Source organism: Mya arenaria, chromosome 7, assembly GCF_026914265.1.
Source record: "Mya arenaria isolate MELC-2E11 chromosome 7, ASM2691426v1".
NCBI lineage: Eukaryota > Metazoa > Mollusca > Bivalvia > Myida > Myidae > Mya > Mya arenaria.
The window spans coordinates 63,076,494-63,148,582 of NC_069128.1; the positions used below are offsets into that span (position 1 = coordinate 63,076,494).

The 72,089-nt window shown below is 35.3% G+C and overlaps 3 protein-coding genes across 8 annotated transcripts in view; 1 reads left to right on the forward strand and 2 right to left on the reverse strand.

The window, feature by feature from the left end:
• Positions 1 to 5,264: 5,264 nt before the first annotated feature.
• Positions 5,265 to 53,515, forward strand: LOC128241523 (nicotinamidase-like). Of its 6 annotated transcripts, XM_052958492.1 has the most exons (9): positions 5,265 to 5,421; positions 9,612 to 9,687; positions 13,033 to 13,240; positions 14,333 to 14,493; positions 15,607 to 15,760; positions 17,650 to 17,736; positions 40,131 to 40,201; positions 43,153 to 50,525; positions 52,563 to 53,515. In XM_052958492.1, exons 1-8 carry the CDS (start codon positions 5,402 to 5,404, stop codon positions 43,201 to 43,203), a joined length of 828 nt encoding a protein of 275 aa, XP_052814452.1. In that variant the 5' UTR covers positions 5,265 to 5,401; the 3' UTR covers positions 43,204 to 50,525; positions 52,563 to 53,515. The 6 variants fall into 6 exon arrangements, with proteins under 6 accessions (XP_052814452.1, XP_052814453.1, XP_052814455.1 ...); XM_052958493.1 differs by lacking the exons at positions 43,153 to 50,525; positions 52,563 to 53,515 and adding an exon at positions 19,368 to 19,402 and having other exon boundaries at positions 40,131 to 40,294; XM_052958495.1 differs by lacking the exons at positions 40,131 to 40,201; positions 43,153 to 50,525; positions 52,563 to 53,515 and adding exons at positions 19,368 to 19,402; positions 20,104 to 20,170.
• On the reverse strand, positions 21,577 to 24,749 carry LOC128241525 (putative nuclease HARBI1). Its single transcript, XM_052958496.1, has 3 exons — positions 24,291 to 24,749; positions 23,681 to 23,816; positions 21,577 to 22,102 (listed from the first exon to the last, which is right to left on the reverse strand). The coding sequence occupies exons 1-3, from the start codon at positions 24,733 to 24,735 to the stop codon at positions 22,069 to 22,071; spliced, it is 615 nt and encodes a 204-aa protein (XP_052814456.1). The 5' UTR covers positions 24,736 to 24,749; the 3' UTR covers positions 21,577 to 22,068.
• Positions 53,516 to 68,417: 14,902 nt separating the features above from the next.
• The window catches only part of LOC128241461 (histone-lysine N-methyltransferase set-1-like), an 18,025-nt gene continuing 14,353 nt past the window's right edge, over positions 68,418 to 72,089 (reverse strand). Inside the window, exons 10-12 of the mRNA XM_052958392.1 lie at positions 71,338 to 71,446; positions 70,923 to 70,994; positions 68,418 to 70,068 (exon numbers count right to left, since the gene is read on the reverse strand). The gene's annotated coding sequence lies outside the window, so the exon portion shown is untranslated. The remainder of the gene's footprint in view (positions 70,069 to 70,922; positions 70,995 to 71,337; positions 71,447 to 72,089) is intronic.

Genomic DNA, 72,089 nt, shown 5'->3' on the forward strand with positions numbered 1-72,089 from the left:
TTATGAACGTAAAATAATATTGTTATTAAACAATTAAAGTATTCAAAAACAGCTCGCTTTAGTGTGAAGCGATCACCCGCCCGTACAGACAAGAAACAATTAGAAAACTGACAACAAACACCTCGCCACAAGGACTCTTTCATAGGCTGAGGCATAATTTATCCTTAATTCTTAGCCATTTGTTGAACAGGGCCAACATCGTGAAGTTTAAAGACAAAATTTAAGCATATATCAACATTTGTTGAAGGGTTTAAGCCGTCGGTATCTTAGTTTTAAACTCCTAATGATTTATTTTACTTTATATCGACATAAGATGCATTCTTCCTCAACTGCAAATTTGTTTTATTGTAGATCGGGCTTATTTACATAACCCTTTAAGTCTTCAAGTTTTCAAACATCCTTATTTCGTTCTAAGTGCATGAGGAATGATATTTCATAATACGATAGGCCGTTGGAAGTAAAATATTTACTTTTATTTAAGTAAACTGATTCTCATTCATAAGAGGTTTGATAATGATAAATCTAACCTCTGATTCAATGCCTGCAAAAACGAGTGCAAAACATGATCATTTTCCTGACATCACCGTTGACCAATCAAAACGCTCGTTACTTTAACACGCATAGTATCCTCACTCCGGTGTACGAGAATGAAGTAAACATTACTTATTCAAAATTGCTTCGACATAGCCAACGCTTTTTCATATTATATTAAGTTAAATATAAAGAGTAGATCATAGAAGTAGCACCTTAAGTATGTGGATTCAACAGAAGTGTATTATTGCATTACAAAATATTTGATTGTTAGTCCGTCCTTACAAAAATAAATTGTTTGATGCGACGACATGCATACCAAACATCTTAAACTGTTTTAGTGGTTTACATTTAATTGAGTTAACAACATAGTGTATGGGCCTGTCGCTGTTTATATATATCGCTTCATCTGCTTAGATCAACAACGGCTGACTGCTGATTTAATGAAATAAATGTAAATGGAAAAGTCGAGAAACTCTACCTTCTCATTGGACAAAATACAATGATGACCACTAATCCAGTTTGCATAAAATTACAAATACAATGACCAATAAAATACATAAAACATGACAATTGTCATCAAGCAGAGAAATGCATCCATATACAGACAAAATTAGCGATACTAAAGATACAGAACAATACAATTTGTCCTTGGAAGGCAAAGATGGATACTTAGTTGTTAATATTGAATTTTCAATATCCAAATTTAATTTACTTTTAATTCTCGTCTACCTTTAAACATTCACTTAATATACTGATGAACTTTTAATGAAATTACAATGTTTGAAAATGAAAGGTAATGTAAATAAAACCGATCTAGACGTACATTTTGCAAGCTAACACGATCTTATAAAACATTCTTTTTGACAATTATGCTTCATTGAGTTGCTATATAAGAAAAAATATATGTAATATTTAGATGATATGCAGTAAATTCTTAGTGATTAAGAATAGGCGGATTGAGTGAAGCGAGCGAGCCCTTCTTAATCATTAAGATACAACTTCAGGTCATCTTGCTGACTAAGAATACAACCTCATAGGCTAAGACATTGGTCAACGCAAAATCTAACGCAGGGAGTGTATATCGGATAAGTGGCGGAAGGTGGACCTTTAAACACTCGCAAAAGTTGACATTGTTAATGATTAAGTCGACTACTTAATAATTGCCTATCTGAAATTTCATTGGCGGAAAATGTAAGTTGTATTTTATATTTGAATAACGCTAATGCAACACTAAATTTGGTTCGAATAAACTGACGTAAGCGAACCCTATCACATTTTGAGTAGTATACGTATATATTGTTAAGGAACGTTTAAACTAAAAGTATGAGAACAATCCTGCTAATGCGTCGCTGAATATCTGAGAGATAGATATATGTATCAGATATTAAACTTAAACTGAGATTTATGTGCTGGTGAAATACTTAATGTGATAGCGATTCATATGGAAATTGTGAACATCATGTAAGTGATTGAAGATTATTCTTCATTTATACATGACATAATAAAACAGTAAAATCATCATAATTATCATGATGTTCGGTTTTACTTAATTGGATAGCGGTGTATCGTCACAGTTTGAATACAAGTTCCATGTAATTTAATTGTAATTTATATTTACTATTATAATTTACTTGCTGATTTAACGTGTTTATTTGTTGTTTAAGAAGAGAACAGAACAGAACAGACAGTTTATTCGACTTATACATGTGTACATCGTCGTAATACATATAGTTATACATATAAACATGTCACGTATCTAAACATACAAACATAATATAATAAAATAAAATATATGCAAAAATATTATGTTAATTGAATACCAAATAATTATTATGTTAACTTTGGCAGTGAGGGAATGTTTCATAACTACTATATCAAGTTAAATTATTTATAAGTGAGTTGCGTATAATAAATGATTCTTTAATATATTTACAAACATTCATAACTTCCTTTTTATCACATGATACCAATAATTGATGGAATTTGAATACAGATGGATTAACATAATAGCATCGTTTTATATAAGTTACACGTAACTGACGATAGCATGGACAAATACATATGAGGTGATATCCATACTCTATGTCCCTACTATTACAACATAAACAATATCTTTCGTTACGAGGTAAATTGTAACATGCATAACGTCCTGTTTGTATTCTTAAAGGGTGTGCAGAAACTCTCAATCTAACAATTTATAAACGTAAATTCTTTGGAACTAAATCTAAATATAGTTCATAATCAAAGGAAGTTTTGAAAATTCTATACATATCCAAAACAGAACTGTTACTAATATTACCATACCATTCTTATTTAAATGTATCTATAATTCTACATTTAAATTTGTTTATAAATACATTAACATGCGCAATATTTGGGTTATCAAATACGTATGCAAAACCATAATCATTTAATAGCTTTTTACCTTAGAAACCCAGTTTATATAACCCGTATTACAGTCATCAATGGCCTGGTTATACACGGACTTTATTATAATGTTATTACTGTTGCAAATCTTAAACCAGTATCTAATAATTCTTACATATCGATTAATGTATAAAGGGTATCTACCTAGTTCTCCATACACTGTAGCATTACATGTGTTTATTTTAACGTGTAACACTCGCTTACAAATTTTTAAATGTATACGTTTTATTTCTTTTGACTTACTAAAACCCATATTTCACAGGCATAATTTAATATTGAGCCAACAAAAGAATCAAATAGTTGACAAAATATTTTAGTTTAAAGGTCGTATTCTTTGCATTTATATAATAAAGTATTCATGGCCTTAAGAGCTTTCCCAACCAAATGCTCTTGATTCAATGTAAAACTTCCAGTGTAATTTATCACAGTGCCTAAATAATTAAAGTTATCAACAACATCGATAGTATGGCCATTATATGTCCAATGCTCATTACGACGTATTCCACCCCGTTTACGGAAAACCATTATTTTTGTCTTTGATGTATTTACATTTAATCCCTATGCTTTGCAATACGAGTAAAGAGTGTTTAAATGGTTTTGGACTTCCTCGGGCGATTTCCCTAAAATGGCCATATCGTCAGCAAATAGCAACATAATTAATACAATGTCATCAATACTTAAACCGGAAGTGATGCTGTCTTGCATATATACTAGTAGTTCTAAGTCCTCTACAAACAGGGAAAAAAGAATTCGGGACATAACCTCCCCCTGGCGCAGGCCAACGGCATAACTAAAGTATTCAAAGTAAGATGTACATGATTTCACACAAGATTTAACATTTTCATACATATCTTTCACTATTCTAAGCAATTTACCTTTTATACCAGATTTATACAACTTAAGCCACAGAGCATTGTGATAAATACTATCAAAACACTTCAACATGTCGACATAAATAACATATAATCTTTTATTATCATTGATATATTTTTGCACAATAGACATTAAAATATAAATTGCGCCAACTGTTGAGCAACCTTTTCGAAATCCGAATTGTGCATCTGAAATAGTGGCATTAGCCTCAACTAAACTAAATTGGTAATAAAAACACCGTTTTAAGCATGTGGTAAAAAAGATCTGACACTCGTTGTCATTTAATACAAGAATTTTATTAAACTCGTCCATGAAATTTGATAGTAAGCGAACCAGATGCTCGCTTACTAACAAATTTTCATAAACTCGTTTAATAAAATCTTGTATTAAATGACAACTCGTGTCAGATCTTATATGTATCATTGACTTATTCAAGCATGTCTCACCGCCAGAATGTTATTTTTAAAATTTGACCAGTGGTGCCGTAAATATATACAATGGTCTCCTTATCGTCTAATAAGTTGTAATACCGTGTTCCTGAAATTTAACACGGTATCCTTCATAAGAACCATTGTTTTGGATATTAATTTATCATTTTAAGTGAATTAAAACAACTGTTTCAACTGTGGAAAATTTTATTTGGGAGTAATAGCGCATCTTTAAGTTCAAACTTGCTTATATACATTTTGTAATTCATGTATTAAATCTTTTTAAAAATTTATATTATACTAAGAGCGTTATGAAACATAACTTCTAAATGAAACAGCTTTATAGCCTCAAAATAGGTAGAAGTGAAGCCTTATTGGTAGCATAGAAAACAATACAATAACATGTGTAACTTTCGTATCATTTTAATGAGATTTTACATACACTCAACCAAGTTAATAATAGAACACTATCCTTTGATGCATATTTGATGTATTAAAATTACGGATTGAAATAATAGAACAAAATACGTATAACATATGGGAAACACTTACTCTACAGCATAACTAAATATTACAAGACAGGATAAGTCATATTTGATGAGTTGGCAGAAAGGATTTCAGCTTTAACACTATTTTCCCACGAATCATGAGCACTTTGCCTGTTGATTTAACACCAGAAAACCATATCAAGATATTTTCTTTTTTTGCTATCATCAATGGTTACAGTCACTATATATAACGTCCATGTGACACAGCCATGGCCGCATCTCTCAGGTTAAATCTGAATCCATCTACCCAATATCGAGGTCCTGCAAAATACCATTCAAAACCACATAAATGTCTTCCGAATACATTCAAGAATGCAATGCACACATCATTATTTGCTACCTAAACCGGAGGAAACATTGATTTTAAGCACTTCTTGAAGGCCCGGAAGTATATCGTTGTCCGTCGACAGCCCTAGCAGTTTTGAGTAGTATAAAGATTGCTGAATAACGGACTACAAGTGTTTAAACTAAAAGTATAATTACAATCCTGCTATTGCGTCGCTGAATATCTGAGAGATAGAGATATGTATCAGGGATATTAAACTTAAACCAGTTGATTGATGTGCTGGTGAAAAACTCAATGTGACAGCGATGTATATGGAGAGTGTCATGTAAGTGATTTTAGATCATACTTCATGGTAATAAAGTGAAACAAAATTGCGTAAATCGTTATTATCATGATTTTGCAGTTTTGGTTTATTAAGCGGGAGTTTATCGTCACAAGTTAAATATATAGCATGATTGTTCCGTATTAGTTTATTGGTTGTCGATGTATCATAGAAGTTTAAATTAAACAATCATCGCAATTAATGATAATTATTATGACTTACTTTCTGATTTTTACGTGTTCTTTGATTGTACAGTGTCAAAATAACAACTTTATTGTCATTATTTATTTAAAAAAACACACAACTACAACAACACAATATAATTTAATACACGTTTGATTGACCTAAAGTATTTTTTAGACTAAGTTCTCTGCCAGACTGTTATTTTAAAAAAAATAAACGCGTATCTAAGGGTCTTTTTAGTGCAGTATGATATTTACACTGGATTCTATTTCGCAGCTGAACATCAAACCAGCCGATATTTGCCACGTTTAACAAGAAAGCATGCATGTGCTTAGATAATGTTTTGTTAACAGTCTGGCGCCTGGATATTTGCATTTGAAAATAGCGAGATGAATTATGCAATCCAAAAATTGAAAAAATAGAATCAAGATTATTTTATTAAAAAGGGCTGTCACTGTAAGTGAAGAATGCGCCCGAAGAAGTACTCGAATATGATTGTTTAGAAAGGGAAAATGCAATGAAATGTTTCAATAAAGAAAAGGAATAATAATGAACAATTAAAATACATAAAGACTCTAAATCTTCAGTAAATGGATTGAGTAAAGACAAAATGAGAACAACCAGTCCCATGGGCCTATATAGTAAGTAAGTAAGTAAGTAAATTGTTTATTATAGTGACATGTGTATATAACATAATTACATTTTCAATACAAACATATAGTACATTTTACACCCGGCCCATCGGACCTATAAGTCACCTAAATAATTACGTTATGTAAAGCATATATTTATAGATATACATTTTTAAATTTGTATGTTACAGTGCAGTTATATATCACCGTTATGCAAAGTTAGCTTTAAATGTACAATTATGATCACATCCATATGTGGCCCTTGAATTCGATGGGTTTATTGTGATCATTCTACGTATACATTTCAGAATTATGCGTCAACTTAAGTTGTACGATAACGATAAAAGTCAACCTCCTGGCATTGTTTTGTATGAGAAGTAAACAATAACCGCAGGATCCAAGCTGCTCAATACTTAATGGAGGTTTAAAGTGCAAATCAAACATTTAAGTGCCATGAGTAAGAGCACATTAAGGACGATAACAATAAGATATTAAGATCCATTGTGTTAAACGAATTCCCATTATATTCAAACTACGTTAAAAGTGACCTGTATCTTAAAGGCATTCCAACCAGAAAATATTTCTTTTTATCTCCTATGAAATCAATATTTACATAGTTTTTTTGATCGAATTTTTAATTAATTTTCAAAACAGCTATTGGTTACATATGTGAATTGACAAATACAATTAATCCGGACAAATCAACTCAATCGACGTCAAATAAGAAAGTATTCCCGAAGACAAAAAAAGAGAAACAATGATCAATACTATTTAGATAAAAAAAATATGTTTTACGCATTAATCCTCTGGTAAGGTAATTCCCATTTAATAAAAACAAAACCTGACGTTTTCAGCAGTGTTTCTAACAGTTGAGATTTGTGCAGCTTCAAATACGTTACTTATATTATCTGTTGCCGTATAGCTTCATTTTGTCTGATATTTATGTTGTTATTGCATGATCTTACGCGTACGAGTTTTATGACTTGCTTTGCTTTAAGGTGTGAATAATTAGTATATTTTTACATGTTGCATTATGTAATAGTTATATAACATTAAGTAAAATATAAATGATTACGAATGGGCGGAGTAAGTGTAGGGAACGAGCCCTTCTTTATTATTAAGATTTTAATTTATGTCATCTAACTAATGAATACAACCTCATTGGCTGACACAATGTTAATACAAAGTCTGACGCAGGTATTGTGTATTGGATGAGTGGAAAAGGCCTGACCTTTAAACACTGTCTCCCGAAAGTTTAAAAATTTAAATATTTAATGATTGAGCCAAGTAATTAATTGAATATCTGCATTTTCAGTGTTTGTAAATATAGGTTGTATTCTAAACTGCAATAGCTAACTTTAAACCGGCCGTAAGTGCTTGTAAAGAGTTGGGAAGAGTGAGTTTCACATGCATATCAAACAAATAACTTCCGTCACTTAGACTGAGAATAAAGTTCAAGATTCAAACTGTATTGTCATCAAGGCACATTGTTAGCATTTGATATCACCAAACAATGAAATATATATGTTCTCGACATCAAATGAAACTGTATGTAAAATATTACATGCTTGGATTGTTTCACAACAACAATGAGGAAATCGAAAGTATATGAATGATATACCAGGATGTTTTTATAATTATAAACAGTGGCAAGAAGGACAATGAGTCATATATATATATTAGGAAAATAGTTTTAAAAAACAATTTAAACTTATAGATTTAAATATTCCTATTATTAATAAGCTCATCTAGTTAACATGAGCTGGGGGTGTTGAAATATAATGCAGTGATATGTTTTTAGGCTGACTTTAGTGCCACAAATAGAAAGGAGGTATCGTCAGATCTACTTTATGACATGATATGTTAACATAATTAAAGTCACGCAGCCTTATTCACGAGGTGATGCGCTTTTAAAAGGAGCAAAACCATAAGGTTTTTAATATTGTTGATTGAGAAATACAGAAACTACAACGCATGAAAATATTGCTTTCAACAAAATTGTGTAAAATCGTATTTTATTGACGAGTGGTCACAGAAAATATATTTTCACGAGTGGCGTAGTGAAAATGTTATTTTTCTGTGACCACGAGTGAAATAAAATACGATCTTACACTGAATTCAACAAATTTCTTTTTATTTCATGCATATATCGTGTTTTTTCCCCGCTAGAGTAAATATCTGTGGTCTCTTTGCGAAGGGAAGTAACTGCGGCATAATCGCTATGTCAAAGTTACCTCCTCTTCGCGGTCCTTCCACTAAAAAGTTCCACACTTTATGAAAATGGTTGTTGGAATTGAAATTATTTTTAGATAAAACCCTAGTTCCATCAACAAAACCTAACATGTTTAACATTTAATGAGACAAAAAACAAGTATTTAAACAAAAGCATTCGTAAATGTAAAAAAATGTATCGCGTAGAAATACATTTCAGTGAAACATGAGCATGTGACATTAATGTACATTCAAAAACAATTTCAACAGATTTAAATTAACAATGATGGACTTATACAAGTGTGTATTCGTAAAAGCAGCGGAAGTCTGTGTTTAGTGTTTTTCGTAGTGTATATCTAGTCACTGTCGCTCTCAGACTCTGGATCTTTTTTCGGGTGAATTCATGCTCAGTGCAGCCGAAGGATGATTTGTTGTTAAGACAGCGGATTAGTTTCATATCTATTAAAGTTAAATGTCACGTTCCCGTGGGTTTATGAAGACCCAAGAGGAAATGTCGAGGATGTGCCCGAAGATGCTTTTGATAGGAATGCAGCGCAAACTTTGAAAGTTTTTAAAAAGAAAAATGTATTGTTGAACTGATGAATGTAAACTGGAAATTGGTCAAATTCAAAATGCTTGTGCATACATGTAGGCGGTTAGAGTTTGTAGGAAGAAATGGTCTATCAACTCTATTACTAGCACATGTGGCCAAGTAAATATTCAACCGATACCCACCAATTGTAACAGTATTTTCCATGAAATAGTTCATACATAAATTGGTAAGCTTGTTCTTTTTTATAGTTATAATCAATCGCAAAAAAATGTTTGTTTTATTAAAATTATTGCATAATTTGATTGTGACAATTCAATACGATTCGGTCAATGTGTATATATTACTGCACTACAGACGACAACAAAAATGTACTTGTGACATACATGTATTTTTTTCAAAATCAAGGGAAGCAAATCTTCTAAAAGATGGAAAAAATCGTCCCGAGTTGTCTGTACAGAGTGGAATTGAGCAAGGGTTATCATTTCACTCGAGCCAGAGCGAAATGATCAAGTTATCATTCACTAATATTTTTCACTCTTTTACCGGTATGCATGAAATAATATGTCTTTATGCTATATGACTTAGCCATCTTAGTTAAATCTTGTTTCCTATAGGTTGGCCATATTACTGGTGTTGTCGGCCGTCGGTCCTGCCCTGTCCAACCTGGCTTTGATTATTATCGACGTTCAGGTAAGGCTTTAAATGCCAGTCCTATCACACAACCTTGCTATGTTAAGTGTCGACGTTCAGGTAAGGCTTTAAATGCCAGTCCTATCACACAACCTTGCTCTGTTAAGTGTCGACGTTCAGGTAAAGCTTTAAATGCCAGTCCTATCATACAACCTTGCTCTGTTAAGTGTCGACGTTCAGGTAAGGCTTTAAATGCCAGTCCTATCATACAATCTTGCTCTGTTAAGTGTCGACGTTCAGGTAAGGCTTTAAATGCCAGTCCTATCACACAACCTTGCTCTGTTAAGTGTCGACGTTCAGATAAGGCTTTAAATGCCAGTCCTATCACACAACCATGCTATGTTAAGTGTCGACGTTCAGGTAAGGCTTTAAATGCCAGTCTTATCACACAACCTTGCTATGTTAAGTGTCGACGTTCAGGTAAGGCTTTAAATGCCAGTCCTATCACACAACCTTGCTATGTTAAGTGTCGACGTTCAGGTAAGGCTTTAAATGCCAGTCCTATCACACAACCTTGCTATGCTAAGTGTCGACGTTCAGGTAAGGCTTTAAATGCCAGTCCTATCATACAACCTTGCTCTGTTAAGTGTCGACGTTCAGGTAAGGCTTTAAATGCCAGTCCTATCACACAACCTTGCTATGTTAAGTGTCGACGCTCAGGTAAGGCATTAAATGCCATTCCTATCATACAACCTTGCTATGTTAAGTGTCGACGTTCAGGTAAGGCTTTCAATGCCAGTCCTATCACACAACCTTGCTATGTTAAGTGTCGACGTTCAGGTAAGGCTTTAAATGCCAGTCCTATCACACAACCATGCTATGTTAAGTGTCGACGTTCAGGTAAGGCTTTAAATGCCAGTCCTATCACACAACCTTGCTATGTTAAGTGTCGACGCTCAGGTAAGGCTTTAAATGCCATTCCTATCATACAACCTTGCTATGTTAAGTGTCGACGTTCAGGTAAGGCTTTAAATGCCATTCCTATCATACAACCTTGCTCTGTTAAGTGTCGACGTTCAGGTAAGGCTTTAAATGCCAGTCCTATCACACAACCATGCTATGTTAAGTGTCGACGTTCAGGTAAGGCTTTAAATGCCAGTCCTATCACACAACCTTGCTCTGTTAAGTGTCGACGTTCAGGTAAGGCTTTAAATGCCAGTCCTATCACACAACCTTGCTAAGTTAAGTGTCGATGTTCAGGTAAGGCTTTAAATGCCAGTCCTATCATACAACCTTGCTCTGTTATGTGTCGACGTTCAGGTAAGGCTTTAAATGCCAGTCCTATCATACAACTTTGCTCTGTTAAGTGTCGACGTTCAGGTAAGGCTTTAAATGCCATTCCTATCATACAACCTTGCTCTGTTAAGTGTCGATGTTCAGGTAAGGCTTTAAATGCCAGTCCTATCATACAACCTTGCTATGTTAAGTGTCGACGTTCAGGTAAGGCTTTAAATGCCATTCCTATCATACAACCTTGCTCTGTTAAGTGTCGACGTTCAGGTAAGGCTTTAAATGCCAGTCCTATCACACAACCATGCTATGTTAAGTGTCGACGTTCAGGTAAGGCTTTATATGCCAGTCCTATCACACAACCTTGCTCTGTTAAGTGTCGACGTTCAGGTAAGGCTTTAAATGCCAGTCCTATCACACAACATTGCTAAGTTAAGTGTCGATGTTCAGGTAAGGCTTTAAATGCCAGTCCTATCATACAACCTTGCTCTGTTATGTGTCGACGTTCAGGTAAGGCTTTAAATGCCAGTCCTATCATACAACTTTGCTCTGTTAAGTGTCGACGTTCAGGTAAGGCTTTAAATGCCATTCCTATCATACAACCTTGCTCTGTTAAGTGTCGATGTTCAGGTAAGGCTTTAAATGCCAGTCCTATCATACAACCTTGCTCTGTTAAGTGTCGATGTTCGGGTAAGGCTTTAAATGCCAGTCCTATCACACAACCTTGCTATGTTAAGTGTCGACGTTCAGGTAAGGCTTTAAATGCCATTCCTATCATACAACCTTGCTCTGTTAAGTGTCGATGTTCAGGTAAGGCTTTAAATGCCATTCCTATCATACAACCTTGCTATGTTTAGTATCGACGTTCAGGTAAGGCTTTAAATGCCAGTCCTATCATACAACCTTGCTATGTTAAGTGTCGATGTTCAGGTAAGGCTTTAAATGCCAGTCCTATCATACAACCTTGCTCTGTTAAGTGTCGACGTTCAGGTAAGGCTTTAAATGCCAGTCCTATCATACAACCTTGCTCTGTTAAGTGTCGACGTTCAGGTAAGGCTTTAAATGCCAGTCCTATCATACAACTTTGCTCTGTTAAGTGTCGACGTTCAGGTAAGGCTTTAAATGCCAGTCCTATCATACAACCTTGCTCTGTTAAGTGTCGACGTTCAGGTAAGGCTTTAAATGCCAGTCCTATCATACAACCTTGCTCTGTTAAGTTTCGACGTTCAGGTAAAGCTTTAAATGCCAATAACATGGTATTGGAACATAAACTCTAACATACCGTTTAAATATTTTCTCTTGCAATTAACCGTGGCCACCATACATGTCAGTCAGCTACATATAAGCGAATGGAGGGCTTTATTTCAGTGAATACTAATGTGAAAAACTACAGCAACAGGCACAGTAGCAACAGGTTTAGACATAAATTCGGTTTAAAGCACTGGGTAAGTGCCAAAGATATAGAACACAAAAAAAAATCACAAACAAGAAACATGGAAGAACAGCACGAAACTCCACAAACAGCACAGTGCATACATACTTTAAATAAAAAAAACTAGGTATGTTTATCAAGGATTGTTAGGTACCGCCTTGGAACGGTCAGTAAAATGTAAATTTACTGGGGATTTAAAACAGTTTACGTGCACAAACCTCACTCTTATCCCAACAATCCTAAATAAAGAAAACACGTAAAAGGTAAATCTTATCAAAGTATACATTATGTACACTATACAGCACTGTCAACAGCCTGCTTATAAATTTTATTAAAAAGCTTCCATTGGCTCTGCCTGTGTACAATCAATAACCTTGGATCTTTCTTATTCATAAATAAATTACTTCAGGTTATATAACTGACTAAGAATACAACCTCATTGGCTAATACATTGACAAAGCAAAATCGGATTCAGGGAGTGTGTATCGAATGAATGGCATTAGGGGGACCTTTAAACACCCACGAAAGGTGAAATTCTTAATGGTTAAGTCAAATACTTAATAATTGTTATCTGCAATTTCATTGGCTTAAAATGTAGGTTTTATTTTAACTATATTAATATACTTGTAACAATGAAGCAAAAGCGCTGTTCATTAAGAATTCGTTCAATGTTACTCTTTCAGAACTGTTTCCTCTCAGGTGGTACACTAGCAGTCGAAAACGGCGATGACGTCATTTCCGTAATACAGCACATCCGGCTGAAGTATAAGGACCAAATTTCCTTGACGGTGTTCACGCAAGATTGGCATTGTGCTGATCACGTGTCATTCGCTTCACAACATGTGGGAAAACAACCGTTTACAGCCATCGATCTGCTGTACACAGATAATGGTAGGTGAAACTTTTGCACAACAAAGTCTGACGTCATAATGAACTTGTGCACAACAAAGTCTGACGTCATAAATTTAAACATTCATTCGAAAACAATCGAATATATACCTCATATTCAGTAGTTAAAAAACGTCAGCGAAACGGTATATATTACCATTTGGGACGTGTTCGCTGTAGTGAATGCAGTATCTAAAACTAACCAGAATTTGTGACATTTTTACGCTTGTAGATGTATTTCACTTTTATACATCGTTAAGATATACCTATATTATCAGGTAAATGAAGTAAAGTGTAATTTAAAGACAATTGTTCCAAACAATAGAACGCTGAATAGGTAGATGTTTCCCTTTATAAGTATAATCAAATTCTAAAAAAAATATATTAAGGTCATAGTTTTGTTAAAATTTAATCACCTGGTAACAAGATTTTCACAAATCAGTTTATTTTGCAGCTGTTTTTTTATATTTTAATGCTTATATATAAAACCGATAAAACCGAACAAATTGGGAATACATTAATTGTTTTGTATGTGAGACTTATCTTTAATCTAGCTACATTGGGTTTCAAATAAATAAACACTGTGATTCCGATGCTAAAATTAGAATCAATCGTCATGCGAAGGCCGAGTCCGTGCTGGAATTCGAAGGAAAAGTTGACAAATTGGTAATTTTATCAAAATAAAAAGCTGATTTTGTTGAAGTTGATATTATTATTGTTTAGTAAAATTAACAATTAGTCATGTGTTGACATTGATTGGCTTTGGTAAGTGGGGTACAAACAATGTTTAGTTAACATACAAATATCTACATTCAAGTTATGGAAGCCAGAACTACATATTTAGGGAAAGCCGAAGTCAAACGAATGCGAGTTACATTCAGCCTTGAACACGTTTACTATGGACGGCGTGAATAATGGGGATTAGTCTGGATATGCAATTACAGTGGAACCCCGTTGGCTTGAAGGGTATAAAGAAATCGGTTCTGTACCCCCGCTCAAAACACAACAAAACAAAACAGAACGGCATTTATATGCGACATATCAAAGCACGAATCAGTGTTATCAATATTCCACAGATAGTGCATTCTATTTCAGGGACACTATGCCCAGTCAATAGCAGCTGCGACTCCACTCATAATATTAGTCAGACGCTGTGGCCGGACCATTGCGTTATAAATACGACAGACGCACAGCTTAGTTCACAGTTGGAACAACATCCAGGAGATATCGTTGTCAAAAAAGGTTATCACTGCCAGGTATATATATTCACTGTCGTTTGAGGTTAGTTGAGCAAATTGTGCTTTCATGGTAATTTTTGATAAAGCCTTCTTATAAAAGGCACGGCGTTTCAACGCAGGATATATTTTAGTAAGGTTAGATATATGTACATGTGTTATGTGGCCGGATTGGAAAATTTGCTCCTATTTATTGTTTTTGATGTACTGCATCATTTTTAGCATTCATTTGAATAAAATTCACATTGGAAAGAATTTGCTGCAAATGACAAATCAAATATATGAAGAAAATGCAAATATTGCCATAAATTCCACCGCTACGCAGTGATTACTAGAAGCAAAGACTAATAGGAGATAATGTTGCAGCTTATATAGGCGAGGTAGGTTTTACACTTTGCAGACCACTTACAGTGAATTTTTTTTCACAAAAGCAGCCAAAAAAGATAGATATAACAACAACAGTGGCTTTAGTGTTTAAGTGAATGAAGTCAATACGCTATTATTTTTATAAGTTGATTATATAGTTTCTTATTGAATTATATAAGATTTTTATTGAAACGATCCCCAGGTCAATAAAATAGTACAAAAGCCATTATTTAACTCAAAAATATGGCTGTTACCAAATAGTAGAATATTATTTGATTAATTTAAACAAATAACATGAATAAAGAAATTTATTTTTTAAAGGCAAGGAGATGGTCCTCCGGCTTGATAGCTATAATTGAAAATTCAAAGTTATCCGAATCAGATGCTTTTACTCAATGCAACATACTAGATTTCTGACAAATAATAAATAAAGTTTTGCTGCAAACTAGTTTAAAATGGTAGGGACAAATAATGTATCGATATCAAATTGATCTTCTTTTTGTTATTCTAGGGCGTAGGTCTTAAGATATATTGATATTTAACATCACAAACATTCTTTTCTAAATACCATATACTTAATACTTAAGTGAAAAGGGCTGGATTGTAAATCTTTGTAAGGTTATTATGCTCTATCATCGCTTTGTCAGCGTGGAAATATCCTTTAAACATTCATATTTTAGCAATGGATGCTATTGAGACGTAAAATAGTTGTCTCTAACCCAAAACTATGACGACAACCATTAAGGCAATCTCCATTGGTCTATTTAGGTCGACTCGTACTCGGGTTTCTTCGACAATGGCGGGTTTTCGCACACAGAGCTTGACAGTCTCCTTAGGCAGCGTAAAATCACTCGTCTCCTGGTGACCGGCCTCGCGCTAGACTTCTGTGTCTACTATACCTCCAAGGACGGACAGGCGCTGGGTAAGTGACTTGTTATTTAAAACGTTCAGCTGTACTTGTATTTCAGTGTTATCTTGTGCTCTGAACCTTATGTATCTGAACCAGTGTGTGTATACCACGTGATAAATTGCGTCATAAATGCTACGTCGGAAGGCAATATTTTGATTTAAAAAAAAGGCTTTAAACAAAGATAACTTCACTATTTCTTCACCATTTTTAATGAAACATAGCGCAATCTACGCCGCTTAAGGAGCCCTGCCTTGGTCTTTTACCAGAGTTTGATTAAGAGTTTAGTTTCTTTAAACACTTCGACAAACCTTTTCACAATACAGCCGTCTGACACTGTCAAAACATTATTTTGGAAACCGGTTTGTCGAAGTGTTTGATAAAACTAATGACCTTATCAAATTTCGGTAATAAAACAAATGTGGGGCTCTTTAAGTGGCATAGACTGCCTTTTATTTTGTTTAAAATGGTGTTGTAAAAGAAAAGTTATCTTTGGTTTAAGTCCTCATTTTAAGCAAAATGTTGCCTTTCGACGTAGCATTTATGACGTATTTTATCACGTGGTATACACACACTGTGAACGGGTCGTCGTTACATGTTTGGCTACTGGGAATGTCTTTGAACCTTCAAATGTACTTTGGAAAGCCGTGGTATATACTAATAAATAGTATGAAAACAATTTAACTCAAAGAATTACAAAATTCGCAGTTTGTCTCAATACTTTTATAAATCTTAACTTAGTGTATGGTTATATTTACCTTGTCAAAATTCAAGACAGAAATGTGTGACACAATGGTCTGTAATATTCAATGAAAAAACGAACAAACGAGCGAGCTAACGATAGAACGAGTTGAAGAAACGAAAACAAGCGACCAAACGATCAAACGAACGAATAATTCAATGCACGAATGAACGAATGAACGAGCGAAAGTTTAAACAGGCGAACAAACACCTACAAGAGTTTAACTTTGCTCAGCGCTACTTGATCCACGGTCATTAGTGTTTTAGATTATACAATTCCATACAGAGAGAAAGCTCCATTATATGCTACAATCAAAAGTACTTTAAACTATCAGCTGAATATATCTACTTTATTGGTATTTGAGATATTGAGATATAAATACCGTTCACGTGCTTACAAGGACTGACGAGTTACCGGTTACGCAGCGTGAACGATGTTCGAATTTTTCATCCGGCATATATACATTTTCTTGCATACCTTCAAAGATGTTGTTCACTTTGTCGAAAAAGGACCAGGCGTTGCTGACGCGCAACAAGTTGAAATGACAGTTGACGTCACAGCGTTCCTTATTACATCGCAGTTTGCAACCTGAATATTTTTTGTTTGATTTTAGCATAAATCAATTGCAAAATGTGATAAATTAACCTAGTTTAAGTTGGCGTGTTGTTAGGATTATCTTATCCTACATTGCTGTTGTTAGATGGAATTTTTAACGAAAATCGTCACATGACCGGAAACACATGTCCGGAACGCAAGGCATGCGATACATGGGTTTACCATGAACGGCTGCCAAGGTTTTTATTTTTTCAAAACCAAGAATTTAAACGATGTTTTAAATGAATTCCATGCAAGAAGTTTACCTTTGTCGAAAACAAAGACTCGATGATCGAGTACCAACCATGATACTTAATAAACTCCACTATAATAGCTTCAATGGCTAATCAAGTCCCTCACCCGACAGCGGCTCAAAAAGCAAACTTGTATGGACTCGTTTGAAGATTCAATTTTAAAACCCTTAAAGACACACAACGAGAGAAAGAACGTCACAAAACAACTGACACAGATTCCTTGTACCTTCTACATCGTTATCAATATATATTAAGATTACCGCTAATGAGCACATGTATAAACTGACAAAGCAATCTCTTCTGTATATCTGCAGGTTATGAGACGTACACAGTGGCTGATGCCTGTCGACCTGTCAGAAAAGATAACGTGGACAGTGTTCTCCAAGACCTTAGAACAAAAGGTAGGTCACGGTAACATATCGTTCGTTTTAGTGCAATACTAGAGATTTTAGTCGATCTTAGCTGACAATTGAAATAATCTTAGCGTCAGAGAACCAATATTGTGCTAAATATTCGTGAGAATTAAACTTGAGCAAGTATTACAAATGATCACAAAGATGAGAAAATAAAAATAATCAACATGATTCCATTTGTGACATTGATTCAGAATGATATATATTGAAGTTAAAATCAACTAAAACTCTTTATTGAAACAACCGCTTTATGAGTAACAGTGTTACAAATTGTGTCGTTACGACATCAGCTAAGATTGATTTGCGTAAAATTTCAAGTGAGCACCAAACGTTATATTTCACGAGTGGTATTTTGGTAAATAATGTCCTGTACGGTAAAATCTGAGATAACGACTGGAACTTTGAAATGAATTCTCCTTTTAAACTTACCATTCTGAATAATGACAAGATGAGTCTTAGTAGAATTAGACCTAAATCTTTCGAAATCGTAGAGCACGCGTTATTTAAATACCTAAATTCAATTATTTTAAGACGATATCAAATGTAAATATTAATTGGCATTTCATTAGGTCGCCATCTTGGAAAGGTAACCAAGGTGGCTTTAAAACAGACCTTGCTATTGGATGAGTGAACTATCTGAGACTTGTGTCCACGCGTTTCATTGGACGATCGATAAAAATAACGGTGTAGCGTGAGCATTATCCGACCGGTTGGTATTGTGTCGCCCCCCCCCCCCCCGTGAATTATCCGACCGGTTGGTATTGTGTCGCCCCCCCCCCCCCGTGCGCTCTGATGTTTGATTTGAATCTGAGCTCAGGACACTATTCAAAGCAGTGAAAACATCAAATTGATATGTTCACTGTTTGAAACACTGAAATAGCACATTTAATTCACCAGATATTCTTTGTAAAACCCCACGCAAAGCATAAACAATGGTTATCTAATAATCCTTTTATTATATACAATACTGGTTAGATCAATTAAAAGCGACTTGTTTTCATAATAAATGTCATTTTAACGACGCACTATTTTGTTTTATGGCGTATATGCGATATGTATTGCGTGTGGATTTTTGATTGTTATATAATAAAATGACTTATTGACCTCGCCATATGCAGACGTCAATATGTGCTAGTATTTTGTAGTGCACATACAGAAAAGTAGCAATTGTTAGAGTCAGAGATTCACAACTGTTTTTTTTTTTTGCCTTAAACAATTATATGATAGACGCAGGGGTCCTTAAACAATTATATGATTGACGAAGAGGCCCTTAAACAATTATATGATTGACGCAGGGGTCCTTAGACAATTATATGATTGACGCAGGGGTCCTTAAACAATTATATGATTGACGCAGGGGTCCTTAAACATTTTTTTTTTATCTGAAGAAGCGATGTATGTAAGTGTTATGACGGGGCTTGAATCGATGACTCCTAGTTTGGTAGTCGAGCGTTTTCTATTAGATGGACGGACAGTTCTTGATATTATATACACAATGTGTTTTATGTCAAACGCCTAGATGATAATAATTACTTATTATTTAAAACAATGCAATCCTTATACAAGTTTATCATGTATTAAACATCGAAAGGTTTCTTAACTTGTGTGAATTATTTCAGGGGCCGGTTGCTCAAAACCTCAATTAAATTTAACAGTACGTTACCTTAACCATCCGTTAAATCCATAACTGACTGTTACTTAACGGTCAGTTTAATTAATGTTGCTCATAGCTATTTAACGCTGCCGTTTAGTAACGCTAGCGTTAAATGCTTAACAGTCAATTAAATCCAACTTCCTGTCCCATAATTCATCTGTCACCATCATTCAGCATCCAAGATGGCCGACATCCCAAAGTCTTCTGCTTATGATACTGAAAAACAAAAAAAGGAGAAAAAAAACTAATTTCACAGCTAGTGAAACTTTGATTATAGAGGAATGTATGGGAGACTTTGAGACGAGGGAAATGCTGACTAACAAATTTACAGATAAAATTTCTAATGAGAAAAAGAAAAGAAAATGGGAAGAAATAGGTGTCAAATGTTCTGCCCTGGGGTGTGCTGTTCGGACTGGCGATGAAATCAGTGTTAAATGGCAGAACATGCGAAAAAATGCCAAGGCTGAGATAACAAGGTAGTCTGATATTATATTTAAAAAGTGTTATTGTTAATATTTTGAAATATATTCAGCATGACAGATGTACTGAATTAAATGCATTTTTTATTCATAAAACAACTTAATATACATGTTTAAATGAAAAGGTTATTTTTTACTCAGAGTAAAGCTTAAAATTAGGCCAGGAACACTAAATTTGTTTAATCAAACTCTTTATTGATACTTTAATTTGTGTCATAACAGTGAAAGGCTCCAGCGGAGAGAGAGTGGGCGGGGTACTGACACGCTAAAGAATGCTACAGATCAAGCCAATAGAATTGTATCTATACATGCTGATGCCAGTTTCAATGGAGTTATAGGTGGAATGGACTCTGATGAGCCAGGTAATTTCGTGATAAACATGATAATTTGATATATAAAACATAATGTCGTCTGATACATGAAAGGGAATCTCTTAGTTAAAATAAACAAATCATAGCCTCGTATACAGATTGTGTTTCTATTTTTAGTAACAAAATCCTCCAACGGAAAACATTGATTATAATTGAAGAAGGCGGGTAACAGGCTAAGATACATATATAGAAGGCATAAAACGATATTGATTTCTTACCTTAATCTATTTCCAAACGGTGATTTTGCTATAAAGTCGTTATTCCAATGTAAATTAGAGGTGCCTCGTTGTTCACACCCTTCACCTTCAAATACTTCGTCTAAGCTAAAACGTCCGAGAAAAAATCGACTCTGATTATAATTCTAGTTGACACAGCTGCCTCCCTTATCTTAATTGTTACAACATTTATTTTGTTTCGCAGATGGTCTTTCGTTTATACCAAATTTAACAGATGAAGAAGATGCGGAGAGTGAAAGCCTTAGGTCATCAAAGTTACCCCCGCCATCCAAGATCATGATGGCGGCACAGCCTACTGCAGGACCATCAAAGAGCAGTTACCAAGAACACAAACAGGAACGTGTGTAAGTATTTGCCATGTATTCAAACAACTGCATTGTAAAAATACGATATATGAAATATACACCAATTGAGTAAACTTCAACATTAACAGTTTGAATCCACACATTATTAGATAATTTTTGTCACAATTAGCAATATTTTCAGTTCACTGTTATAACATCATATTATTATGATCCTTATTATCATAATCCTTATTGTTAATAGTGTCAAGAGAAGGAAGACCAAAGCAGAGGAACTCATTGATTGGCAAATTATATACTTTCAAAATCAGGTGGAATTGGCACAGCAAGAGGTATGAAAAAGACTAAGGGTACGGAGGATGTTACATAAAGTATAAATGTACATGTAGTTCAATGCAAAAGGGGTTTCAACCACAACAATTATATGTTAGATGAATTATATATGCCAAATAATAAAGATTGTATTACCAAATCGGCAAAGTTGTTTATGTTTTGTTTTGTTTTACAGAAGGAAATCAATCGGGTGAAGCTGAGAGTGATGGAAAAATATGAAAAAAAACTTGATACAGAGGAAATAGACGGATTCATCCGGACAACCTTCTTCGAGAGTTAAACATGAACATGTGATATGGTTTATTTCATCCTGGTTTTCATGGCGTTTATTTATTATTTGACTGTTTGCAATTTATGTACGAGCTTGTAAAGTTACCTACATGATGTGTTTAATTCAGTGTGAATCGTCTGTCTGCAATATTTAGGCCATTCTGAGCGATTTACCTTACTTGCCAAAATAAAGTGAGCACGTAAAAAATCCATGTATCCAACCGGTGTTGTTTTTCATTAATAAGTGCCTTTACACAATACACAAACAATTATGAATGAAGAGCAAACAATGTAAGAATTATTATTTTTTACTTCAAGAGGTGTATGAAGATGTTGATAATCTAACAGCGATGATGATAAACTAACAGTGGTGATGATTAACTAACAGTGGTGATGATGAACTAACAGTGGTGAACTAACAGTGGTGATGAAGAATGAGCAGTGGTGATGAAGAACGAGCAGTGGTGATGATGAACGAGCATTTATGATAGCAGTGGTATATATATCGATACTACACAGAGAAGAAGTTTTCCACAATGAAGTCTCTAGTGGCAACGCCAGTACCACCATCTTGGTGTACTCCATCATTCCCATTCTGTGGCTGAATGAACTCATCGTCGTCCATAGGCATGTTCATGTCCACTGCAATATTATGTAGGATTACACATGCCACAGCTACCTTGCATGCCTTTTCTGGTCTGAGGCGTATCTGTAAAATAATATAATTTAATTGAAAAAGGTGAATATTTGAACGTGTGCGCGTACATGCATGATTGGTTTGGTGTTTGTTTAAGTGCGTGTACTAATACTATAACTATTAAGAAACGATACGATAAGATAAATTAATCTTATTTAAAATCGGTTATGATAATCATAAATAACACTAGCTATTTCCGACATAATAGATTATCCAATAACATATAAACAAAAGACCAAGAAAGATTCAAGATCATAATATCACATGTTATAGTATAAATGCATAGGTTGCAATAAGATTATAGGCTTCATTATAAAAATAACCAGATACATTAAAAGTTACCAGATAAAATATGTTCATGATTTAAATACTAGCACAATACATTAAGTGGAAATTAAATTTAGTCAACAGTAAGGCACACAACATGTAGTTTAAACACTAATAAATAACATTAATTAATATACAACCATTATTCATATACACAAGTAGTACCTCTGAATGTAAAAATTATTTAAAAAAAATATTCCAAGGTTTATGAAGTAAGGGAACACTTCATGGTGAGGTTTACTTAAGATGACAAATAAATATTATAAAAATATTATATATTTATAATTATTACATTATTATGTAAATTATAAAGATAATACATGGTTGACCATGGCTTTTGGTTGATAATTGCCCCAGTGCGCATAATAATTACCAGAGGCATTTTTCAACCATGTCTTATCCTGTATGATACACATGTTTTGTCATTTGGACAAATTTGTCAATGACTTATGCACCAGTCAATTTTAACCACAGCCCCCAAGTTCCGGGGGTATACCAGGGAAAGCCAGGGAAATGGGCCGTATTTTTACCTTCTAGGTGGCTCCACAGTGCCGAGTGAATGCAGTGGTTTTGTCTTCCCGGGAATGGGCCTAACATAAGATTCCCGTGGGTTCAGGGGCATTTGGTGGGGGTTTCACGAGCAGTTCCTTCCCACAGGTAGAGGATTTTGGCCCGGCTTGGCTGGACCGAAAGTCAAAGTCCCCACTATTCCCGGACCGGGGGGGGGGGGGCTTGGTTACAATTGACTGGTGCATTATTAAACCGGTTTTTTAAAATAAATTGAAAAAAATGAGACATAACACATTGGTTTTGGATGGCATTAGCTATAAAAAATAACGAGTACTTGGAAATTAAAAAAAAAAAAAATTTTCTCACGTATTTTCGGAGTTGGACGGTAAACATTTCCATTCTTCAAACAGTTGTTACATCGACTGATCTTGACGTTCATTTCAATATGTGAGCACAGCTAGGGTCGATCAAGCCTAGTTTTATAAGAATCTGGGCTTGAATGACCCTAACCATTTCGCTGGAATAATTTGCACTTTTCCAGCACCTGGACGACCGATATCCAGGGTAATCTAATATTTTTAGATCGATGTCCCCCCTGGCCGTCCGCCATCATAAAGCGATTTGAACGCAAAGAAAAACTAAATGAAAGTACTGTTAAAACTCAAAGTATCGGTTACTTCCCTTAGCTTCAAGTTACTGCGATATATAAAGTTGGAAATTTAATGGATTCAAGCAAACATTTCATGTTCATACCCACTGTCTCCTAAAAGGACACCATCTGAAAACGCCACATGTTCAATGGTCAGTTTGGCTGCCAATCCCGACGTTCTGAAGACGTGCGCGTCGTGGCACGACCCAGGCCAGCTTGCATTTACACTTGTAAATTTTCCTGAAAAATGATTAAACAATTAAACTGTGCAATAATAATCAGAGTTGAATCCGCAAATGGCAGTGGTTCACTTGGGTAATGGTTCACTTCGTCCTGCATCTTCCAAACTCTTCACAATCTGTATGCATAGACTCTGTATACAAAATCTTTTTGAGTACGGTACCATATGTTGCCTATGTCTATGAGTTATTTATTTAACAAAAAAATGATAAATAATATAGTACGTCGACTTGAATTATTGTATTAATTAATAGAAATATAAAATCACTATTTAATTTTTGGTCAGCATTTAATAACATTTTTGGTAAGCATTTTCCCTCTGTATGTATACTGTCAGCGCTCCAGTCAGCCTTTTAGTATCGCCCTTTAACCGGACGTGTTTTGGCCGAATTGACAATATAATTATTATGTTAAGCGTTCGAAAGAAAAGATGGAAATACTGAAAACAAAAGTGGAAAACTCAAAGTTTTATACCTTTGATGTCACATACAGCCTGCATGTTGATGCTATGGAAGCCTTTCCTATTCACGAAGGCTGGTTCGTCTTCGGATGGCGCCTGGATTCGGATATGTGTTCCGTCTACACATCCAACAACATTCGGGAAACCAGCTTTCTTAAAAAATTCTGTCATATTCCATGCTCGAGCATTGGCATCAGGCCACATCACAAACTGATGTATGTGACCACAAATTGCTTCTGTTACTTGGGCTACAACACGTGACACAGTGCACTTGTGGTAGCCCATGCTATCACCAATGATGTTAAAAAATGCTCCTGTGGCGAAGAAGCGCAACGTAATCAGAATCATCTGTCTAACAGTAAGTGCTCTGTTTCTTCTTGTCGTTCTTTCCAGCGATTCCTTCAGCAAATCCTCTAGATAATCTATTCCACCATTCGTATATCTGTATCTGGCATACATCTCATTGTCTAGCATATTCTGTACATTAGCTACAATAATGAGCGATCAGGGATACTTTTTTATTATTTTGACATTTCATGTGTATCCCAGTCTGCCATAGTCTAAAAATTGTCAAAAGACTGGTTGACGGCCATTTAGGTGGACTATTCTGTACATGTGCAGTGTGCCGAAATTCTTTCACTTTTCTATGATTTACAAATAGAGCCGCCATCTTGGAAACCTTCCGTTAATGTTTTAACGTAGGTCTATTCCTCCGTTACATTTAACGGCTGGTTCAACCGTTAAACCCGCCGTTAAATTCTAACTTTATTTTGAGCAACCTCATACCAATAATAGTTAAAATTAAACGGACCGTTAAAACTTTAACGAGCCGTTAAATTTAACTGAGGTTTTGAGCAACCGGCCCCAGGTGTCCATGTGATTACGTCGGCTGATCTTGATGACGTCATTTCTGGGTCAACTGTTCCCTCAGTGTATTGGTCGCTGATATTCTGTATTATATTGTCGATTTCTTTGTATATAACTGAATAACCGATACCTAAACCTTTTAAGCAGTTGTTAAAACAGATCAAACGTTTTGTTAACTTTTTGATTTTTTGTCTTGGAACGAGCCAATTTTTGCGAAGATCCATGGAAACCAGTTAAATAAGACTGCTGACCGAAATTAGCTCGCAAATTTTTATATTTTAGTTCAAAAAATATGTTTTATGCATTTTTCTTAAACCATTAGTAACGGTTTAAGCCATAAAACATTAATTTTCGAACGGAAATATGAAAATCTACGATCTGATTTTTGTCAGCAATCTGATATCATTGGTTTGCAGATATTTACGCAAAATTTGCTCTTTCCAAGACAAAAAATTAAAAAAGTTGTAAGAATGGTAAATCTGTGAGAGTGCACCTTTAAACGGGGCTCAATACAGTTATTTTATTTGTTGATATTATAATGTTTATTGATGTATATACTATATGTTGTTAAAATGAAAAAAAAAATATATGCCTTTCGGAAACTTAATGTTAAGCGTTTTCCTTTGCTCTATAAAAACACAAGTCTATGCCAATGCATTGGCACAGAGATTCTCATGAATGAATATAGAAGTCAGAGCTTCAATGTAAGATATAAGTAAGTATTTGTTTGTCTTAATATGCTGTTAATTCTAAATTATATTACACATAAACACTAATTAAACAAATGGAAAAGTGCACAACCCGCAAAGTTAGCCAATGTCAGGATAAAAGGCTCAGTGAGAAGCAAAATTACCTATAAGTTAGCCAATGGAGAAGAAAAATTACCTATAAGTTAGCTAATGGAGAAGAAAAATTACCTATAAGTTAGCAAATGGGGAAGCAAAATTACCTATAAGTTAGCCAATGGAAAAGAAAATTTGACTATAAGTTAGCTAATGGAGAAGAAAATTACCTATAAGTTAGCCAATGGTGGAGCAAAATTACCTATAAGTTAGCCAATGGAGAAAAAAATTACCTATAGGTTAGCCAATGGAGAAGAAAAATTATCTATAAGTTAGCTAATGGAGAAGAAAAATTACCTATAAGTTAGCCAATGGAAAAGAAAAAATACCTATAAGTTAGCTAATGGAGAAGAAAATTACCTATAAGTTAGCCAATGGTGGAGCAAAATTACCTATAAGTTAGCCAATGGAGAAGAAAAATTACCTATAAGTTAGCCAATGGTGGAGCAAAATTACCTATAAGTTAGCCAATGGTGGAGCAAAATTACCTATAAGTTAGCCAATGGAGAAGCAAAATTACCTATAAGTTAGCTAATGGAAAAGCCAAATTACCTATAAGTTAGCCAATGTCAGGTTTGCTAAGGATACATGGATCAGCCCTGTTGCCTTAAGTAAGCCAACGTCAGATTTAGAAACACAGTGTCAAGTTCGATATATAACCAAATATCAAGTTGAATCGAAGTGGCCTTAAATTAACCAATGTCAGGTTTAAAGGCGCAGCGAAAATAACTGTACCCCTAAACCTAGCAAATATCAGTTTTAAAAAACATAAAGACATACCAACTAGCCTAAAAGTTTATCTGTATTTAAATTTACTTCGTGATGATAAATTGACATTTTGAATAGTTAAAGGCTTACAGAAAACAGTTTGTTTAAATTTAAAAATACATTCGTAAGAACAATTGACAATGTTTTTTTAATATCCAAATATGTTTAAATGCGATCTTTTTACATAAACTAGATTAAATTTTGAATACAACAGCGGTAACATATTTTTCCAGCATTCAAAATCTAGAAATGTAATACACCAGTCAGTTTTAACCACGGCCCCCTAGGTCCGGGGGTATACCGGGGATAGCCGGTGAAATGGGTCGTGTTTTTACCTTCAAGGTGGCCCCACAGTGCCGGGTGAATGCGGTGCTTTTGTCTTTGCGCCAAAAATAGCGGGAAATAGACCTTACCTAGGGTACCTTGGGTGCGGGGCACTGTGGAGGGGATTTTACCAGCAGTTTGTTCCCCGCAGGGCGGAGATTTTACCCCGGCTTGGCCGGACCAAAATTCAAAGTCCCCGCTATTCCCCGGACCCGGGGGCCGTGGTTACAATTGAATGGTGCATAAATCATATATGTCCTCATGTACGCCTTCACATGTTCATTCTATCGTCAAAGTACACTGATGATAGTTGTTCTGTCCCACTTAAGATACAGATATATCACAACAGTGGTTCAGCATATCGAACGAACGAACAAACTTTTATTCAATATAAGGACTCTAGCCCATAATACATGTCACAATGCAAATCAAATATAACAAAATACATATATGTATCTAAATAAGAGTTGTGTCTCTTAAAGTTAAGTGTTATCCATAGCTAACATGAGTTTATCAACGTAAAAAGCAGTAGATGTAATATGGGTAACATTTTGCGATGCCAACAGATTATAGAAATGAACAATGTCACTATTTCTACGATACCAAGAAAAATCTAGCCAATGATTTTCGTACAAGAAACGGTAAACTGACATTTAGGTATGTTGCAACATTCAATAAAGACTTAAAGCATTTATGAGTATCACAACGGGAGAAATTATTTTCACCATCAAGCCATTTTGTCTACAACAATCAGCAATTCTTGTGTTAAAATGATACTTAAATATATTTATATCTCCAACATCAGAATTAAGTGACTTCTTCAAGGTCCACTGAGTGAATGGGTGTTGCCCTATTTTGACATAATATATAGACAATGAACAGATTCAACAGCTCTCACTAAACGTGATAATTTACACCAGTTCACCAGAGTCATTGTGTTCACCTATTGGTCACCTACCCTACTAATAACCATCTTTAGGACAATCACCATAAATGATAATGTACTTTTCAAAAAGGGCAGTATCGTATTTTCATATTTTACCAAAATACTCGTAATCAGTTGACCTTAGTTTATGAACTTTATAGGATATGTTGTAATTAATACAAAATTTTAACTTTCACTATATATATTAAGATTGTTTCCATTGTTTACATCACATACCTTATTACATACAAACAATAAGAAAACTTAGTCTTTCAATTATATTTTCTTGCTCAAACGGACACTATCCACTCAGGGATGACCGTTAGAATTTAAACCAATACATTAATGAAATATACGATATTGCAAATTTGTAATGTTTGTTTTCAGAAATGTTTTTTTCTGGGAAGGTGTTTCATACATACACACCATGTATGCACTATACTTTTTAAAGAAGGCTACATTATTCCCGCCTTAAGTCAACACACGATCAATCAACAACAAGATTCAGAGATTCAATACGTTTCCTTATATCAGCAACACTATGAATGCCGCGAATAAAGTCTGCAACCCGCTCCGCAACCATCACAGTTGGAATATTTGTGTTTCCGGATGTGACGTTTGGGAACACCGAAGAATCTGCGACTCGCAAACCTTGATACCTTTCACCCGAAGCTGTGTGTCCACGACAGAAGTCGGGCTGTCTAAAGGTCCCATTTTGCAAGTACAAGACTGATGGTATGTTGCAATTGCAAGGTTTCGAATATAGCATTCCCAATAAGCATCAGAACGGAATTCATATTCAGAGCAGAATGAAAACTTTTGTTCATCCTCTCTAATACCAAGCTTCTTGTATGGTGTAGTTTGCATTATCTTTTCCCAGACTCTAGCTGCGCTTATTAGATTTTGAACATCCCTCTTATCGGAGAGATACTTCGGATCTATAAGAGGGTAGTCAAATGGATCTTTGCTTTTTAGTCTTATACTACCTCTGCTAAATGGTCTTGCTAGTGCAGCTGCAATCGTAAATCCGTATCCTCCTGGTTTAGGCACAGTGTCCATTGCAATGGATTCTTTATATCCAAAGACATTTGCCGCAATCGCAACAAAGAAGCTTACCATTTGAATATCAGGGTGTTTTTGCCCCTGCTTTGTGGGTCAAGGTGAATAAATGCTGAACCACCCAAGCCCGTTGCAGATAATGGTCCAGTTCCGAAAATAACGTACTGTATTTTATTCCAAACAGTCTGTAGGATTTCTTCGCTGATGATTCCATACTGTTTGTTGATTTGCGAATGAAACATAATAGTCATATGGTCTTGTAAATTTTCGCCTACTGGCAAATCGGCAACCACTGGGATGCCCAAATCACTGAGGTGACGTTTTGGCCCGATCCCGGAAAGCATCAGTGGCTGTGGTGAATTAACTGCTCCTCCTGAAATAATGATTTCTTTTCGCGCTTTAACGTAATGCTTTTTGGAATCCTTTATATAATATACTCCAACAGCACAATCGTTCTTGATATCAACTTTGGTCCCAAAGCTTCGCAATAATATGTGAAAATTCGGCCGATGCCTTGCACTTCTCAAGTAGTCTATGCTTGTACTTGAGCGAATTCCATTTCTAGTATTACTTTGAACTACTCCGAACCCTTCTTGGTCATAGCCGTTGTAATCGGTGCGGTTGTAGCCTAGTTCTTGGCCTGCCTGGATGAAAAATTGCGTGATCTCGAAGTCGTACCTTGTCGACACGGCGAGTGGCCCTCCTTTGCCGTGAAAAGGTGATGATGCGAATTCTGGTAGCTGCATGTCTTCGGACTTGATGAAATATGGTAAGACGTCTCTGGAAAAAAGGACAGTAACAAAAATAGTTAATGTCATTTATATATTGGTAATACAAATAATAGGACGTACTTAATTAACCTTAGTTTTAACAAAACTAATGTTTAAATATTAGAATTTAAACAACAGGCACAAGCCCTGTTGTCGAAATTCAAAAAATAACCTTAATAGCACGCATAAACTTGAAAACAATGAAAAATGACGCAAAAAATACATATAAACTGTTAAATCAATTTCATATACTCCACAACCGGATACCGACATCACCTGTAAACGAAGGAATCAAGCCAGAGCAACAGTGCTTAAAAGCTACGATGAAGTCACTCAAAGACAACTGTCAGACGTAAATAACCTTAACAAGGTTGTAAAATACTTTTTCAATACTAGGCAAACTTGGCACAGAAATGAAGGCCAAATACCAACAGTAAAGTTATAGAATAAATATTTCAACAAATATGTTCCAGTGATGTCAAATGCCTTACCTATAGCCCCATCCAACACAACCTGCCTTCGAGCGATGTCGAATGCCTTATATATTGCCCCATCCAACACAACCTGCCTTCGAGTGATGTCGAATGCCTTATATATTGCCCCATCCAACACAACCTGCCTTCGACTGATGTCGAATGCCTTACCTATAGCCCGATCCAACACAACCGGCCTTCGAGTGATGTCAAATACCTTACGTATAGTCTTATCAAACACACCTGCCTTCGAGTGATGTTGAATGTCTGACCTAAACCCTTATCCAAAACAACCTGCCTTCAGGTTATGTTAATTGCCTTACCTATAGACCCACTAACACAACCTGCCTTCGAGCGACGTCGAATGCCTTACATATAGCCCCACCCAACACATCCTGCCTTCAAGTGAGGTTAAATATCCTACCTATAGTCCCATCCAACACAACCTGCCTTTGAATGATGTCAAATGCCCTACCTACAGCCTTATCTAAAACAATCTGCCTTTAAATAACGTTAAATGCCTTACTTGTAGCCTCAACAAAACTAACTACTTTCAAATGATGTCATATGCCTCATCAATAGCCTCATCAAACACAATCTGCCTTCAAGTGATGTTAAATACCTTACCTATAGCCCGATCCAACACAACCTGCCTTCGAGCGATGTTGAATGCCTTACCTATAGCCTCATCGAATATAAACTGCCTTCCAGTGATGTAAAATACCTTACCTATAGCCTCACCCAACACAACCTGCCTTCGAGCGATGCCGATTGCCTTACCTATAGCCCGATCCAATACAACCTGCCTTCGAGCGATGTCGAATGCCTTACCTATAGCCCGATCCAATACAACCTGCCTTCGAGCGATGTCGAATGCCTTACCTATAGCCCGATCCAACACAACCTGCCTTCGAGCGATGTGGAATGCCTTACCTATAGCCCGATCCAATACAACCTGCCTTCGAGCGATGTGGAATGCCTTACCTATAGCCCGATCCAATACAACCTGCCTTCGAGCGATGTGGAATGCCTTACCTATAGCCCGATCCAATACAACCTGCCTTCGAGCGATGTGGAATGCCTTACCTATAGCCCGATCCAATACAACCTGCCTTCGAGCGATGTGGAATGCCTTGCCGATAGCCAGATCCAATACAACCTGCCTTCGAGCGATGTGGAATGCCTTACCTATAGCCCGATCCAATACAACCTGCCTTCGAGCGATGTGGAATGCCTTACCTATAGCCCGATCCAACACAACCTGCCTTCGAGCGATGTGGAATGCCTTACCTATAGCCCGATCCAATACAACCTGCCTTCGAGCGATGTGGAATGCCTTACCTATAGCCCGATCCAACACAACCTGCCTTCGAGCGATGTGGAATGCCTTACCTATAGCCAGACCCAACACAACCTGCCTTCGAGCGATGTGGAATGCCTTACCTATAGCCCGATCCAATACAACCTGCCTTCGAGTGATGTGGAATGCCTTACCTATAGCCCGATCCAACACAACCGGCCTTCGAGCTATGCCAAATGTCTTACTTATATCCCAATCCAACACAACCGGCCTTCGAGTGATGCCAAATGTCTTACTTATTTCCCCACCAAACACAACCGGCCTTCGAGTGATGCCAAATGCCTAACTTATAGCCCCATCCAATACAACCTGCCTTCTTGTGATGTAAAAAGCCTTACCTATAGCCCCATCCAAAACAACCTGCCTTCTTCCATTATTCATAATCCCAAGGACTTCTCCTCGTGTATTGCATCGCGTTGATGTTTCCTGTACCGCCTAGGATACGGCCTCTTGGCCAATAAGATTTCCCGTCAACCATTCCTTTACAAGCGTCTTTTTGAGGTACGGTGTAATATTCCCAGTCATATTCAGTGTGCTGCATTCCAAAAAATACAGCTGGCACATTTACTAATTCTGTTTCATCGTCATCCCCATCAGCTTCTAATAAAAGCACACTAGAAGCGGAGTCTTCGGACAGCCTGCTAGCAACAATAGAACCAGCCGTTCCCCACCTACGACGATGTAATCGTATGCGTCATTGATGATGCGTTCAGGTTTTGTGCTTTTGTTTGTTCTCGTAAAAAAGTTCGTTAAAAGCGCACCAAACGCCACTGCTATTCCTACTTTTAGATACATCTCTATTTATTCTGAAATCATATTGTAATTCTGAAAATAATACACTCTATATAATGCCAATAAATGTTATGATTTGAAAGACGTGACCTATTTAGCTCATCACCAAAAACAATACAACATATACATAGATGCTATGGATATATGTCATATAATAACATACATTTACCGTCCATATCGAAATGCCGAAATTAAGTATCAAGTTTAATCGCTAAGACTTGCAGGTTAACAAGATACCAGACAAGACGTCATGAAATGGTTCCCGGCCTTGTGAAAATAGGGTAATATATTATTATGTACAATTCAAACGACTTAAAAGGGCCCGCTCGCTCCGCCCTATTGAACAATTTGGAATGAGCACAATATGTTCTTACTGTGGCATATGCAAGAATTTTCCCCACATCAGCACAGTTAACATGAGTAGTATCTTCACAATCACTACCATAAACTTAAGAAAAGCCTATATTGTTGATTTAAAGATGCACCCTTACTCCCAAAAATGATTTACCACAATTAATAATAATGTTTTAAAAATACCAAACAATATTAATAAATGTCGAAAACAAAGGTTCTTATGAAGGATAACAAGTTCAATTTTAAAGAATTTAGCATAAAACACGGTATTTCTACCTCATGAAACTATAGTAGACCACAGTAAATCTCTTAGCATTCACCAATCGTTTAACATTTTTGCGCTTTCTGCTATTAAATACACGTATACAATCTTAAAATTGATGTTTGTTATAACTGTGTATGTAATGATTTTGAATAAGAGTGTCACTTTAAATAATATGAATACTTTTGTTTGATTTATATAATAATCATTTAGACTCCTAAATTTAAATGAATACTATAAAAAGCTAAACACTAGCCTTTCTCACATCGAATACTCCTTAACTCACAATACATCACAGAGCCTACAAAGATAAATGGCTTGTGACTTAAATCAAGCTTACATGGGAGTTAAGTAGGATGAAGTGAAGTGGATTTTGAAATATGATGCGACCGATGAAACGGCCAGTTTCTGTATAAGGCGTGAGACCACAGTTATTTTTACTATATGTTTCATATAGACACTAACCTGACTTTTGACTTTATACACATCCCAATTGAAAAACAAGGACATGGCATCTCTAGAACAATTCAAGACACAAAATATAATCACAAGAAAACACCATGTTGACCATTGACCCGGCTGTCAAAATTGAGTAGAAATACATAACCCTACCGGCAAGGAGTCAATCGGCTACAAACAACTAATTGTCAGACTTCCACAAGCTATGGTTTTTCCAATATTTACACTGAAAACTATCAATTTCTGCAATAGAGTGTCAAATTCAGTCAAGTTCTCTGCAAAAAGAACATTTTTTTGCTTCTGTTTCATTCAATTTTAATAAAATATTGACACTTGAAAACAAGCACTCTTTTTTTCTGTATTAACATCCGGATCTTGGTCAACGGGGGGCAGATTATTGTGGTCTTGAGCCATGACAAGATTTACAAACAGTTTCGCCAAATCAAGTAAACACTATCGGTATGTAATAGAAATACACAAACAGCATATATAGAACATAAATTAATTGACTTTACTACTATACTGCACTAAATATTATTATAAAGTTACTCAGGTTAATCAAACAATGTACATGACTGTATAAAGCTTACCTTTGACAAACTTAATAAACCGTACATCTCCCATTGTATCATATCTTAAATCACGGTCACAAGTGAGTTAATATAGTTCAGCCGTATGAGGTTGAATAAGTTATTGAAATATAAAGTAAAATGCGCAACATTTGGTGAACATCACGGAAGATCGCGTATCAATAAGAGTTTAATGTGATTCAAGTATAAAACAGTTGTGTTGTTTGGAGCTAGTATTTCGGTCTTGGCCAAAATTCACCGGCGTCTTGACTCATATTCACCATTTTTTAATTTAATATATAATCAATATTTTTATCACTCTGATTGATTTATGTTTATATATGAACATTGTTCATTAATGTTACCATCAATGCTCTTGCAGAACCAATTCTACAAGAATAACAAAGATTTGGAATTTTAAATCCTGAGTCAAAATTTAAGGCTGATTTAAGGATGATTTAAGATGTAAGTAGGTTATCCGATATTGGATATACGGGGTAAAGGAAACCGTTTCAATTTCCCCGCATATCATATATCGGGTCACCTACTAAGCCCGTAACTTATATATAAAGTCGACAACCTGTTTACATGCGGCCCGCAATAAATTATTGCACTGATAACGTCGTGTAAATAATTTATTTGCATTAAAGGGGCTGTACTCCGTATAATAAAATAGCGAAAAAAAGAGAAAATTGTCGAAAACTGACATAAACTTGGCATCGTTGTGTACATTGCATTGAAACTTACTAACTGAAGTACCGCATAGTTTACCATTTATTTAAGTTTAACAGTTATTTCGTAGTTTTCCATTAAAAAAGATTACTGGGTATGTCTACCAGGTAGAATTCATTCCTTATGCGTGATTGGCTAGTCGGTGTTATCACGTTATTTTAGCGAGGTAGGTGTATAGCTTAATAATGTCACCCACTTAGAGTAAGCCGTCGTATCTTACTCGATACGACGCTGGACTGCGATTTGGGCGACACGGGTTCGAACCCGGTCTCCGACACAATTTTTATTTTACATTTTGGTACTTTTTTTTCCAGTTATGATATCAAAGCGTAACACATTCTATTAGATAATTGTCATGAGATTCGTTACAGAAAACACTGTTTTCGGTGCCAATCTGGTGTACAGTCCCTTTAACATGGAACTATTTAATTTTGGACTGTAATTTGGTTTGCAGTAACGGCAGCCGCCTGTCTAGCTCTCGTATAGAAAATTTAGGTGGGAAATTTGAAACGTGCTTTGTTGTGTTGTTACAAAATAAACAAATTTCAGTCATGTGGCTATGGTAATCCTTTTATTGACCCAAATTTATGACAATATAAGAGAACATTGAAGCTAAGATAATCCTATAAATGGACATGGGCCTGGATCCTGAGACCATCGCTGGAAGTATCCAACGCAGTATCGGACTTCCGCCATCGCACCGTTGTGGTCACTGAGTGGCCGGTTGCCGTCGGCACCTGACGTCGTTGTGTCTGCGTCAAGTGGTAAAAACATGCGCTGAAAATTTCAGAATAATTTTTAAATGATGGCTAAACATTGTATAATAAAGAATTTATTAAATTAAATACAGTGGTAGAGTATGCTACTACACATTTCCTGATTTAAATCATTCGTATCTCCTCGGCCATTTTTATCAAAAACAACCTCGGATGTATATTGGCGGTTTACATACTCAGAAATCGGTATGTTTTAAGTCCGCTGCAAGTAGATCGCGTAGTAATATGATTTAGCAGTCAAACTTTATGACTTAACGCTTTGGAATCGTAATTATGTTTGCAATTATACACTTCACTGGCAAACAATTTAATCTTAGATCAATACATACAAGCTAAAACATAACATTTAATAAATGATATAATTCAAAAATGTACGAACTACTTCTACTGATGTACCGGCATGTTGGTTGTTTTCGAGAAAAATGGCCGAGGAGTTCCGAAAAGATACAAATATCAATAACGCATCAAGAAAACCAGCTACAATGACGTGTGCATATATATACTAGCGGACTGAAAACAGTGGTCAAGTGAATCTTAGATATTCTCAAAAGATTTAACAAATTATTTCATTCGATCATCCTTGATTCTAAAAATAAACACACACTACGATATTAATGTCCAATTAAATCAACATGAAACATGAAACATGAATAGATAGGTGTTTAACTGAACATATATTTGGCATATTCAAGCTTACAGCCATTCAGTAATCGGTTACATAACTGATGTAACAAATTGAAACAGACGATTGCAAAAATGAACATTAAATGGATTATACTCGTTTTTGAACCCAACTTATCATTTTAACAATAATTATTTCTTCATGCTCTCTTAACATTTTAATTTCCAAAGCGTCATATATTTCATAAAAAAACGTACATGGTCAATATCATAAGTTAGTAGTTGACCCGATATTAGTTGACCCGATATTAGAAATACGGGGAAACGAAATATTTGTTCCTGCGCTCTGTATAATCCCTACATGGTCACCCTGTAATGTTTTCATCACGTCAAGAACATGTAAACATTGGTCAATTTATGGGATTTTTTTCATTTTTCATCGGAGTCGGAAAAAACGCCATTTCGTTACGAGATAAAGATAAGTGGCCTAAAATAGATCTGATATGGGGTCGCCGCGTGACCAGTCCTGGACCAACGGCGTTGCGCCATTCTTATTCGAGGCGTGATATAACTGTATATTAGGGACCAATATATTGGGCTTGCGGATGTTTCTACTTCTGGATACATAATCAAGCCATCTATCAATGAAAGAATTTCAACTATAGAATACGGATGTCTCTTTTGTAGGATCTACTTTTAATATAACTACGATTTGGCATGCTGATGCCTATGTTTGGGAATAAATGGTCAATGTTACTATGTATTGATTACATGTGGATAGAGCATACGGATTCCTTCCCTGGTGAACCAATGGTCATGATAATAGTATATTATGTATCTGTTTATTCGGAATGCTGGTGACCCTGATGGTGAATAAGCGATGAAGAGAACGATACATTATGGATGAATGGATTGGGTTTGTGAATCAATTGTCACGATAGCTATAGTGTTCACATGCATTTGAGACACAGCATGGTCAAAACAACACTAGGGGTTTCACCTGCGGATCAGAAATACGGATACCTTTACTGCTAAATATATGGTCAATTATACAGTAGAATGTTCACCTGCGGATCAGAAATACGGATGCCTTTACTGCTAAATATATGGTCAATTATACAGTAGAGTGTTCACCTGCGGATCAGATATACGAATACTTTTACTGCTAAATATATGGTCAATTATACAGTAGAATGTTCACCTGCGGATCAGAAATACGTATACTTTTACTGCTAAATATATGGTCAATTATACAGTAGAATGTTCACCTGCGGATCAGAAATACGTATACTTTTACTGCTAAATATATGGTCAATTATACAGTAGAGTGTTCACCTGCGGATCAGATATACGAATACTTTTACTGCTAAATATATGGTCAATTATACAGTAGAATGTTCACCTGCGGATCAGAAATACGTATACTTTTACTGCTAAATATATGGTCAATTATACAGTAGAGTGTTCACCTGCGGATCAGATATACGAATACTTTTACTGCTAAATATATGGTCAACTATACAGTAGAGTGTTCACCTGCGGATCAGAAATACGGATACATTTACTGCTAAATATATGGTCAATAATAAAGTAGAATGTTCACCTGCGGATCAGAAATACGTATACTTTTACTGCTAAATATATGGTCAATTATACAGTAGAATGTTCACCTGCGGATCAGAAATACGGATGACTTTACTGCTAAATATATGGTCAATAATACAGTAGAATGTTCACCTGCGGATCAGAAATACGTATACTTTTACTGCTAAATATATGGTCAATTATACAGTAGAGTGTTCACCTGCGGATCAGAAATACGGATGACTTTACTACTGAATATATAGTCAATTATACTGTAGAGTGTTCACCTGCGGATCAGAAATACGGATGCCTTTACTGCTGATTATATGATCAATGATACAATGATACAATAAGGTTTTCACCTGCGGATCAGAAATACGGATGCCTTTACTGCTGAATATATGGTCAATGACACGAAAGTCTGTCTCGAAGATCCCCTGGTTGTAAACGTTCTCTGGGAAACCACAACACGTACATTGACTGACGCGAGCGGTGTTAAACGCATATTTCAGGGCATTGTAGTTTTCTGAAAAGAAATGTTTAAACTCTTAGCAAATTGCATTTTTTCATCCTGACTACATAAAAACTAATCTTTGCGCGTAAATTAGAGGTTATGAAGTTTAAGTGGAAGAAAACTTTTAGCATCAACTTATCAAAAGGAAAAATGAAGGGGAAATCGGTTGTTTGCTTTTGCTTATCCAACATCATCTTCGGCAACCACGGTACTTTCTTCCGTTACGAATACCGTGGGACAATTGACTAACAAAATCTCGTTTGGATGAATATGCATGAGGCAGGAGAGAGAACTATTCTTGCAATGAATTCGCATGTTACACTCAAGTATTGTTCAATAACTTTCCAGTGTCAGTAGCCTCCGTGGCCGTGTGGTCTTGACTGCTGCCAAATATAATTGTACTGAGAAGTCAGACCTGATTCAACTCCGGCAATCGCCAAAATATATTTCAATCGTAAGACATCTGGTATTTTGCTGAACCAATGAAACTGCTCATTAATTATTCATGATTACGAGATTTTCCTGGCCAAATTTCACGGAACACAACGAAGCATAGCGAAGTGTGTGTCGGGGGTATCTGACGATGATCCAAAATATATAGAATCTTGTATTTGTTTCTGTTTACATGGTTATTATTATCCGGGTTGGTATTTTAAAATGGTCAAAATGAATCAAAGAAACGAATAAGTTAATTAAGTAGAAGGATTAATGACAATAATGTCTTGAATACGATTTGCAAAAAGATTGAACTCCCCACCAGCCTAATTGGATGTTATAAATGAACAAACTCAATTACATATGCCAGTAAGCACAATAATAATAAATAAAAATAATAAACAAACTTAAGACAAAACCGTTTTTGACTCTTCGTTTACTATCGGTGTCCGAAATTCAATTGAAATCAAATAGAAAAACGCAGTGCTGGATAAGCTGTAGCAAGCAAAGAGGTTTACACTTGAACATATGTACTGATTTAATTCAAAACAAGATACTATTAAAATTTGCCAAACCGAACTGGAGAGAAGGCAAAAACTGACATCGAGGGGAAAAACAGGCTTAACAGTTTCTCTTAAGAACCACCTAGAATCAGGTATCTCGAAATCAATAGGTTGTTTCCAATATTGATTTCGGTATAGCCTTCACCATCCTCGGCACTCCAGCGTTTCATAAGCTATATGATACCTGGGCAAATTGCCTAGGGAAATATCCTGGCTCAAACGATTTGTAAGCCGTGATCTCATTGGAGTATTTCGAACCGGGATTACATCCGTAACTTCTCGGCTATTTCCGTAAGCCGTGATCTCATTGGAGTATTTCGAACCGGGATTACATCCGTAACTTCTCGGCCATTTCCGTAAGCCGTGACCTCATTGGGGTATTTCGAACCGGGATTACATCCGTAACTTCTCGGCCATTTCCGTAAGCCGTGATCTCATTGGAGTATTTCGAACCGGGATTACATCCGTAACTTCTCGGCCATTTCCGTAAGCCGTGATCTCATTGGAGTATATCGAGCCGGGATTACATCCGTAACTTCTCGGCCATTTCCGCATCGCATGAGTTGTGTCTCATGCGACCAATCAAGCGGCTAGATTTCACCTTATTAACTATTCATGAGTACCAGATTTTTACAGCTGATTTGCCCAGGGTATCATATAGGTTATGATACGCTGGGGTGCCGAGGATGACCCTTCACATAATCGTCCCCTACACGCCAAACCGTTTTAAAATAATTCGGGGATCACCTGGCATTCAAAATTAGATTAGTTATTACCTTTAATCATGTCTATATTTATGTTATAGTACCTTCACCAACGCCCGTTAGCGAGTTTCCAATATCTGCAGGTCCAGCATTGAAGTCTCCTAGCAATACGGTACGTTTGTCATTGCCATACCGGGACACGAGGCTTTTCACTTCATGCGTATTCATTGCTTCAAACGTCGCCAGCCCGAGGGTTGATATTTCAGCTATAGAGAAAAAATGACAATAACGACCGCATTCAGACAGTTATTATAAGTAACGGGGTTAGTAGGAGACCCGATATTTGATATGCAGGGCAAAGGAAACCATATCGGGTGAGAGCGAAGCCCCGTGACGTATATATCACGTCGACAACTTGTTTACATGTCTAAATGTTTTATTTATACATCGGAATATTCATCGGAATCGGACAATAGACGCCATTTTGTTACAATATAAACTAAGTTACCCAATTTGGAAAAATATGGGGTCACGAAATGACCAGTCCGGGACCAATGGCGTTGCGTCATTTATGTTGGAGGCGTGAAATCAAGTATTTAAAATTAACACAAAGTTGAATAAAATAACAAGAGCCACCGTATTACATTTTGAACCGTTCAAAACATTTAAGGTTTCAGAAGATGATCTAAAATACATTTGTAAACGAGGTAAGAATTCGTTGAACTCACATTCTAAAACTGTCGTAGGAACTGGATAATTGGGAGTGAGGTGAGTGCATACCACTTTGGTGTGACCGTCATACTAAATAGAAAAATACATTTTGTTTATGTTTCTATTTTCCACTTATTGTAAAGGGACTAGACACAAAATGGTCCCAAAATTGCCAAATGCAAACAAAGCGTATTATAGTTTTCCAGTTTGTAGTGTGTACTGGTTGAGAAGCAGTTTCCGACAGTTTTTATACGTTTTTATTGAATTATTTATACGTGTTTAAGTACCTATTAAAAGTGTTCACATAGATCTATAGTATTTTACTTTTCCAGACATCAACTTTGAAATTTGTTTCCCGAAAGTGTTTAATATGTGCAAACTAGCTTAAAACCAGCACGAGGTCAACTCGATGTTCTTAAAGCTGCACTCTCACAGATTGAATGTTTTGACAACTTTTTTTATTTTTTGTCTTGGAACTAGCTAATTTTTGCGAAAATCCATGGAAACCAGTTATAAGACTGCTGACAAAAAATAAGATCGCAGGTTTTTATAATTAAGTTCAAAAATTGATGTTTTATGCACATTTCTTAAACCGTTAGTAACGGTTTAAGCCATTAAACATTTTTCGAACGGAAATATGAAAATCTGCGATCTAATTTTTTGTCAGCAATCTTATATCATTGGTTTGCAGATATTTACGCAAAAATTTGCTCTTTCCAAGACAAAAAATAAAAAAAGTTGTAAAAACGGTAAATCTTTGAGAGTGCAGCTTTAAAGTGACTCGATCATGGTTTGTAAAGTGCACCTTTTAATTACGAAACAAAGTTTGGCAAATCATAAGGAGTGTTAAAAGAAAAAATACCTAAAGCTGGAACCCTTCAGCAAATGTTGATATTTGCTCAAATATCGTCTTTGAATACCAGGAACATACTTAAGTCCAAACTCAAACTCAGTCTCAACTCATTTTACCATAAAACAACAGAATTAATTGAAAAAAATATCAATGATTTTACACATTATAAAACCGCATTCTATCATAAAATAAGTTGATTATAATCTTTGGTCTAGATTCCAAGGGAAAAATATTCTATAGTAAAAATGTACTTGAATACAATTCTTTGTCTTTTTACAATTACTCAAGTATATATTTTGCTCTAGAATTAGTTTTCTTTGCAATATTGTCAAAATCTTTCAATGACATATTCTATGAGAAAATACATTATCAAAAAGTATACAGTGTGTGTATACTACGTGATAAATTACGTCATATATGCTACGTCGGAAGGCAATATTTTGCTTTAAATAAAGACTTAAATCAAAGATAACTTTTCGCTTACTTAACCATTTTTAATGAAACAATGGCCAGTCTATGCAGCTTAAAGAGCCCCACCTTTGTTTTATAACCGGAGTTTGATTAGGTGATTAGTTTCATCAAACACTTCGACAAACCTGTTTCCCAAACAATGTTTTGACAGTGCTCCGTCAGACGGCCGTATCGTGAAAAGGTTTGTCGAAGTGTTATGAGAAACTAACCACTCAATCAAAATTTGGTAAAAGACCGAAGGCGGGGCTCCGTAAGCTGCATAGACTGCGCTATGTTTCAATTAAAATGGTCAAGAAAATGAAAAGTTATAATTGTATTAAGTCTTCAATCGAAGCAAAATATTGCCTACCGACGTAGCATTTATGACGCAATTTATCACGTGGTATACACACACTGGTATAAAAGCATACAAGATTTTGAATAATACTTTGCTGTTATGCGGTAAATTGATTTGAGATTGAGGTTGAAATTGAACTTGAGTATTTTCGCCATATTGGTGCCAGAATTTTCAAAAGCGTTAAAGCTGCACTCTCACAGATTTACCATTTTACAACATTTTTATTTTTCGTCTTAGAAAGGGCAATTTTTTGCATAGGTATCTGCAAACCAATGATATAAGACTGCTGACAAATGATCAGATCGCAGATTTTCATATTTACATTCAAAAATTAATGTTTTATGGCTAAAAGCGTTATTAACGGTTTAAGAAAAATGCATAAAACATCAATTTTTGAACTTAAATATGAAAATCTACGATCTGACTTCTTTGTCGGCAGTCTGATATCACTGGTAACCATGCATTTTCGCATAAATTGGCTCATTCAAAGACAAAAAATAAAAAGGCTGTCAAAACGGTAAGACTGTGAGAGTGCAGCTTTAACAACGCTATTGAAAATTAATTATGGACTGTGGTGTTGCGTGATTAAAGTGATTTTACCAGCGTTATTACGACGTCATATGAAAAACTGTTTCCTGTCTATAAATAGGCATATATAAATATCGATTTTGATTCTGTTTTCAAAGTTGCTATTTGTCCAATCATGGATGGTTGATTTATAGATTACATAATATGTTGATTTCTTAAACAGGAATACCAAGGAACAGTGAAGCTACTTACAAGTGCTTCTAGTAGACCGTAGTCTAAGTTGTTCAGAGTTCCAGGATAGAAAGGTATGGTCGCTCTATTTGTTAAGGGTTTCTTAGATAAAAGCACCAAGGCCGGCGTGTTGATTCTCTGGCCATCTCCGACTGGGACTGGGTTACTACATCTGAACAATGGTCACGTTGCGAATGCAATCCATTATAACTCTAGTGGTCATAGCATGTTTAAAGTGATACACTTATTAAAAATACATACACATGCATAACAAACTAAAAAATCGGATATCAGAAAACATTAATCATTTAAGTGACATTCTATTTCAAAATCAATACATACACATTTATACCAACATTTTCGAGTGATAAACCTTTAACTACATACTAAATAAGGTATTTATGAAAAATATTAATTACTGATAACAAGATTGTAACCGTGTATTGCATAGATGCAAACGCAAAAAATAAAATAAATGACGGTGAGTGTTAAGAGATTTGCTGTGATCTACAATCGTTTCATAAAGTAGAAATACCGTGTTTTCTGCAGCTTTCTTTCAAATTAAACTCTTTATCCTTCATAAGAACCATTTGTTTTCGACATTTATTCATCCTTTTTTATATATTTAAACAATTTCATTAATTCTGATAAATCTTATTTGGGAGTAAGAGTGCATCTTTAGGAATATAATTTCAAAGCATCACATTTGTGCGCAACGCTGTTATCTTATTCTGATTGATCTGCACTTAAACATACGAGTAAATCAAGCTAAAGTGGTTAAAAAAATACATATTACTTGCGTATATTTAACAGTAATATAAAAGAATTGATCGCGTGCATGGGGAATATTGTGTGTTTTGGTTAAGTTGTTCCAAGTGAAGTTAATTGTGCCATGAGATTGAAAACTAAAAAGAACAACATAATGTTTTGACATAAGTCCACATGGTTTGTGCTATACGACAACGACATTGGTAAACATTCTAAAATTCACTGAGATTTCCGAATAGAATACTAAACACTGCTAACTTAACATATATGAATCCATCTTACGTGCTAATTGCAAGTCCAACAGCCGTTGTCCTCAAACAAATGATACAGTCCTGTCCGCTTACAGCTGTTAAAGGGGCATATTGCGCCAGACAGTTCGTTATACCACAGTTTATCAACTCCGCCCCTACTTGTCCCTTCGCAAATTCTGTTGGACACAGTGACTCCAGACATCCGAAGAAGCTATTTAACAGGCTGTAGTCACACATTGGAACTACAAAAAAAGACAAGAACAAAGCTTGTAGTATTTCGAAGAAAATGCCAGCCTTAGTGCAGTACAGTAGATGGTATTACATCATAAAAGTATTCACTATGGAGCCATTGAGTTTGATCTGATACTCACTGACAGAAATTCATATTGACCGTTGCGCAGCCGAGTTCAAAATGATACTTTGCCAGTGATGATAGGACCATAGTCAAAACCCGTTGGCTCGAACTCACTTGGCTCGAAATCCTCATTGGCTCGAACTATATGTAAAGGACCGATTTCTTTATACTGAAGGTATACGGATGGTAAACGTTCCCGCTAGGCTCAATTTTTATGAGGCTCGAGATATTTTCACCGGTCCCTGGGAGTTCGAGCGATCGGGTTTTAATTGTTTATGGCTTCCTAGCCAAAATATGTGTTATTATATTCCGATTCATCAACAAACAAGAAACAAACAACATAAGCAACACTTACTCAAGACAAAGCTTAAAAGCGCTCACATAATGTTCTGCTTCATTTTGCGTCTCTACACCGAGAAAAGTGTGATTTGACGCCCAAGCTATTTCGGCGCTAGCGTTTGTTTATTTCTGATGAATTTGTATCAATGTTGTGTTCGTAAATACACCATTCTTATGAGTAAGGAAAGAACAATGTCATGAAATATGATATACTAGTAAAATAATTTCATCGCCGATCGTGTTTTTAATGCATCATTCCATTGTAACCACGGCCCCTAGGGCTTGGGAATAGCGGGGAATTTGACCTTCGGTCCAGCCAATCCCGGGTAAAATCCCCGCCATGCGGTGACAAACAGCTGGTAAAATCCAACATGTCAATTACAGCACGGGCCCCCAGGTCATGTGAATAGCGTGGACTTTTACTTTCGGTCCAGCCCTTCCAAGGTAAAATCCCCGCTCTGCGCAGACAAACTCCTGGTAAAAAGCCTGGTAAAAGCCGCTCGAAATGCCCCTGCACCCCGGGGACATTCTATGTTAGGCCCATATCCCGCTATTTTCGGCGCGAAAACAAAACCACCACGTTTCCCCGGCACTGCGGGGCCACTTTGAAGGTTAAAACACGGCCCTTTCCTCCCGCTATCCCTGTTATACCCCCGGACTGGGGGGGGGGGCGTGGTTACAATTGACTGGTGCATAACCAATGAGAATTTGTCTATCTATATACAATGTACTATATTTTTATTATCATTAACTCACATTGAACGAAACGTGTTAATTCGCGATTATTGACGGAGCTCTATAACACGTATTGACACATAACTATTAATGCGTAAATATGAAACAGTGAAAACATCACATGCTGAAAAAAACGTATTAAGCGGCGTCCTATTATTTTAAAATTTACGCATAAAACACTTTTGACAAGCAGACATGATCTCCGCCAACACCTACGGAATTAGCTGGAGTTCAGTTATAGAAGATTGCTTTTTTGGGTAATATTTAATTGTTTCTACACGGGCCATTTTCTCAAAAATACTTAAGTCTGTTTTAACATGATTAAGTTAAGCCCACTATTTTTGTTTTTCTATAATTTGTGAAATATTTACTATTTTGGAAGATTTTATACCGTTAATTGAAGTTATTTGTCTGATAATTATGAAAAACTTATTTATAAAAATCAGGTTAAAGTAAGAAATTTTGCTTAACAAAATAAGCTACTTAAGTCTGTTAAGGTTCGAGAAATCAGGGACGCCAGATCTTAAATTAACGTTTTATGTGTCCTGTCAATGAAATTTAAAGCTACACTCCCACAGATTGACAGTTCAGACTTTTCTTTTCATTTTTGTCGTAAGTCAGCTGATAGTGGCATCAATGCCTTCACAACAGTCATATAAGAAAACTAACTGATTCGAATTGTTTGGAAAACTGCCCCAAAACCGATTTTTCTAAACGCGTAAGAAACGCATTTAGCCATAAAACATGCATTTTTTAACGTTAATATGAAAAATGCGATCTGATATTTGATCAGCAGTCTTATATCACTGGTTTCCAGATATTTGCGCCAAAATTGGCTCATTCCACTACAAAAAAATCAAAAAGTTGTCAAAACGATCATTCTGTGAGAGTACAGAATGTACTTTATTTAAAACAAAAAACGGTTTAAATGATACAAACGACAATATTTAATAACAGGGAATAGATTGTTTAATAAAATGCAATAATTATTATTTGAAACTAAATTATCAATATAATAGGTAAACAAAAATAACCTCTTAGTGCGTCGTTAATGAAAATAGTGTCGTCCTTGAAGCTATGAAGCGAGCTGAAGGAATGTGGGTATACAGCATTCACACCATCTACCAAGCTCTGCACATCATCCTCAAACATTACCTTTAAAGCACGAAAACAATTTTTTTTATTTCAGCTAATACATTCTCACTGTATACCATGGTCTGTACAACAACCTCGAACATTACATTCAAAGGACAAATACACATTTATTATAGCTAATACATGCCCACCATCAACCAGGATCTGTACAGCAACCTAAAACATTGCATTTAAAGCTTACACAAACATTTATTACAGCTAATACATTCCCACCATAAACCAGGCTATGAACAAGTACCTCAAACATTACCTTTAAAGCACGATTTTTTTTTGTATTTAAGCTAAAACATTCCCACCATAAACCATGCTATGTACAAGAACCTTAAACATTACATTCAAAACACAAAACAATCATTTATTACAGCTAACACATTCCCACCATAAACCAGGCTATGAACAAGTACCTCAAACATTACCTTTAAAGCACGATTTTTTTTTGTATTTAAGCTAAAACATTCCCACCATAAACCATGCTATGTACAAGAACCTTAAACATTACATTCAAAACACAAAACAATCATTTATTACAGCTAACACATTCCCACCATAAACCAGGCTATGAACAAGTACCTCAAACATTACCTTTAAAGCACGATTTTTTTTGTATTTAAGCTAATACATTCCCACCATAAACCAGGCTCTGTACAAGAACCTTAAACATTACATTCAAAACACAAAACAATCATTTATTACAGCTAACACATTCCCACCATAAACCAGGCTATGAACAAGTACCTCAAACATTACCTTTAAAGCACGATTTTTTTTGTATTTAAGCTAATACATTCCCACCATAAACCAGGCTCTGTACAGCAGCCTTAAACATTACATTCAAAGCCCACACAAACATTTATTGCAGCTATTACGTTCCCACCATAAACCATGGTCTGTACAGCATCCTCACTCATTTGTTCAAAGCATAAACAAATATTTATTGCAGCAAATACCCTCCCACCATAAACCAGACTCTGTACAATATCGTATTTAGTTTAAAAAAGTAATTTATGGCTCAAATAAATGGAGTTGAGAAGTATATTGTTTGGTTCCGGAGTATGACGCATGTCCAAAACTGCACCCTAGAGTTGTGCCTCCTCTAACGCCAAATCCTAGATCCGCCACTGCTATTTACTAATTCATAGACCAGGCCCCAATATCACGAAAATACTTAAGTCAAATCTCAAACTCAGTCTCAACACATTTTATCACATAGCATTAAAATTTATTAAAAATCACATGTGTTTTTTAACAGTTTTATAAGCGCATTCTATCACAGAATATTCTGATAAAAGCCTTTGGTCGAATTCCAAAGTAAATATATTTACAGCCAAAAAATATATTTGAGTACAATTCTGTATTTTTTATAAAATACTCAAGTATAATTCATGTTCAAGAATGAGTTTTCTTTGAAAAAATGACAAAATCTTTTTATCAACACATTCTATAAGGAAATACGTTTTCAATAAGTATACAACTTGCAAGATTTTGAAGAATATTACGCTTTTATATGGTGAAATGAGTTGAGACTGAGTTTGAGATTTAACTTAAGTAGTGTTGTGATATTGGGGCCTGTTCATTGACACTTCTGTCAGGCCATAAAGTAGAACTAGTCGAATGTAAGACAATTTAAAGGTAACAATGTCTTGCTAATGAGGCCCTAAATCACTCAACTATCCTCAAACTACTGTGGTATGTATGGTTTAAATGTCGGAATGTGTGTTAAAAGTCCCGCGCCGAGTAAAAAATCTGACTATTATAAGTTAAAAAAAAAATAAAAATAAAAAATATTCAAACCTCCTGCAAGCAAATCACATCGGATTCTGACTGCAATAACTGTTGGATAATCTTGTCTCTCCGTTCAACCTTGTTCACATTAGCAGAAACGTTTCTCACAGTGATCGTTGGTGGTATTCCTGGCACGACATCGGCTTCCTGTATATCTTTGTTCACCAAGACTGCATTGTATGTCAAGGCCTGAAATGTGCATATTTAATATTTAAAATCCTCCGGTCTTTTGTATTGTTTTAAAGTGTACACCGTACGTACGATTAGCATCATAACAAGATTTGCATGCAGTTTTAATTGTTATTTTCGCGTTTGTTCTGGAGGAATGAATTCAGAGAAAACTGCAAATAGGCGGTCGAAACCTTTTCGTTAAGACCTTAAACACCAGCCCATGGCACTGGCACTGGAATTTCAAACTCAATCATTTTTTTAAAAAAATATAAAAAAAATCCTATATTTCCATACTTAAAATACAATAACAAAAAAATGTGAAAACATATTAAAAATATTTTGTTTCTAAATATGCACTTTGTACAGTATATATATTGTTAGTATAAATATACAGTACACAATCAATATTTCTTTCACATTTTTGGCTTTGTATTTTTAGTCTAGAATTATGAGATTTTTTTTATTTAAATAAAAGGATTAAGCTTGAAAATCCGGTGCTAGCGGATCTGGGTTACATGGTACATGGTTCTCGCACTTGTTTACATAAAGTTTTATAAACATGGTATAAGTAAAACAGTTATTTCCTTAAAGTTATTAATTAGAACATTTTAGTGATACAGTCAAAACTCGTTTTGTCCAAGTCGTTTGGACAACGGACAAAAAACGTCGAGATAGCGAACATTCGAGATAACCGAAATACAAAAAAGTGTATAACTGAACCGAAAAAAGAATGAAAAAAGTTCTACATAACAAGAACTCCGGTTACTCATGTCGAGTAACCGAGGTTACCAACAAGTGAAATGTTAGTTGTTATTAACCGAAGGTCAACGTAGGGTCAATTCGCATGAGTTGTTTATCGCTCTTCTAAATTTCTATTGGTCAAGTAAATTCTCGCTTTACACGTAATAATCCTTTGTGGTAAAGCTTTCTTTCGAATCAAGCCATCGTCAGTACAAGGTGTGTTAAAAGTTTTAATTTCATCGTCATTTAAAAAAACAAACAAAAAAAACAAAAAACTATTTGATATTAATTATATTGCTTCGTCAAAATTAATTTTATAAGTGATATGTAATATTTATCGGCTTCACATTATTATTGGTTTTCATATGTCTAGTCATGATCGATATTTGCTCAGCTGTTTTTGACAGAGCGCACGTGGTCACCGGTATACTACTTAACTATACCTTGGTTTGTTACTGTAAAGCTGTATGGTAATGATAGCTCCCGCTTAATTATCTGAGCTGAGAGGACGCGTTCTGTCATTCGGGTTTTTGTTTTCAATACTTGACTTCAATATGCATCTTTTCGGCTCAGGGGAAATTAAAATTTATAACTGTGTGGGACAAGTATATTTATTATGCAATAGTGATTTAGTGGCTCCGGCCTTGTCATAAAGTAAATATTAACTATAAGAACTGTAAGTGATATAAGCTGTGGTTAAAATAGATTTACTCGCTCATGGTTAATCATGCTGTCATTTCCTTGTTTACTTTTCTTTTCGATTTATTGACATGTCTGAGACGGATCTTCGCGATATCATACACGAGCTGCGGACGGCCAAGCGCGCCAGGTTCGAGACGGCCACGCCGGTAACAGGGACACAGTCCACGTGCACACAGGTGAACACCATGAACGCACCGCCTGCCAGCCACGTGGTTCAGCCGTCATGAGCACCGACAAGCGCCGCGACATTTAGTGCCACATCATACAGCGACTCGCTACCCATGAGGTATTCGGACGTGCAGGCCGCCCAAAGCCAGAGCACGGAGTTTACTACGCCCTTGGTGAATCAGGCACATTGTGAGCAAGGTATAACCCCCATAGTTAATGTACCTTTAGAGCAGGATGCAACCATGTATATGTCGCCAAGCATACACAGCCATTTGGGAGACTCGTGTCGGCTTCCATTAAATCTAAGATTATTTCTGGTAGCTATGTCGATTTTGCTCAATTATTAGACCAAGATAAACCCGTAAGCGCTCTAGATGATGTGAAACAATTATCAATAGGCCCGAACGGCGAAATTGCGCTTAGAGCCAAACCAAATAAGTCCAAAATATCAAACATTGAACAATGGACCGACGCCTTTTTTGTATATAGCTCTTTATTCTTAAAGAAAATGAAAATGAAAACTTGCAACTCTTTACCGACAGTGCGGGTAGCGCTGAGTTGGGCTGTGGGTATTTTTTCAACGGCAAGTGGGCTTTCTTTCAATGGCCCAAGCACTGGATAAAAGATAATGTCATGAAGGACATCACATTTCTCGAAATGGTCCCAGTTGTTTTAGCCGTTTACTTGTGGGCGCCGCTGTTGGCAAATAAGCGAATCATTTTTCGTATAGATAATTTAGCGCTAGTCTCTATAATAAACAAGCAAACAGCAAAGTCAGAGCGGGTCATGAAGCTAGTGAGAAGATTTGTTTTGAAATGCATGCAGTTTAATATTTTCTTTAAGGCAATGCACATTGATACACATGCAAACGAAATTGCTGATTCCATTTCACGCAAACAGTGGCAGAGATTCCACCGGCTAGCACCTTTACATACTCGCCAAGAACAACTGCCAGAAAATTTTCTGTCGCTGATCTCAGAAATGAAAGTAGACGACTAATATCGTCGTCATTGTCAGTTAACGGCCATTAGAAGTTGCCAGACGAATACCCCGAAGAATCCAAGTCCGGCTAGGCTCCCATAGACTATATGAAAAAATGTATTTTGTGTCTCCTAAGCAGAATGTGTAAACTATCATGATACCTTGCTTTTGTTGAAAGGGTTTGTACGTTGAACACCGCGTCAATACCCGTTGTACTAAGTACGCCATACTTCTATTGGTTAGCGCTCGGCAGCACCTTTTCTATCCAAATCTTAAGCAAATTTATCATTAACCATTTTAAAGTGCTTTCCGAACATTGCTTTTCCGTGACGGAATTCACTTACATTTGCTAAAGAATGAATACTTGTAATTGATAGTTGATACTGATTTGCATATTTGCTGAGCTGAACTAAATTGTATTGTTTAACTGCTGCAATAATTGATTGCTTATTTTCAACCCTGAGGCTTTGGGGTAGGTCGCAATGGAAGACGCCAAAGTTTGGCAGGTGACCAGTTGGCCTTTAATCGGGTCAACATTTTCGGACCATTTTATTTCAAAAATTCATTTTGGGTCAAGTGGGCCCAAAATTAGTTTTTTGCGCTATGGCCATTTGGGCCTAAATAATTTGTGCTGTGGTCAATTTGGCCCAGATATTTATATATGTGAAAGGGGAGTCTCGCCAAACATTCCAATCCTTTTAAATGTAAATGAACAAAAATAAATATGATGAAATGGACAGCTAAGTTGTTTTTCTTCGTTAAAGAAATTTAATGTGTAACATGGAAATAAAGTTAAGAAAGCGTCGCCTTATTCAGGTTTAGGAAGAGTATGGTGTCAAATTAAATTGGTTTTGGTCAACTTTGTTGATAATTCCGGTTACTCATGTCGAGTAACCGAGGTTATCAACAAGTGAAATGTTAGTTGTTATTAACCGAAGGTCAACGTAGGGTCAATTCGCATGAGTTGTTTATCGCTCTTCTAAATTTCTATTGGTCAAGTAAATTCTCGCCTTACACGTAATAATCCTTTGTGGTAAAGCTTTCTTTCGAATCAAGCCATCGTCAGTACAAGGTGTGTTAAAAGTTATGGAATTAATTTCATCGTCATTTAAAAAAAAACCACCCTACCCCCCTGCATATTTTAGGCAGCCGAGCAGTACGCTTTATATACAAACATTAGCATCAGACGCATTATATTATCATTTTTCGATGTAAATAGTTGATCTCTTCTGTTGTGTTGTTCGAATATTTCAGTTTTGCCATTACCATCGCTCTATTGAATGACGTAAAACCGGGGAAGCTGGCGACCCAGTGCAGAAAGTTCAATGTGCGCAACGGCCATTAGAAGTTGCCAGACGAATACCCCGAAGAATCCAAGTCCGGCGAGGCTCCCATAGACTATATGAAAAAATGTATTTTGTGTCTCCTAAGCAGAATGTGTAAACTATCATGATACCTTGCTTTTGTTGAAAGGGTTTGTACGTTGAACACCGCGTCAATACCCGTTGTACTAAGTACGCCATACTTCTATTGGTTAGCGCTCGGCAGCACCTTTTCTATCCAAATCTTAAGCAAATTTATCATTAACCATTTTAAAGTGCTTTCCGAACATTGCTTTTCCGTGACGGAATTCACTTACATTTGCTAAAGAATGAATACTTGTAATTGATAGTTGATACTGATTTGCATATTTGCTGAGCTGAACTAAATTGTATTGTTTAACTGCTGCAATAATTGATTGCTTATTTTCAACCCTGAGGCTTTGGGGTAGGTCGCCATGGAAGACGCCAAAGTTTGGCAGGTGACCAGTTGGCCTTTAATCGGGTCAACATTTTCGGACCATTTTATTTCAAAAATTCATTTTGGGTCAAGTGGGCCCAAAATTAGTTTTTTTGCGCTATGGCCATTTGGGCCTAAATAATTTGTGCTGTGGTCAATTTGGCCCAGATATTTATATATGTGAAAGGGGAGTCTCGCAAAACATTCCAAACCTTTTAAATGTAAATGAACAAAAATAAATATGATGAAATATTTAATGTGTAACATGGAAATAAAGTTAAGAAAGCGTCGCCTTATTCAGGTTTAGGAAGAGTATGGTGTCAAATTAAATTGGTTTTGGTCAACTTTGTTGATAACATCGTGATAATGGACTTCGACATAGCTAGTTTCGACTGTATAATTATACATTTGTGATTGAAATGTTTATGTTTAATTTAAAAATACCAACCTTAAATTGTACTTTCTCTTTTTCAACTCGGTTACCGGGAAGTAATTTCGCAAAGGCAAGCGGCAGAAACAGCAGTACAGTGAACTTCATCTGAAGTATAACGTCTATTTTATTGTGTTTCTTTTCAGTTTATTATAAAAAATGGAATACACAGTGGATATTATAATACTTCTTTCATATAAAACTCAGTATCCTTCATAAGAATCATTATTTCTGACAATTATTAATCCTTTTTGGTATATCAAATCGATTGTAATGATTTAAGTATATCTTATTTGGGAGTAAATCAAAAATACACATTCAAAACGTTAAAAAATACTTACGCTTGCTCACACAACGTCCAACGTGATAACTCAAAATAATGGACGATTCATATGAACATATCAATTGATCTTTCAGACTATAATTAAAATATTAATAATTGACTGGCAATTATATTTTATTGGTTTTATCGTTTTCATATAACCAACCCTCCGCAGGGAGTTTAACACATATTTTAAACAATACTAATACAATTTTGATATTAACTGCTGAATGCTCGATCTTTTCTTTTTTTCAGACTTTATAACATTTTACATTTTATAACCGATCACAATGTATATGCGCAAAATATTCAATTTATCAATGATCAAGAGTCATCTTTGACTTGTATCATTGTAATCATTGAAGTACATGGGGTTTACTTATTAGTTTATTATTATTTGTTTTATTATTAGGTTTCCTAAAGTAAATGCATACTTTGATAAGATTTGCCTTTTACGTTTTTACTTTATTCAAGATTGTTGGGATAAGAGTGAGGTTTGTGCACGTAAACTGGTTTACCCCCACCCCCATCCCCCAGTTAATTTACGTTTTTCTGACCGTTTCAAGGCGGTTCCTAACAATCCTTGATAAACACACCTAGTCTTTATATAGTATATATATGCACAGTGTTGTTTGTGGAGTTTTGTGCTGTTGTTCCATGTTTCTTGTTTGTGAATTGTTGTGGTTGTGTTCAATGTCTTTGGCGTTTACCCTGTGCCATCAAACGGGGTTTATGATAAACTTTTGGCTACTGATCTTGTTTCTGTAATTTTTCATATAAATATGGTATCATTGTGTTTATCGTGTGAACTAACAAATTCGAAGTAAACTTTCTTCTGTTCTGTTCTGTTCTGTTCATTTCTACATCTTTCTCTCTCTCCTTCATTATGAGGTCCTCGGCCATTTTTATCGAAAACAATATTTATGCGAAAAGCTACAGAAATAAGCTCAGTAGCAAAAAATATAAACATAAACCCGGTTGAATGGCACTGGGTTATCGCCAAAGACATAGAACATAAAATCACAAACAAGAAATATGGAAGGACAGCACAAAACCCCACAAACAGCACAGTGCATACATACTATATATATATAAAAACTAGGTATATTTATCAAGAATTGTTAGGTACTATGGACGGTTTACATACTCAGAAATCGGTATATTTAAGTCCGCTGCAAGATCGCGTAGTAATTTATTTTAACAGTTAAACTTAATGACTTTACCTTTGGGAGTCTTAATTATGTTTGCAATAATACACTTCACTGGCAATCAATTTATATGTAGATCAATAAATACAAGCTAAAACTCTACATTTAATTAATGGTATAATTAAAAATAATACAGACCACCTCTACAGATGTACCGGCAAACATCCGACGTTGTTTTCGCTAAAAAGGACCGAGGAGTTCCGAATGTCTCTCCTTATCCAATGTTAAATAAAGCCTTAGGCTGAATTGACGTTATTAACAGTTCATTCATCCACAATACATTAAGTACGTTCTTGACCTAGGGCAGTATTGTCTACGTCCAAATCTGTCTGAATGGACCGCCAACATAACTTAGCAGCACCATGATAAAAACGCAACAAGAAAAAACACCTTCCAAAAGTGTCCTAGATATAACATGATTAAATTGATAATAATTGATGCGGTCAAAGTTAAGCATTATTTCAGGGATAAGTGTTTAAGTCACTAGGTTAATTATTTTTTTCTAAATATAATTGTGTTTTTTTATAGAATAAGTACTTGAAATCTTAACTGAAATGTCCCTGAAGTCGGAGCAATATGAATCCGATATTTGTACACTTAACAGTGCTGTCCTCTATTACAATTACATGGTGAGAAATAACGTGATATTAAAAAATTTCTCACATGGCTAAACACGGTATACAACCGTTGTAAACAAACAAGTAAGTGATGTTAATTTCTAAACATTGTTTTCGACACAAAATATATCAAGATGAAATATGACCAATGTGAGAACCCCTTTAAATTCACGTGAACTCTCATCCTGAATTAACTTCGTCGAAAGTCAAAATAGACCCCACTTTAAATAAAGTTATAATATTTCTAAAGAATTGTCCATCACTCATCAAATAGCCTTATGCACCAATCGATTATAAACACGGCCCTAGGTCCGGGGGTATTCCAGGGATTGCGGGGGAAAATTGGCCGTGTTTTTACCTTTCAGGTGGCCCCGCAGAGCCGAGAAAATGCGGTGGTTTAATTTTCGCTCCGAAAATAGCGGGGAATGGGCCTTACGTAGGTTTCCCGGGATGCGGGGGCATTTTGCGGGGATTTTAGTAGCAGTTTGTCCCCGCAGGACGGGGAATTTACTCGGGATTGGCTGAACCGAAAGTCAAAGTTTCCGCTATTCCCCGGACCTGGGGGCCATGGTTGCAACTGACTGGTGCATGATGACTAAAGGACACAAACGCTGTTTAGAACAAGAACCAATGAGTAATGTTAGACAAAAATATCAAAGCGAGATAACTTAAAAAAAAGGTTTCGAACCAAAGCCAGTAAATGCTCCTCTGAAAAAAAAACAGCGATGAAAAAAACAAAAAAAACAAGAGAGTTATTATCGGGTAAATATCAATGAGCGATAAATCAAATAACTGTTTGAACCATAACCAGGAAATATTCTTAAGGAAAATGTCAAAATTAGGTATGTAAACCAATTTTTTCGAACCATAACCAGTATCTGATAACCGAAAATACCACAACAAGGCAATAACTAAAAGAAACGTTTTGAACCAACATCCTAAGTGATCTGTGAAAGTTTATCGAAGAGAGATTACCAGAAACTAAGAAATCAGAACAATCAATAAGGTTTATTGAACAAAAATGTATGAAAAATACCCCAAAAAATATCTAACTCGATTAGTGACTCACTATATTATGCAAATGAGAAAGATAAGTGGCCGTAGCATAGCGCTTTGCAAACGGCACTGGGGAGTTGCCTAATTTTGGACTCTTTTTAACTTAACTTGAGAAATACTGAACAGTTTCAAAAGATATTGAATTTAAAGAAAATTAAGGTTCTATTTAAAAAAAAAAATATGATGCAAGCGTTTTCGAAAGAAAAATTATCAATGTTGTTTAGGGAAAAGTTGCCACTTCAATCCGTCAATACTATTTAGTCTTATTAACTCCCTTTTTTCTTTAATGGATATTATTTAGCTTTTAAATAAAAAATATATGAAATTAACTGTGTAGGTAATATCATTTTGTTTGTGAATTTTTTTAAACCAATCATTTTATAGTCAAAATAAGAAAAATTATTAGTATATAAAGCATTACAATACTTTCGCCCTCAGAATGTCACGTAAAATGCAAAAAAAAATGTAGTGACATAATGACATAGAGTGCGCTAAATTAAGACCTTTCGGGTTTGCAAAATTGTTACTGCGAGAAATGCATTTTTGTCAAACCATATTGGGGACTGAAAAGATGTATAAATGGTAAAGAAAAGTCATTTAGATATATAAACTTTTGTATAAGTGTACATTACAAAAATATACTGGGACTTTAATGATTTGGGCTGATTTTCCTTATCCATGAAGAGCAAGAGCAATCATACATGTACATCATAAACGTTAAGATAATGCAAATTGATTCTCAAGTCTACTTTTCCTCTTTCAATGAATAAAAGAGCATCTATCACGAAATTCCGTCATCCGACCTGGGGGTAGGATTTTATTTAAAAACGTACGAGGTGGGAATGTTTTGTTGTTAAAATGTTTTAAAGCTGCACTCTCGTTTTGACAACATTGTTTTATTTTTTTATCTTCAAACTAGCTACTATAATGAGCGATCAGGGATACTTGTTTATTATTTTGACATTTCATGTGTATCCCTGTAACGCTACAACTCTCTACCATTTAACACTGGACGAAAGAATATATAGTAATATTATGCATCGATGTTGATTAATAATGATATAATTGTTACAAATGTACCTAACAGTGATCTTAACTGGGTTGGATTTGTCGTTAGAGTCGTTATTTTCACATAAATATACTCTGGGTCACGAAATGAGCGTAGGAGTCCACCATTTTATATACATGTTGATTTTTATCGAATAAATTTGTACCCATCCGTCAATGATGGTTAACCCTGTGCGCAGTCACAGTTATTCTCCCTTTTCTATGTATTGTGCAGAGCAACGCAACAGTGTTCAAAAATGGTGATACCTAATCATCATCATCATCATCATCATCATCACGAACATCATCATCATCAACTTCTCCCAACTTGACCCATCAAACACGTTAGCGTTCAGCGCATTGAAATGGTTGCATTTTAATAGTGTTATTTAACCGAGCCTATTAACGACCAAAATATTCGAAATCCTCTACCCCGTTTCATACATGTACACAACCTGTCAGATTTGTCCTAGATTTACAGATTAATGGATACAATCGATGCATGTAAGTGCATTATGGTATCTGCACATGTTTTTTTGGCATAATGACATAAATAAATGTGTGTTTGATAGTAGGCAATGATATTTTCGTAGAAATTTGAATTTATAACAAAGATAATTTAAAAATTGTGGCCGCGAGGATCCTCTGCGCAAGGCCCGTTTGCTACTTTTTGCTGGGATGGTGGACGTCACCAGTCTGCCATAGTCTAAAAATTGTCAAAAGACTGGTTGACGGCCATTTAGGTGGACTAATCTTCAAACGAGCCAATTTATGCGAACATGCATGGACATCAGTGATATAAGACTGCTGACAAAAACTCAAACGCAAAATTGCATATTTAAGTTAAAAAATGATGTCTTATACATTTTTCTTTAACCGTAAGTAACGCTTTAGCCAGAAAACATTAATTCCGAACGGAAATATGAAAATCTGCGATCTGAACTTTTGTCAGCAGTCTCATATGACTGGTTTGCAGATATTTACGCAGAAATTGTCTTGTTCCAAGACAAAAAAAGTTGTCAAAATGGTAAATATTTGAGGGTGCAGCTTTAATGTTTTAATGTAATATTGTAAATGCCATACTGAAGTGGTGCACATTTACGATGTAATAACTCATATGAAGCACGTGTACATGCAAAACCCCGAATCCAAAAACAAAAACATCCTATGCCCATGCAAAACATCAAAAAGGGTAAAATATGGCTCTATTATCTTTGATGTTATTTACTAATATGTCTGTAAGCATAATGTCATAATTTCAATTACTCTTTATCACTAATCACTCAGTTTAACTCATAAAATATGATATAAATTGTATGACACCGCCCCGTACCCTCATACCATTCCAACTCATAAGATTGATAAAAAAAACACTAAATTCAAGCGAATAATTTAGCAACCATTTACTTGGGTCTTAATTCAAAAGTGTGCATCAACACTTCTAAGTGTGTAACCTACACAATTATGCAAAAACTATGATGAATACATAGATATAATTAAAATAAAATATCACCAGTTTTTTTTTTACAAAAGTGCTCCAATCTCCAAAATAATACAACATTTAAAAACATAATTGAAGATTCACATTTACGTCAAATTTGTTACAATTTGTACAATAACAAAATCATTTGTCATGTTAAGACAATGACACAAATAAGTTGACCTTATTTATATTCGTTTTGTGTAAGAAAACAAATACGATCAACCTTCGAAATGGCAAAAGCCGCCATTTTATCCGAATATTGCCGATCCGAATACGAAGACTTCTATCTTTGGTCTCAATAATATGGTTACTAACCTAAAACCATAAAACTATGTGAACAAATAAAAAAAAAAAAAAAGCACGTACGGGTGATGTATATTAGTGTTTTAAAACATTAAATACCGAATCGTGGACGAAATCATGAAGATTTTCACAGCATACTTTGTTCTTTTCACGATTCATTCATGCGGGATAGTGTGCAATGCGCATGGGCGGAACAGCATTTTCATCCATAACTGCTCGTTTCCAGTCACTTTGTTATTGGTCCCAGACCCGGCAAAACACTTCTAATTTATACAAAAGCGGTCCATTGAAGCGTCATGTATATTTCGGCGTTGCATCCCTCATATCTAGTCGTATCATCTCGGTCATTTCCGGCAAGCTTCGGGATATACCTCGTAAATAGGTTTCAATGTATTACCAGGTATAACTATGAAGAAAAAGAGAAAACATAAGCAGATAATATAAAGCAAATATTAATGACATGAACAATTGGAAACGGATAATATATTTTTTAAAAGTCGTAATAACGTTTTCTTGCACCCAATCAACCGGGTATGTGTACTTTGTACAAGTCATTCAGTACATGTGCGTATATGTTTGTATCTACTATATATAGTCGTACAATTTTTTTTCCCAGTCACTTGCATGAAATAACATGTCATTACAAAACGCTAATTTTCATTAAGGGCTGACAGTTCAATTAAATAAAATATCAGATACAGCTGTGTGAACTGTCAGTGTTTTAGTTATTTTTTTTCAAATGTTAGGCTCTGTCATTGTCATATTTGTTTTTTAGCACTCCAGACTTATAAACTGCATCCTGATTTTCCGCACGTGTCAGGCGTTCGTAAGATACATCCGTTAGTTTACTAACGTATATATAGGTGGTAGACATTTGTCTTTATTGTCATTATAACCTTACAAGAGTAAACTTGATTTCATTTTATTTTCGAGACTTTGATCTTCTCATTTCTACTAATTATGAATAACACAACAAACATTTCGTGGAGTGATCACCAACAACCATATAACGACATAAAAATTGTTTCGTCATCCATTGTCTTCAGCTTAGGAATACTTGTGTTGTTAATTAACGGGATTTTTACCATTTACCTGGCTAGGGTTATAAGGATGCTACATACCAAACAAAAGCCGTTTTTCTTACAGTTATTGTTTATTTCGGGTCATGATATTTTGAGGGGTGTAGTGTTTCTTACTCTGGAAAGGCATAACGTTTATAACTTATATACCTCTGTCATATGTGGCTATCTTAGTGTACTTACTTTAACATTAATGGTGACGTCACTTATAAACGTGCTCTTTATTTGCATTCATAGATACGTCTGCACAAACAACATTTCTCGAACTAATCGGAGCTTGAAATGTAAATATACATTCGTGTTTGGAGCTTTGACAGTTTTACTTGGAGTGGCTTTGTTTGTCACATTCAAACTTATAGTTGGTAAAATTGAATTTAGGCGTGAGGATCAATGTGGACTTGATACAAGTTTTAAACATGAGAATTCCAAAAGGTTTCTGTTGACAGGCTTAACTGCATGTTTGTCTACACTTGTCGCCGCCGACGCCCTGTCCGTGCGTTCATTTTGGAGAGTTTATAATGCACAACCAACGGCAATTGCTTCGAATTTCCACAGTGGTCAACATATAAGCATCACGCCTGTGCAAAAGAGAAAGAACGTGAAATCTTACCAGACGTTGCTGATGCTTATTTTAAGCTTTAACCTTAGCCTCGTTCTATTTTTGGCAATGAAAATATTTCTAATGGTGTCTGGAATCGTCCCGACAGTACTGGTACGTAATATTGCGTTGTTGGTGTTGCAGGTCGATAGTCTTATCAGTCCGATTATCTGCTGTTGCAGAGTTCAGAGGATTTCAAACATGGTGGCGGATGACGTGAAAGCCATTAAACAGAAAATAGCGTATATGACTGACAATACGTAACAGCGGTTTGCCTCTTAGATATGGTTAAAGGGTGTAAGTATTTACTTACGTAAATAAATGTTTGATATTTGATGTGATTCAGTGTTTTAGTGGTTCACATTTCATTATGTAAACAAACCACTACTTTGGCCAGCCACTGTTCATATCTACCGATCCAGGGGATTAAAATCAACAACGGCTGACTACTGCTATACTGAAGTAAATGTATTGGACAACCTGGGATATACTGCCATATCTTTGGACAAAATATAATGTTGATCACTTATATTTGTATCGAACGGCAAATAGTTGACATAGTTTGAAAGTAAATAGTTTCTAACGACTTTCGGCATTGAAAACATTAAAATGAAAGAGAACCAATGTACCAACTCGAATGACGTTCAGTCAAAACTCGCTATGTCGAACACTGTAATCTCGAGGTTCTGGTAATGCAGATTTTTTTCATTTTTGTTTCGGTTCAGTTATTCATTTTATTTTGTATTTCGGTTTTATCGAATGTTTGTAATAAGGTTTTTTCCGGGATCCCAACGACTTCGACAAAGTGCTTGTTGACTGTATTTTTTTCATTATGGTGAACAGCAAGTACTTTTGGCTACTGAGCTTGTTTCTGTAGTTTTTTACATACATGAAGCTTGTAATTAAGCAAGGGGAAGAACAGTCTAAGATATGTGTACTGAGATGACTTAATTTCTATACAAGTTAAATAGAACAGGCACTATTATGAGGAATATTATGAGCGTTATATTTTGTTTATGTTGTTTATTGTAATATACGTAATTATATATAATATACATGATCAGTGGTATGTTTTGTCAAATAGTTGGATTGGTATGACCATATATGTCACTCTTTGGACCGATTGATTCAGAATATTGTTGAAGACAACGTCGTTAACGACATCCCAATTGTTCCTGCTCTGAACTGGTATTCAATAAGCATCTTAGTGAATAGTTTCAACTTAGTGAGAATTTCATAATTTATGACATCAGTTATTTTAAATACCCACTATTTTTTATCAGATTTATTCATATGCATACATTGTTTAGACCATTTTCTTGTTTATTTTCATATTTTTGGTGTCCAAACATTGTTCGTTTTCTTGGAATTCAAATTAGAAAAAAGGCATTTTTCACTTAGTTGAAAATTGTTACTTAGATGGTTATTGAATACGGCCCCAGGTCCCATTTCTCGAAACTAATTAAGCTTAACAGGCTTAAGAAGCTTATTTCAATTAGCCTTAATACAGACTTAGATTAGAGTTTGATCAATAAAAAAATGGTTGATTGTAATTATCATCAAGATAATGCCTATCTAAAGTGTAAAAAATCTCTAAAAAGTAAATATAACACAAATTATTGAAAGACAAAAATAATGAGCTTATCTTAATCCTTTAATAAGGGACTTCGGAAGTTTCGAGAAATTTGGCCCTGGAAATGTAATGGATACACCAAGATTTGAGAAAACTGTTTCAACTGTACTTGTTTATATTTGAATATGTGAGCACAACATCAACTATTTCACGTTTAGAAGTCTTTATCAACATCGCTCACTTTAAGTTCAGAACACTCTCCCCTATGTAAGGTTTGAGTAAGGCATTAAGCATTTATTAATAAAAGAAAATACACTGATATGACTAAATTTCTTTACAAATAAGATTGAAAAGGTATTTTTATGATGATTATTAAAAACGTTTTATTTCATTTGTTGTTTTAATAAATGACTATAATGTTCATCATTTGCGGTATGTTTTGTCCTATAGTAGGACCATATGTGTCAAACAATGTGTTATTTGGTTTATTTTCTTCAAATCGTATATCGTTACACGTTGTTATTTATATTTTGTATTTGTTTTATCCATCTTTGACATATAACTTAAAACTTTAACACTGAGTCATCGCCTTTCGCAATGCTTTTTTCAATACCGATCTACTTCATGCTACTCGCTGGTGGTTTATTGCCAAAAACGTTGGATTGTACTTAAAGTGACAAAGGTATTAATAATCAATACATACACATGTACATGTGTATAACAAACGTACCTTTTGAGAGATAAACCTTTAACTACTTACTTAATACTGCATTTATGGAAACTATTATTTAATGATAACATGAATTAATGTAACCGTATTTTTCATAGCTGAAAACGCACAAATATTAAATGACTGGTAGGTCCAATTTGATTTACAGTGATCAACTATCGTCTCTTAAGAAAGAAATACCGTGTTTTTGCACCTTTCTTTCTAATTAAACACAGTGTCTTTATAAGAACCACTGTTTTCGATAGTTATTCACCATTTTCGGTAGATTAAAACAATTGTATTACTTGTTGTACATCTTATTTAGGAGTAAGAGTGTACCTTTAATATCCGGATAAACTCAACGCTTGTGAGTTAATCGAAATATATATTCACTGTTTCTCTCATTACATCCAGTTTCACTGTAAAAGAACCTGGAAAATCAACACGACGTTTGTCTTTTATTCGGCGTGTGTGTGTAATTCAATTTCAATGGAACTTGTTAGTAGTTAGATCACCTTATAATGTTATGCTTTAAAAAACTGGACATACATATAGTAATGCAATGTTGTATTAGAGAGAGAGAGAGAGAGAGAGAGACAGATTTCCAGTCTTAAATTCTGTCAACTCTGTTTATTCACAAGATTTTGTTAGGTAATTTATGAATACTGTTATAGTTTATTGGCTATTAAAGGTAATTATTGCATAAAGTGTGTGTTTTCGGTCTGTTATCGTGGTGTGTTAAAACGAAAAAACCCGGGCGTAATCAGTAGAAAACGTGCATTATTAAGTAAATTCACTTGCCGTTAATGCCCGGCTTTTTGTTTTACGTAAGAGCTATCAGGGCCCGCATCGTAACAATGGAGGCTGAGCGACCTGCTTTCTGACCGAAAGTGGGTCAACGATGAAAACTTTTGCACAAAAAATTATTTCAGCATATATACAAATATCAAAACATGAAATAAACCACATATAACTTACACATTTTCCTCTGAGTTGTCTTTCCTGGCAACCAGAGGTGTGTTTACTAGATAGTAGATAGTACTTTCTGCAGTTGTTTTGACTATTAATTTTGTTTGCTTTTTAACAAAGCACTAAATTAAGTATAAATCGTTAAACTCATCCCACCTATAGTTATTTATGTCGATTTTATTCAGAACAAACGACTTACATGGACATGATTCCATTACTTCGTATGCAATGAACAAAGTTTTCAAATATTTTTTTCTCTGATGCTGAAGATGCTGTACATTTTATCCAACACATTTTAACATTAGTTTCCAGTTCAAATTAGTTGCCAAAACATATATCGTTTACCCGATTGGTATTGTCCGTAAATAATCCAAGTAATCCAGTAAATTTCTAAAAACAAAACACTTTTCAATCGACTGAACACTGAAAAAATGGCTTCGAAACAAAAATGCAACTGTCGAGTTATGTTGCGCCCCTAATCGAGCTTAATGTAAAACTTTTTCAATGATATCACTCATGACGTCGTACAAGCACCTGTTATTGAGGTTATTTTAAACTTACTGTTTTTGCATTTTCTTGACATTTTACAGCTTTTTTATACAAAAGTTACTCATGGTGTGTAATTTTATGCAATAATAGCGATAATACGCACTCGGGCAGTAAACCATTTGGCGGGCCTTTGCAGATGGTAACGACCTCAAAAAGGTGTATTCACCCTATAATATCAAGGATCGTCAAATGTCAAGTTTCTGTTGGATAGGAGCATTCTTCACGAATATGAATCCTTTCAAGAATTGTTAAAAGATAACCTTTCAGTAATTCTTTCTCACGCATTCCGTAATTAGAACGAACCGACCGTAACTGGGAACAGATTATTACGAAACATTAAAGCGGGAAAAATCAATCACTAAGTCAGCAGTTTACTGCTGAACTCGGACAAATTAATCGGGCAATATAAAATCACCTTATTTAAGACATTATACTATAAGTAATATACCAATGTATGTTCGCAAAAAATAAAGTGTTTTTTGGTAGAAAGAAATGAGTCGAATTTCTGATGTTAAAATCTGATTTCAAGATCTTTCAAAATTACCATTGTCTGTATATTTATTAAGTTTTATTGGCATATATCAATTATATCATGTTTAACGTAAGCCATCCATCTTTGTGAATTTAAGTTTGGGCATTAATATAAAGATTATTTCAGAGTTTAATTCATATTGATTAACCATTTATTAATTTAGCATGCATTACATTTAAAACACACACACACACGCACACGCACGCGCACGTGCACGCGCACGCACACGCACACGCACACACACACACATACGCGTTTATATATACTTGTGAGTTATATAGAGCTACACCGACGTACCGAGGTCTGCCCTTTCTGTTGAAGATAGAGCAACCATCTTTCAAATTAATATCGTAAATGGGGCATATATTGTAAATTGCTGTCGAGAATTCAAATAACATCAATAGTTTGTTCTTCAACTTTTCAACATCATTTAGAGGCATCTCCATATATGGTATGACATGTGTCTGTCATCTCCTCGTTTGCATATTACACACAACTGCCTCATAATGTTGATGATTAGTGAATACTTGTTTTAACTCATAACGTTGATGATCAGTGAATACGTGTTTACTCACCGAGGTAAAATATCGTTGTGTTAAATCATACATTAATTCTCCAGTTTACTAGCACTCATCATGAAGTTTTGACCCCTAGGAGGATTTTACCTCAAGTGTTCATCCTCCAGAGCAAACCCCAATCTATCCCACTTGGGCCTTTTGTTTCCTTCTTCTTATTATTATTATTATTTATTTAGCATTCGTAAGCTCCGCCCATTCCTTATCATACAGATTTTACTTCATGTCATCTAACCATAACATTTTGCGTTCGTGTACTTTGTGTGTGGCATTAACGACTTTGAACAAGTATTATGCTGCATTTGACACATTATTGTACACGGTTTTTTTCTTCCCGCTTCATTATTTTCAGAATTGTTTGATGACTCTAAAAATATCCGTGTTTTGCCCCGGAGGGTGGGTAGAGCGCACACCATGAAATTTAAACAGACTGCGTTGTTTTGTTTCCTGTCACGGAAACTTGTCAAAATTCAATCATGAGGCGGTGTAACCGCGCCAGTCAGAATCCGCTTTCTTTAGCTCTTAAAGGCCTAGTTTAAGGAATGTTTGGCATGATAATCCCCTGCTGTGCATCTCCTACTTATCACACTGGTTCCACAGTAGGGGCCAATATCATGTGCATTGGTTTATTGGCTCAGGGCCATTTAGGGTCAATTTTTATAATAAAACAATGAAAACTGCACAACAGGATACTCAGATTGGAGATCTGATAAGCCAATTAGGCATTAAGATTAAGATCAACAGAGGTTGGGTACTTGGAGGGGGGGGGGGCACTTATAGAAGGCTTAAACTAGGCCTTTAAGGTTGTTCGGTTAACGCACTCCCGGGTTTGGTTCCCAGCCTGGGCGCATGTTGGTTTGGTTTGTGGTCACCAAGCTGGACTAGTGGTATTTCTCTTGGCACTCAGGTTTCCCGCACAACACAACACCACACTATCGCGTAACAACTTGAGTGATTAATCGTACCAACTTTGTTTCACAATCGTTGCAAACAAAAATAAGTAAATAAACTAAACTAATACTTCAAACCTGGGAACAATGCCGTGATATCGTTGATTATTGCTCTTATATCAAACGCATTTTGAGACTTAAAAGGTGCATAGCAAACATTTCTACATTAATGTATATTAATACTGACTTGAAAGTACAGATACAAGTTCAGTAGTCGAAAGTTTAAACATAATGACATAGGGTTAAAGCCAGAAACACAGAAAAACAACACAAACATGCACAAACGACACACAACATATATAATGTATAATAGTAGGGGACTGTTTATCAAGGATTGTTGGGTTAAAACTTTGGAACTTCAGCAAAATGTAATTTTACTGGGGTTTAATTAGTTTGCGTACGCACAACCTCGTAAACAAATTGTAAAAACAAGCGGCACCATTAATGTCATTTGGAATGGTAAATGATAGACGCCAGGAGTCTAAAATCGTTTTCTCTTTTGTATCGGCGGACTATCAGACTACTTTGACATCGAGACTTCGATTTAACCAACTGTTCATCTGTCCGGATCCCGGATAGACATGTAACACGTGTTCCAGTGGTGTTTCTTTCATCAACTTAATCACAATTAACAAAGACGAGCTTTGTACTTAACCCTTGATCGGCCTTTGCCTTATTCTAACCAAACACAGCCGACGGAAATAAAATTAAAACTAAAAATGATACCTGCATAGTTTTGCCTAAGTTTATGTTTCTTCCTTTATTTATACCTATGTGTACCCATGGAGCTTATTTTCATCTTATTATTCACATTGCGTATAATTTGTTGGCTGTCAAATCTAAAAGCGATGATGCAAAAGAAATCGGATATAATTGTCAAGGGAAATAACTGAGTAAGAGAATTTGACATATTTGTCATTCGGAAACTCGGACTTGTAGGTTGGCTGCTAATAAGCGGTGCTAGAGTAAAAATATACTTCATAAAAAACGTCTAAATTTATTTTGGTTTTGAAATGTGTCCTCTTGTTAATGTAAATCTTCATTATTTCACACGTAACGTTTCAAACTGACCACAATATTAAACGGTTACCCGAACTGTGTTGGCCACTGGCTTATAGTATAACTTTTTGGCTACCATTTAGAGCACAAAGAGCCAATTCCCAGCAGCGGATCCCCCTTAAAGCCACTTCAGGGTTTCATCAAGATAATGACGTAGTATTTTGTTCCTCAAGTCCATTATATAGATCGCTCAATACATTGTATACATTCCATTCTGTAGGTGGAACTCCGTGAAGGAACTTTTTGTTCACCATCAGTGTAAAACAAAGCATCCTTTTAAGGCAAATTTATTTCACGTTGAAGTACATGTATTTTATACATTTCATTAAAAAATATAAGCAAAAGAATTGGGGGTCATCATTTTGCTTCAGAGCAAAAATAATCTAAAAACAAACAAACAAGAAGCGCCGTGGAGCGAGCCCTCACCTTTTTTCGAAGATTAAAACGAGTAAAATTAAATATTTTAATAATTAATAATGCCAGGGGATTGCCCCTTGATCTACACTTGAATATTGCAGAGACTGAGTCGAGTTGCCATGATTATGGAATTTTAAATAAATCATGGACATTTTATATACAAGTCATTTTTGGTTACATGCAGAGGGAAATAAAATAGTGAACGAGGTTAACAAGCACATATGTGAATACATTGTGCAATGAACAATGTTAATCTCTCACATTCATCACATACATTTGCCATCTTTACATGTCAAGAATATGTCACAAAATACAAGTGAGAAACTACAAAGTAACATGAACTGCAAACCAATGACTGACACCATGAAATTACACATTAACTGTGAATGTGTATAAAATACACTTCTCCATAAAATTCAAATGAGAAATTACTGTTTGAATAAAACAATCGGCAACTCTAAAAATCTATTTGTGACAAAAATTATTATGACATAATGTCACCACTACTGAGAACATTGTATCAGTGTTGTACATGACAAACCCATTTTGTTAAATTCTATTTTTCATTTACAATGCAGTAGACCTTGGTCCCAGTTTTAGTTGTGACAAAATATAAATTCATTGTGGTCATTGTGTCAAAACTGTTTGAAAATAAAGTTAATTTATTGAAATTATTATTGTATAGAAACAATCGACAAATTCTTATCCTGGTAAACTTTCTGCAAATCAACTGAAATTATATTTATTAACCTAGATGATAAACAGTGCAAGCGAAAATAAAGTGCTTGGACAAGCCTTTTCAGCCATTTTGAAGTTTCCAAGGCCTATTACTCTGACACACAAAAATGAACTCTGAGCAACTTTTGATAAAAAGGCTGGGTCATGTAACACTCGAAATGTGCTTATGATCCCATTGGCTGTTAAAAATATGCTCTTCAAAACCTCCGGAAATCTAAAAATGATTGAATCTAATTTTTAACAATGTAGAATAGTAACGATGACTTCATCATGATGACATAATAGATACATACTAAGAATAAAGCCTTAAGCCAGAGAAAAAATATTTTAGATTCTCATCCCAGCCCGCCCGTCAAATAAAAAAAAATAAACATGCCATTCAGCCCCATTTTTCTTCTTCAAAATACGGATGAGTATCAAAACATATTTTCCTCTGGCCTTTTGCTGCAATCCACTGTAAGATATAAAATAACCTCATATGCAGTGAACCATTGGCTTACAGAGACATGCTTGGACACCTTGACACTATGTACAAAATGTACTAGCACTTTGAACACTTATTATTGTTTCAGTGTGCAATCTGTCGTTATCCAACTGTGTAATGTGCTTTTTATTTAATTCCACTTCAGAGAATTCAAACACTTGTGGCTTTTGATTGAATTAATACAGTCTATCATCTTCAGTTCCCGTCTCATAGTAATGTTGAACACTTCGACATTTTCTTAGGAGTTGGCCTTGCTCCTCTGTTAAACGCTGAAAGTTCCTGGCTGAAATGCAAGAGAGGATTTAAGCTGGACAAAAGATAAAGGTTAAATAACATGAATAAATCACCAAGCCAGGAATATCGTTACACTTTAAATCATATATATAACTACCAATGTTATGAGCAACAGAAGAGTTCGAAGATATGTGCAAACTGGTTTGAGGAAATTGGAACTAGAGCTTGAAACTCTAAATGATCATGTGAATGTTGGTCTCACCATTCCACAAGTGGATTAAAAAATCACAAAATCGGCAAAAATGTATAACATTTCATGATTGCAACATCATTTGTGAGATATAAAATATTTGCCTCATGTACACAACTTTAAGTTGTATACAAGCATTCAGAGGTAGAATTTTAACAAACAGCAACACACCAATTTTAGAAAGCTTTTTGCATACTTTAGGAGGTAAAAAAAACTCATAGAGACTTGTCTTTAGAAAGCCTTTAAAACAAATATGATTGCATTTGAGCTGTGTTGTCTAAACAATGGTCAATCTCACGATTAATACAATTATGGAAAACAAGTATCAAATTTGTCCAAGATTTTGTCAAGGAAAAAATTATGACCAGATTTATCAAGACAGTGCCAAAATGTTCTCTTGAGTATAACAGGGCTTTTTTAAGTGACCTAACAAGTTAGTTTTTCGACAAAAGATGACCCAGTGCACACTGATGTGCTTCATTTCAACACCCACATTTCATCAGTAACTGGAAGCATACTTTGTCTATATAACAGACAGCAACATTGCTGCAAATCTATTGGATCATAAATAAAACTCTTTTTTTTAAGCGAACACTTTTAATGAGAAACAAGAGAAGTCTACATCTGCAAGCAACATACAAACATGAATTTACCTTCAGGCAGCCCTTCAGCATGTTCAGAGATGACAGTGGATGGGGCAACTGTACCATTGTTCCCTGTGGCATCTGAAACACACAGTTAAGTTGAATGTTAACTGCTACAATATTATGAAAGCTTACTGGTATTCAGGTACAAAATTAACACATGCAATTATTAACTTACTGGATACATAAATTATAAATGTTACAAAAATTATTAGATCTAAATGTATTAATCAAGAAGTGCTGTCATTTTGGGCAACAATAAATCAAGGTGAACAAACATCTGCGGTTAAACTTCAACACACACAATTCATTACACACTTTTAGCATACATCATGAGGTACTAAAGTCAATGCATGTCTAGGTGCAACATTAAAAAGTATGTACCTATTTACAGATAAAATGCTCAATTAAGCCTGCAGTTTACCAAGATAAGCATGGTCCACTTCTGATCTTCTGTTGATGCACCAAGAGCATCTTGAGATGGTTCCGAGATCTCTGTTGTTTCTGCAACTGTATAATCGTCTTAACAGCATCTGAAATGCATTGAAAGTGTTTCAAACTGCAACATTCTCGGTTCAGTCTATATTATATACCTGTGTTATAGAGGGTTGGGTTGAAGTCATGGGCAAACAGAACTGTAATAGCATTAAATAGTCATTCTAAAAAACTGGCGCCAGTTTTCTAGTAATTTTGGAAATCTCTCTCTATATATAAATATTGTTGAATAATGAACACCATATTTCCAAACAACATTATGATGCAGAATACCATAAAAAGTTAAATTACAAGTGCAGAGCTCCTGATAATTCTGTAGGGTTAATGGTACTGTTTGCTGACCATTTTGGACCAAGCATATTGTTCACTTGTGGTTGAAATTAGCACAAGCCTACAAGCGCCGCACTCGTAAAATACGTTCCGGGCTGGCTTAGATCCTGGGTTTTATACAGCAGGGCTTGTTTAAAATTGTATTGCCAAGCAGAAGTATAAGAATTCTGGTTTCCTCATTCAAAAGATAAGGTTTTAATGCAAAAAGTTATTTTACTCTACTGGTGTTTGGGTGTAAAAGATATTAAAATACAAGGAATAATAATGTGCATACTTTTTGTGTTGTTTGTTCTTTATTTTAACTTGTATTTAGGAGGGAAAATTCAAGAATGTATTTATGGCATTATACGA

Coding starts and splice junctions, on each gene's coding strand:
- LOC128241523 (XM_052958490.1), top strand. CDS start 5,402: ATGTATATGGAGAGTGTCAT. Junction 5,422..9,611: donor ATGTATATGGAGAGTGTCAT/GTAAGTGATTTT, acceptor TGTTTCCTATAG/GTTGGCCATATTACTGGTGT. Junction 14,494..15,606: donor AAAAAGGTTATCACTGCCAG/GTATATATATTC, acceptor TGGTCTATTTAG/GTCGACTCGTACTCGGGTTT.
- LOC128241525 (XM_052958496.1), bottom strand. CDS start 24,735: ATGTATGCCAGATACAGATATACGAATGGTGGAATAGATTATCTAGAG. Junction 23,817..24,290: donor GGCTGTATGTGACATCAAAG/GTATAAAACTTT, acceptor ATCATTTTTCAG/GAAAATTTACAAGTGTAAAT. Junction 22,103..23,680: donor GTCCTTTTAGGAGACAGTGG/GTATGAACATGA, acceptor ATTATTTTACAG/ATACGCCTCAGACCAGAAAA.